This window comes from Gymnoscopelus braueri (assembly GCF_963280865.1).
Source record: "Gymnoscopelus braueri genome assembly, chromosome: 22".
Lineage (NCBI taxonomy): Eukaryota > Metazoa > Chordata > Actinopteri > Myctophiformes > Myctophidae > Gymnoscopelus > Gymnoscopelus braueri.
In genome coordinates this window covers 30,027,137-30,099,225 of record NC_137624.1, presented here as the reverse complement: position 1 = coordinate 30,099,225, position 72,089 = coordinate 30,027,137, and the positions used below count along the sequence as shown (strand labels likewise).

The 72,089-nt window shown below is 40.8% G+C and overlaps 6 protein-coding genes across 6 annotated transcripts; 5 read left to right on the top strand and 1 right to left on the bottom strand.

Annotated features, from left to right (window-relative positions):
* Positions 1–3,889: 3,889 nt before the first annotated feature.
* On the top strand, positions 3,890–5,521 carry rx3 (retinal homeobox gene 3; the record flags this gene model as incomplete). Its single annotated transcript, XM_080420287.1, has 3 exons — positions 3,890–4,166; positions 4,693–4,907; positions 5,018–5,521. The coding sequence occupies 3 exons, from the start codon at positions 3,890–3,892 to the stop codon at positions 5,519–5,521; spliced, it is 996 nt and encodes a 331-aa protein (XP_080276413.1).
* Positions 5,522–14,007: 8,486 nt separating this feature from the next.
* Positions 14,008–15,312, top strand: LOC308078286 (equilibrative nucleoside transporter 1-like; the record flags this gene model as incomplete). Its single annotated transcript, XM_080419406.1, has 1 exon — positions 14,008–15,312. The coding sequence occupies one exon, from the start codon at positions 14,008–14,010 to the stop codon at positions 15,310–15,312; it is 1,305 nt and encodes a 434-aa protein (XP_080275532.1).
* A 10,243-nt stretch (positions 15,313–25,555) lies between these two features.
* On the top strand, positions 25,556–26,860 carry LOC308078433 (equilibrative nucleoside transporter 1-like; the record flags this gene model as incomplete). The annotated part of the gene is made up of 1 exon (XM_080419598.1): positions 25,556–26,860. The coding sequence occupies one exon, from the start codon at positions 25,556–25,558 to the stop codon at positions 26,858–26,860; it is 1,305 nt and encodes a 434-aa protein (XP_080275724.1).
* A 7,918-nt stretch (positions 26,861–34,778) lies between these two features.
* On the top strand, positions 34,779–50,151 carry znf532 (zinc finger protein 532). The gene is made up of 9 exons (XM_080420286.1): positions 34,779–34,863; positions 40,007–42,428; positions 42,986–43,167; positions 43,609–43,785; positions 45,892–46,054; positions 46,586–46,861; positions 47,601–47,713; positions 48,986–49,130; positions 49,256–50,151. The coding sequence occupies exons 2-9, from the start codon at positions 40,038–40,040 to the stop codon at positions 49,757–49,759; spliced, it is 3,951 nt and encodes a 1,316-aa protein (XP_080276412.1). The 5' UTR covers positions 34,779–34,863; positions 40,007–40,037; the 3' UTR covers positions 49,760–50,151.
* A 3,144-nt stretch (positions 50,152–53,295) lies between these two features.
* On the top strand, positions 53,296–63,123 carry oacyl (O-acyltransferase like; the record flags this gene model as incomplete). The annotated part of the gene is made up of 15 exons (XM_080420285.1): positions 53,296–53,452; positions 54,350–54,483; positions 54,849–54,927; positions 55,038–55,173; positions 55,768–55,997; positions 56,690–56,866; positions 56,986–57,088; positions 57,976–58,077; positions 58,253–58,418; positions 58,813–58,892; positions 59,158–59,268; positions 59,884–60,007; positions 60,834–61,020; positions 61,822–61,964; positions 63,016–63,123. The coding sequence occupies 15 exons, from the start codon at positions 53,296–53,298 to the stop codon at positions 63,121–63,123; spliced, it is 2,037 nt and encodes a 678-aa protein (XP_080276411.1).
* Positions 63,124–67,869: 4,746 nt separating this feature from the next.
* LOC308078942 (cytidine monophosphate-N-acetylneuraminic acid hydroxylase-like) lies at positions 67,870–69,672 on the bottom strand (the record flags this gene model as incomplete). The annotated part of the gene is made up of 1 exon (XM_080420281.1): positions 67,870–69,672. The coding sequence occupies one exon, from the start codon at positions 69,670–69,672 to the stop codon at positions 67,870–67,872; it is 1,803 nt and encodes a 600-aa protein (XP_080276407.1).
* Positions 69,673–72,089: the final 2,417 nt, after the last annotated feature.

Genomic DNA, 72,089 nt, shown 5'->3' with positions numbered 1-72,089 from the left:
TGACATTATTAGTATTATAGCTGACTTATTTGTTTTTTTTTTTACCACTGTTTTATGTTTTTTTTATTGAGGCACTTTGAAGTTTTGTATTGATTGTTGTTTTGGTTGTTTGAGATGTTTTGTATTAGTTGTTGGAGTTGTCATTTGTATTAGTTGAGTTTTGAACCCTGAACCTTTGGTTTATAAACCCCTGATTCATCTTTTGAGCCACGCTGGCATAGAAGATGCAATTGGGAATGTAATACTTAACTCACCTTTTACAATTTCGATGGAAAGTGAAAAATGCTTTGTGGGAGCTTTGAACCCAGAACCTTTAACTTATAAACCCCTGATTGATCTTTTGAGCCACACTGGCATAGAAGATGCAATTGGGAATGTAATACTTAAATCACCTTTTACAATTTAGATGGAAAGTGAAAAATGCTCTTAGGGAGCTTTGAACCCGGAATATTCGGATCTTAAACCTCTGATTTATCATTTGAGCCATGCTAGCATGGAAGAAGCAATCGGGAATGTAATAGTTAACTCACCTCTCACAATTTAGATGGAAAGTGAAAAATGCTCTTTGGGAGTTTTGAACCCAGAACCTTTGAATTTTAAACCCCTCATTTATCATTTGAGCAATGCTAGCATGGAAGAAGCAATCGGGAATGTAATAGTTAACTCACCTTTCACAATTTAGATGGAAAGTGAAAAATGCTCTTTGGGAGCTTTGAACCCAGAACCTTTGGTTTATAAACGCCTGATTCATCTTTTGAGCCACGCTGGCACAGAAGATGCAATTGGGAATGTAATTCTTAACTCACCTTTTACAAGTTAGATGGAAAGTGAAAAATGCTCTTTGGGAGCTTTGAACCGGGAATGTTCGGATTTTAAACCCCTGATGTATCATTTGAGCCATGCTAGCATGGACGAAGCAAACAGGAATGTAATAGTTAACACACCTTTCACAATTTAGATGGAAAGTGAAAAATGCTCTTTGGGAGTTTTGAACCCAGAACCTTTGAATTTTAAACCCCTGATTTATCATTTGAGCCTTGCTAACATGGAAAAAGCAATCGGTAATGTAATAGTTAACTCACCTTTCACAATTTAGATGGAAAGTGAAAAATTCTTTTTGGAAGCTTTGAACCCAGAACCTTTGGTTTATAAACCCCTGATCCATATATTGAGCCACACTGACATAGGAGATGCCATTGGGAATGTAATAGTTAACTCAGCTTTCACAATTTAGATGGAAAGTGAAAAATGCTCTTTGGGAGCTTTGAACCCAGAACCTTCAGATTTTAAACCCCTGATTTATCATTTGAGCCATAGCCATGCTATATTCTGTATCTAATCCACTGCAACACAATGGTTCTTACTCAACCTTTTCACTTGCGTGGTCTTCACTGAAAGATTAGATAAAGGTAAAAGCGCCAGGTAAAAGTTGGAATAATGTCCTTGCTGGTTTTCAGATGTACGTTTTAAAAGTTAGACTAAATATCTCAAAAACTACAAAACATTTCAAAGTAAAAAGTTCAAGCATTTGTGTGCACAGTAAGATGAATTATAAAAAGTGTGAATGGAGTTTCTAGGTGAAAGTGTTTTTTGAGGTGCCAAAATTGTTAAAGGAGAATAGTTCTAAATCTATGAAACATTTCAAAGATTTGTTTTCAGGCAAACATGTTCACAGTAAGATGAACATTTTAAAGTTTGAATGGGGTTTCTAGATGTAGGACTTGTAGCCTGCCTCATATAAAATATTGAGGAGTATATTTATTAAAAATATATATATATATATATATATATAAATGAAAAATGCAATAAAATGAAAACAAAATGCAATAAATAAATACATTTATGTATTTAATTGCATTTTGTATTTATTTAATTGCATTTTTATTTATATCATTGTTTTTTATTTATTTAATCGTGGATTTTATTTTATTTTATTGCAGTATTTATTGATTTTTTTTTTACCTATGGACTTGATGAAATAGCTTAAAGTGGCATCATGAAATACATAAACGTTGAAATGAAAAGTCACAATAAAATACATAAAAAACACAGAAATAAATAGAAAACATAATGAAATAAAAAACATTAATAAAAGAAATACTTGCGTTTTTTATTTCATTTTCATTTGTGGTATTTCTTTATACATTTTTTGACCTATGGATTTCCATAATCAATACTTAGTAAACTTGACCTTTCACTCTGTACTCTTTTCCTCAAGACCAAACCTCTTAGGGGTCCCAGACCCCCTGTTGAAGACCGCTGGTGAAGAGGGTGAACAGGAAGGGCGACAGCAGCATTGTAGCCTACTGCTCACGTCTGACAGACAGCCCTGCAGTCTGACGTATTGTGGTCTACCGTCTGCAGATGACGAGTCCACCTGCATCACAGAGACTTTCTCGGTTATAGCCGGTGTGGTTGGATGGTGTTGATCCTGATGGAAAAGTCAAAGAACCATGACTCATGTCATGGTGTTGTTGCCCTGCCCAGATCCCAGATACATACTATACAGTATGCTCTATTTAGCATCGTCCAGCAGTTTGCATGATTACCTCCTGACAGACAGACAGACAGACAGACAGACAGACAGACAGACAGACACAAGACAGACCCTCTTCTAAACAGCTATAGCTTCCTGCAGAACCATGTAGTAAAAATATAATTCAAAGGAAAAACCAACAGAGCACAATACTCTATAATATGTTTGTTTTTTTCTCTCTCTCTCTCTCTCTCTCTCTCTCTCTCTCTCTCTCTCTCTCTCTCTCTCTCTCTCTCTCTCTCTCTCTCTCTCTCTCTCTCTCTGACACAGTGTCTCCTTCTGTATAAGAACAGTTACATCGGGGTTTTTTCACTCTTTTGTGCAGAACAATATTAAATCACAGAAGCAGCATGTGGTGGGCTAGGGATTAATTGATGTTGTCATCATCATTTTAATGTAATGTTAATAATTGCACATAATATTATTATGGTTAGTTTCTTCTGAAGTAATTTACTGGGAGAAAACAATGTATTTTTATATTTTATTATTATTTCTATTTTTATTTTATAGCCTACATACAAATTATTGTAGGCCAACAATAACATTGTTCTGTGGTCTGTGATAAATACAGTCTGACATGTTGTATAGCCTATATTTTATCTCTGTGGAAATGTATCAGTATGACCTTCGCGAGTGGCGAAACATATTACTATGTTATAATATAGACTATTAGCCTACATCAGACCATTAACACTCCCCCCCCCCCCCCATTAATATAGGCCTATAAAAAAACGAAAAATACATGTTTCATTTTATTATTATTTTTTATAAATGGACCTATTCTTTTCTACCTTAATTTGTAGGCCTATTTGGTTTTAAGATGCATTAGATGCAGCACTATGTGCACACTTGACATGGAGATGGGAGAGTTAAGCTGGACTTATATTTGGTCGTACGACGGTGACGGGGAAAGAACTGACGTGTCAACACATAATATACCGTCGACCAACTCCAACAACGCGACGTCCCCTTTTTTACGTATTGGCCTGGGGGCTGTCTGTCGCATGAGGGGGTCTTGAACCAGGGACTAGGCTACTTTATAAAGCCTTTCAGAACAGAAGATGTGTCATCTCCAAGCAAAATGGTCTAGAAGCCTGCGTCATTTTTATTAGCCTATTTTGGATGTACTTTTGCTCAATCTTTATACAGTATATTAGCCGATTTTAGTGAGGCTCATTGGGTTCTGAAAACTTTTCAAAACGTTTTAATTTATTTTTTTCTTCTAATCTACTGAACATTGTTCTTGAGAAACACTTTGCAACTTAGAACATTTGTGAATTTAAATTGTGTACAGTAGCAGCCTATACCATTTCACTTTGCACAATTCAGCAATCATCGCCGACTGAAATGATCATGGCTGAGCGCATGTCATCCTCTGGCTGTTTCGTCCAGAGTTCGGTGGTGGTCAACCTCGACCCCAACAGTCCGGTGATCAACCCCAACCTCAGCAGTCCGGTGGTCAACCTCAACCCCAACAGACTCCACAGCATCGAAGCAATACTGGGATTTAAAGAGGGCGGCATCTTCCACAAAGCAGCTTCCTACACCATGACAGAGACAGGTTTGACAAAAGATGCTGAACGGGATGGGAATATAGACCTAACCCCAGTGAAGAAGGACCATCACTCAAGTATTGACAGTAGGCTACGTTTTGATTGATTGATTGATTTATTGATTGATTGAATAGCCTACTTTATTAACAGTTTGCAGATTGTACAGAGGTAGGCCTATACGGTTTACAATGATTGTTAAAAGGATACCACAAAAAGCCCTAGGGGCATGTTTCCATTGTGGTCCTGTATATTCAATTCATAAAGTAGAAATGATTCAATTATTGTTTTATAACAGCCTTGCAAAAGTTTTGCCTATATCCTCATGGATTCTTTTAAATTGTGTATTGTTTAATGGGACAAAATTGTGACATATTGTTAGTTTAATCGTTCAGGTAAAAAAGACTAACTAGTCTATTTTAATTATTTCAATCATAATAATATTATTACCATATTATTACCATTACTTATACATTACGCAGAAATAATAATAATAATATTACTATATTATTATTACTATTAGGCTACTTATTACATTAAGCAGAAATGATAATAATAATATTACTATATTATTATTACTATTAGGCTACTTATTGTGTGTGTTAGGTGTGTGTTGCGCATCTGAGGGTCCGTTCAGTCCTGACTCGCACGAATGGTCGGATGATGAGAACCTGAAGAAGAAACAGCGCAGGAACAGAACGACTTTCACCACCTTCCAGCTGCACCAACTGGAGAGAGCCTTCGAGAAGTCTCACTATCCTGATGTGTACAGCAGAGAGGAGCTGGCACTGAAGGTCAACCTTCCTGAAGTCCGAGTACAGGTATAGGGCTATGCCTTTACTTTTAACCAGTGGTGGAAAAAGTAGCAATACTGCAATGTAGAAAGTGCAATGTTTGTTTTAAATATTCATTTACATTTATTTTGCTCCAGGTCTGGTTCCAGAACCGACGTGCCAAGTGGCGCCGGCAGGAGAAGCTGGACATCAGCTCTATCAGACTCCCGGACACGCCGCCCAGCTCCCTGCTGAGCCTCGGCCGCTCTCCCAGCAGCAACCCCCTGGAGCCCTGGATGACCGCCAGCCCCATCAACACCTCCACCTCGCTGCAGTCGCTCCCTGGCCTCATCAATGTCTCCCACGGCCTGCCAGGCAGCTACACACCACCACCTCCTCCTACTCCTCCGTCCATGCCCTCCTCTCTGCCAGCATCCTTTCTCAACCCTTCTGCCATGCAGGGACAAAGCCATCATCATCATCTGTCCCATTTAGGCTCTCTGTGCCCCCTTCCTCCTCCACCGCCTCCTCCTCCTCCATACCAGGGCTCAGGCTTCATGGACAAGTTGACCCTAGAGGAGACGGACACTCGGAACTCCAGTATCGCCTCACTGAGGATGAGGGCTAAAGAGCACATCCAGTATATTGTGAAGACTTGGTGATAGACGTTGATACTACAACAAGTATATTTGTATGTGTGGATGTTGACAGTGAGCACAATAATGCACCTGCTGCATGTTGGATGCTGCTCTGAGAGGACCATTCCATTTTGGAAGACCACTCCAAAATCTGGTGTGTTCATATTTTGTTTGTTATTATAAGCAAAATCTTTCCAAAAAAAAAATCTGCTCTCGTGGGTTAAGTCTGAAAGTGTAAAGATTTACCGCAAAGGGGTCCAGATTTATACTGAGTAAAATTTTGTCTATAATCTAAAGTCTAATACAATCTAAATTAGCACTATGGATTTTACTGTGTTTTTGTATTGTTATTATACATTATTGCTCATTCAATATACAGATGTAATTTCAAAGACATCTATTACAGGTAAAGTAATGTGAATGATTTCTGCAACAAGTCATACTGTTTGCAACCTGTTATTTCATGTGTGGCTGCTTTGTTAATTGGTTCTTTGGAACCTGCTAAAGAAACATTCAATTATTATTATTATTATTATTATTCAATCAATTGAAGCACCAAATTCGCCTGTCAAAGAAACGCATGCTGAACCTTACAGGTCATTTAATGAGACTGCTGATTTAAACTTTTAGATCTTAAGAGAATACAATTGGGCTTGGCCATAATACGCTTTTGGCAAAAGGAACGCATCTAAAAGCGCTGGTTTGCGGTAGCCTATTATCATGCGTTTCTGTGAAAATGGAAAAATTAAAAGGAATGATCTATGTTTTATCTGCACCTATTTTGATATTTTATGAAGATCCTATATAGAATACCGAAAATGATGGAGTTAATTATACCAACCCCAAAGACCAAATAAATTAGTAGGCCTACTAACGTCACAGCCTATAATTCGAAAAACACCTCAGGAACTTTAGCCCAGTGGTTCTCAAACCTTTTTCATGTCAGCGACCCCCACACAATGATTTGGCTGCGGACCCCCATATCAAACGTATTTGTTCCAAGGACCTCAAGAAGCAAAGATTTTAGTTCAACAAAAACAAATGATCAAAAATGTGCACAAAATATCAAGATCTTTCAAAAATAGCAGATAGCTCATAGCCAGCACAAAGTGACACGCTATGAGGTTGTATATCTGCTATTTTTGAATAGCCTGCCTAAGTATAAAATATGGTCAAAGTGATAAAAATTATTGTAACGCTTTAAACTTTTGCTGGGAACCCCCGCCCCAAGGACCCTTGGCTTGGGGGTCCCCCGGACCCCACTTTGAGAACCAATGCTTTATCCTACAGACTCATAATAAGATGGCAGGCCATAAATGAACTTATCCAAAGAAGCCCTCCTATTTTATTGAGTCTGTAGATAAATAAAACGAAATATCATATACATTTAATACACTCCCTGACAGAATAGACTGCTTATTTCTCCTTCGGCAGTGGTGTAAAGTAACTAAGTACATGTACTCAAGTACTGTAGCCTACTTAAGTATACTTAGAGGTATTTTTACTTTACTAGAGTATTTCCAATTAATGTTCTATACTTTTACTATCCACTACGTCTCAGAGGCAAATATTATATATATACTACAATTATTTGAAAACTTTAGTAGTTACTTTGTCGATTTTGATCATTATTACAAAACATACATTACCCACTTCAGCCCTATATACATTTCGGCCGGGCCAGCTGCCATTTTCAAAGGATTTTATACATTTTATAAAGTTTAAAACTTGTGAAATGGGATATTCTGCATAATGAGTAGGCTACTTCCTACTGTTGGTACTTTAAGTACATTTTGATACCAATACTTTTGTACTTCTGCTCAAGTACATTTTTAATTCCGGGCTTTTATATTAGAGTATTTCTACATTGCAGCCAGTATTGATACTTTTAATTAAGTAAAAATGTGAGTACTTTTTCCACCACTGCCCTTCGGCACTCGGGAACAGAACAGCCATAGGGAGCCGCAACATAAAGAACATGCATACAGCACCTCTTAGTGGAGAAACCATACAACTACAACTGTTACTGCTGACATGACAATGATGAGCTCTTTACCTTCTTTTCATCATTCATTGGTAAAACTGCATTTATATTGACTGAGTGAAAGTGCGCACCTTTTTATTTATTATCCACCTGCAATGTGGTGTGTGTGTGTGTGTGTGTGTGTGTGTGTGTGTGTGTGTGTGTGTGTGTGTGTGTGTGTGTGTGTGTGTGTGTGTGTGTGTGTGTGTGTGTGTGTGTGTGTGTGTGTGTGTGTGTGTGTGTGTGTGTGTGTGTACCTGCCTGCGTGCCTGATGATCAGGAGGACAAGCATGTGAATCTGCAGCGGATAAAAAACAAACAAACAAAAACGTTTAACTATGAGAGTGAAGACCATTCACACTGAGCACTATAACTAACTATAACAATAAAAAATATATAGTTCTAAAAAAAAGTTGATGTCTAGGGCTATCCTGGTAATTGTAATTAAAGGTAATTGTAATTAAAGTGCAAAATGTAGTGGCTAAAAATGTTTTTAGTGGATGAGGATTTAGAGGAGAGAGCAACAGTTTTGGTGTTTGCCTGCCCTCTAGTGGTACAAAGTGGATTCACATGTGGGTTCAAGTTTAAAATCTGAACATTCTGTTTATCATGGAATGGAATGGAAAGGCATTTCAATTCAACGGTTCATGTAAGTGGAACGTTGATTATCAACAGTATAGGCAATAGGCTATATTGTGTGTCAATGGTTAATGGTGTGAGAATGGTTAGATATCCACAAAGCAGATTACAAATGTCAAATGTATTCAGGCTATTTTTGACATTCATAACATATTGTAATCTGATTGAACAAAGTACTACAGGAAAATACACAGACAGGTAAAATTTAGGCAATAAATATGAGACAATAATGTTAATAGGCCTATAAACCCATGCACTCTGAAGAATACAATACAAAACAAAGTAAACATGATATGACATGACATTGTTAGACATGTGATCAAATAGACACAACAATTATTATTTTATATACTGTATATTAGTCAGTACATGTTTGTAAATAATGGTTTGCTAAGTTCCCAGACTGATGTTGGTACAACAAAGTCCATAGTGATTGTCACTCGACTAGTAGTAAGAGATCTGACACCTGTGTGCAAGAAAATAAAAAGGGAAACATGTAGATTTAATGACCAAATCTCATTATCATCTACTTAGGCAATGCAATAGGTAAAATAAGCTGTTTGCTTTAATGATTAAAACTCTAATGGTATACAGTTCTAAAATTCCTAGTATGATTTATTCTGAAGAAACAAAAATAGAAATAAGTGGTACAGTGATTAACCAAACAGTATACAGCCTAGTGTCCCTATTCTGGGGCAAATATTCAGCAAAAATCTAAAAATCTACATTCTCAAAGCGCATACTGTTGCAATGCGTTATGAGCTTGTAAATCAACTATTTTCGGCAAAGGCATTTGGTGTAGAGAGGCAAAAAGGAGGGGGCCCAGTAGCCTATTAGACCCCTTGGGGACTCCAGTCAACAAATTAGGTTTAAGTGGTTAATTGCCAAGAACCATGACTACATGTAGCCTATTATTAGATTACCTCTGAGATATTAGTCTTTATCCTCTTCTCTCCACCTGCTCCTGAGGACGGTCAGCTCTTCTGCAGTGTTTGGCATCTGTCTTCCAAGGTTTTGAAGGACTGAAGCTCTCAGAAATGCTTGCAGGAATTTTAATGGCCGTTCGTTTCTGTCCAGTACTGTATCACCCCTCTCTAAAGGTGTGAGGTCATCTTGCTGGTTGTTGGCCTGTCTGTCCAGTGGGATTTCAATGCTCTTCGTCCCCATCAAATGACCTGGAAAAGAGGTGTACAAGTTGATATATACAACTGCTAGGGCCAATCTAATGTAAACAGCAGCAAATCATTTACATTACATTCATTCCTATTGTTCATGGAGCAACTTTGGAAAAAAAGTACTATTGATCTATCATCCAGTTATTAAGTCTGTGATTGATGGAGATGAATTATCATCGTGATTATCATACACTGTGTATTATTGTGTTAATTGAAACACTGAGGCCGGAATAGTTGTGTTCAGAATTGTTCTAGACATGTTCAGGTCGCAAAAAAGCCACATTGCATACGATTAAGGTGACATAGTGTGAAGAAAGCTTTCATTTTTTTAAAGTTTTTTTCCAAAAGAATGATCTTTGCTATTCTTAGTAGTCCATAATTCTAATCCTATTCTTGTTTTGTAATAATAATAATAATAATAATTCAATTTAGCTTTATTGATTAGGATACCTTAAGCATATAAGCGGCATACCATGCTTAATTTGAATGAATTAGGCCTACTTGATGATTAGATGGTAAAATATAGCTACTTTCCAACTGCCCAGTGATATCCGTGTGGATACACTTTCCAAAAGACAGCTGCTGTTTCTAAACAGTGAGCCATACAAGTTAATAGGCCTATTGACAGAAGCATAACAATCGGTCTGTAAGTCCATGTGTAGCAAATGCACACATTTTTGCCCATGTTATCAGAGATAATTGCCTTTATTGCAGTCCTTTTGCTGTTGCTAGTTAGTCAACTCAAACTAAGTGTTCCACCATAGTCAACTATTTATAGACTATCATCCTTATGTGAAAAAACTCTCCTATTTGCTGAAGTAGGGTTGTTGGTTCACTGTAAAAGCATTATGTCTTTGATTGGAAGCGGCTAATGATGAAAGTTAAATGCCCCTCCTGAGTTGTAGCTACGTCAGCACTCAGCAGTGTTTTTAAAAATTCCAGCTCCAGAATGAGAAATGAATGGTGACAGCTTGCATTACTGTTGCTCCAGTTGTTATTGTTTTCCCAGGGATTGCAGTAATGTGAGGAGGTGCTGAGTGACGTCATGTCACACTTTTAGGGACAAGTCATCTGAATAATTGCTTCCTTCTCTCCAAGCAGAAAAAACACAAACAATGGTGTTAGAATAGAATAGAGAATAGAAATGTGTGCTGATGCTTATGGCTAGCTGATAATCAATCAATCATTATTTGGGATATCATGATGCGCTTTCTCTTGCTCCATAGGACATAGCATAGGGGATATGTAGGCTATACAACATAACAGAAATTATGCAGAGGTCAAACTAAATAAGGATAACAAAGGAACACTATTGAAAGCAGGTGATGTGAATGCTGTTTGCTTGCAGACAATAGCAGCCAAATGAAGAGAAATGCACGCATGTTGCGTTATACTGTAGCTTCCACCTTCACTATCGGTTCAGTTTATTACAGGATATCTTCTCCATTGGAAAGATAAACTATTTCAATTGAAATGACTAAACTTTATTTTGGTGCCTACGTATATACCTGTGAGAGATTCTCATAATTGAGTGATCCCATTTATTAAAGTATTGACAGATTTGGGGGAAATGGAATAAGTGAGGACAGAGGTGTGCCATGGCAGGTAGGTCGTTTTTTTTTGCTTTTGATAAGGTCATGCGTTTCCCCTAACGTTCTTGTTACCTTACAGTAAGTTATACTCAAACATTTTCATGTCAAGTTATAATGTACTGTATTTGGCTGCGGACCCCTATCTGAAAAGATTTTGTGCCAGGGACCCCCCATACAAGATTTGTGTTGTTTAAATGTTTCCAAATTTTTTGTTATAGTTCAAGCTCACAACAAGTCACATCGCCAAGTGTTGTAGATCAGCTATTTTCAAATAACCACTTTATGTAGGATTATAATGGTTAAACTGACCCAGCACAGATGGGCAGATGACACACACCTTCAACAAAGACTTGCATGACGTTTAGTTTAGTTTATGCAATTGTGTTTCTTTTTATTTAATTTTTTAGCTGTTCAAACCATGGTTCAAACACCAGAGGGCAGTGTCGGCTAAATTTAAGGAGCATTCCATTCTAAGTCTGCCTGAGCAGAAGCTATGTTCAGATAATGCATGCAGTCAAGTCAAGGTGAAAGAAACCCAGGCGTGGAGGCTGTGTTTCATATGTCTATATTCCTAATATGTCATATTTAATGTAAATTATTTAAATATTTAAACATTTAAATACACATAATATATTTAAAATACCCTGTCATAATAATCCTATAATTAAATAATATAATATTCTGTGTTCACCCTGTCATCAAATTGTGACATAAACGTAACTCCACGAGTGGCCTTTACTTCAGGAAGGTGGGAGTCAAGTTTGCAATGCATTCTGGAAATGTGTCATCACTGCTCTGCTTAAAATGCCAATGCCAATAATAACAACAAGCTTGTAACCATCCCCATATATATTGCATTTTACAAGCAACATCCCTATGGCAACAGCATGTAAAACAGACATGTGACATTTATTGTGGAAGAGAATCGAGACTGTCAATCAATGGCGTCTTGTGACTTGGGGTCGGGAGCCTGTGTCCTCTGTATGAATCTGTCACACACACAGTAGAGAGGCATCCTTTTAAACTGACTTGGTTTAATGAATGGATCTGGCTTCTGGCTCATTCTTTAACATGAGACGAGAAAAGGCTACTCTATGGCTGGGTTGGTTTTAACTGTTTGACTATCAAGGAACTGGTGGCAGGCCTGGAAATACAAATAGCCTCTTTGTACTCTCTGAGGTAGATATCATCATCATCATCATCATCACCACCACCACCACCACCACCACCAGTGGCTCCGCCAGGCCGAAAGGCATGGCGAGAGAGTATGTTTTGCCCCCTGTCCGTCCGTCCGTGTGTCCGTCCGTCCGTCCGTCCGTCATTCTGTCTGTGGACAGCTAATCTCTGGCACCGTTGGCTTGCTCGCAGTGAAACTGTGCACACACACTCCCTGGATGCCACAGCAGAACCTCTGCCCCAAATTTTTCACATGGGCCTTTTTTAGCGCCACCAGGAGGCCGATTTGTGCAAAACATATTTTTGACAGTACTCCTACTGATTTTGTCCAAAAATCCCGCAAATCAGTACAAAGTATTTCTATAGTCATTAAACGAAACGGGTCTTTCAGATTTTTGTAGGAGTGCTCCGTTTTGAACAAAATGCCTCAAATCATAAACACAGCATGCAATTTCCTTGAAATTTTGCACGCATATTTCCACTATGCCGAGGAAGGAATGCCACTTGAACATTTTCAAATCAGCCTCATGGTGGCACTATAACAGGCCGATTCGTGTTTTTATCTATAACTGCACCGATCTGTGTAAAACTTTGTAAGCGCACTCCCTAGAGGTCAAGGAAAAACCTTTGCCCTGCATTTTTCACATCTGCCTTTTATAGCGCCACCAGGAGGCCGACTTATATAAAAAAAATAATTTTATATTACTCCTTCCTTTTTATCCAAATTTCACGCAAATCGGTACACATGATCTCTATAGTCATGTGATCAAGACGGATGTGTTTGATTTTTCAGATTCCATCCTGATTGACTAAGATTGAGTTTGCAGTAGTGGCTTGTTTTGAACAAAATGCCGCAAATCATGAACGCAGCGTCCGATTGCGGTCAAACTGCACGCACATTCACACTATGTTGAGGAGCAAATGTCACCCTTTTCACATTGGCCTATTATAGTGCCACCAGGAGGCCACAATAACCTACCTGACCTGGTGGAGACCTGTGCTCCGAGGAGCACTTTTTCTAGTTTCTATTGTTCCCTGCGTTTTTGTGCTAATAAACACTCTACGCTAATTTCACTCTGCCTCCACCTGCGTTTGGGTCCTACACTGTCACCTTACTCATACCGTGACACAATGTTTTGAGTCAAGTTTTCAGGTTCAAGAGTTATAGGCCAAAACATGACGTGGCCTTTAATAGAGCACCAAAGTCTGACATAATTTACACATTCTACCTGGGTCGCGTTTCCCCCCCCCCCCACCCCATTCTGAATTCCCATAGACATGTTTAATATTGCGTCAAATAAGAACTGTGTTCAAAAAATAAACAAATGATCCCTGCGGTTTGACTCTTATGGATACGAAGCATCAACTGACGGTGAGAAAACGCTAATGTCACTTCCGCCGAATTAGTTACATTTTCGGCAGAAACAGACTGTATCAAATAGGAGTGACTATCATAAACGATACAAAGCCAGCCCCTCGACAATATCGCAGAGACAGTTTGTTAATTTTTGGACCACAATTCTTATATGAGACGATTCTAAGATGACCCAATGTTATACTCCATAGACCCAGGGGATGAACGAGTGACATCAGGACTTCTGTGCTCTATACATACTGTAGCGCCTTTAGCTGCATACAGATCCTCTGTGCTATTGACTGTACTTAATGAGCGTTTGCTTTGTCATAACCAGTTAGCCCTAGAGCCTGTTCTGTTCCATTGTGTGTGTGTGTGTGTGTGTGTGTGCGTGCGTGCGTGCGTGCGTGCGTGCGTGCGTGCGTGCGTGTGTGTGTGTGCGCGTGCGTGTGTGCGTGCATCTGAGTGTGTCAATAAGCTTAAACAAATGAGCGTTAATGTGATCAAGGCTCCAAATCACACAAACTTTCACACACCTTCTGTCAGATGTCATGACGGCCACCAACGCACCGAGCGATAAATATTATGGAGTCTCGATCATCTGCTTTGTCTTGGGCCTGGCAAGTTCGTTGCCATGGAATTTTTTCACGGCAGCAACGATGTACTTCATCAGTAGGTTGAAGTACCCGCCCATCGATGGCATCGGCGCAATCAATGGGACTGTGGAAAGAGGGCACACACAGAACGCTCTGCAATCAAACTTCAGCAGTGCGATGTCACTGTGTAACATGTCGCCCTTGCTCATCTTCACCTGTTTCAACTCCTTCATCCACCAGAGGATTCCTCAGAAGCTGCGTATGTCAGGCAGTCTGACGGTCATCCTGTTGTTCTTCCTGTTGACCGCCGTGCTGGTGAAGGTAAAGATGGCACCATTACCCTTCTTCTGTCTCACCCTCATCATAATCTTCTGCATCAACTCCTTCAATGCCATTTACGCGGGCAGCCTTTTTGGACTGGCAGGGTTGCTGCCTGTGTCTTACACCACGCCCATGGTGAGTGGGCAAGGAATGGCCGGCGTTGTGGCTGCCGTCTCCATGATCTGTACTGTGGCCACTAGCTCAGCTGTGCAGGACAATGTCTTTGGCTACTTCCTCACAGCCTGCATTGTCGTCATACTGGCTAACCTCTCCTACCACGCACTGTCCAGAATAGAATTTTTCCAATACTACATGGAGAGCAACAGACTCATGACATACTCTGTCCAGGAGAACAAGCCAGATGTTGCGTTCAGTCTGACTGAAGGGGAGGACAAACCAGTTGTTTCTGTTTTTGCCATCTTGAAACAGATCTGGGTGTTTGCCATGTCTGTTTGTTTAAACTTCACCATCTCCATTGGAATGTTCCCAGCCATCACAGTGCACGTCAAGTCCACGATAGCTGAGGGAGGAGGAGCCTGGGACACCTACTTCATCCCCACCTCATGTTTCCTGCTCTACAACGTGATGGACACTGTTGGGAAGGGCCTGCCGGCAGTCTGTATGTGGCCACGTGCAGACAGTATCTGGCTGCCCATCCTGGTGGGTGTGCGGGTGGTCTTCATACCTCTGTTCATGCTGTGTAACGTGCAGCCTCGTCACTACCTACCTGTGTGGTTTGGCCATGACTCCTGGTACATCCTCTTCATGATCCTCTTCGCTTTGTCCAATGGATACCTGGCAACCTTGTGCTTGTGCTATGCACCAAAGAAGGTTGCACAACATGAAGCAGAGACAGCAGGAACCATTATGGCCTTTTTCGTGTCTCTGGGGCTAACGCTGGGTGCAGCGTTCTCGTTCGCCTTCAAAGCCATGATCTAGAAACTGGGGGTCGGGACCCCAAGGTGGGTCCCCAAGGATTTTGGGTGGTCTCCAGATGATTAGCTTAATGTGCAACATTGTTTGCTTACTAAACAAACCAACATACAGTATAAGTGTATACAGGGTATCTTCACATTTCTAACTTGACAATTTAAAATTAAGAATAATAATACGATTATTCTAAAATTATATACAGTAAGATTATGAATAATACGTTTTAGAGTGCCGGTGGGGAGCTTTACACTGCTCCAGGTGGTTCAAATAACATAGAACGATTAACACCCAATCCAAAAACAATAATGCCAAACATAACACCTGCCTAAATAACACAAACTTAACAATCAACTTCAGACATCTGCACAAAAAAATATGTACTCACAACAAAGAGACGCACACATGAGGGTCTGCACATAAAAGAAACACACAGCAGGCTGGTCCTGTTGATTGCTATAATTGAGTGTCATGGGCTTCAGCTGACTGATTAGTTAGGCAATGGAGTTCAGCTGGCCTTGCCAATCAGCTGTACTCCACTGCCTTCAGCTGGCCTTTTTCACAAAGACCATTACTACGTCAAAAGTGACCAACAAACCATAACTAGACGCGTCGCAATTCAGGGCAATTGCAGAGTGTGGTTGCGCCGACGCGAGTCGCGGGTCGCTGCCGCCGGGACTCGAGGAATACGCTGGGAGGAATACCGTCGGAGGCTGCGCCAATTACATTGTCACGCAACTCCTGAGATCACTTGCGTTTCATTTTGAGAGGATTGGTCCCCCCAACATATGGTTTTTGCATCAAAAGGTTACATTTTGAGCATTTGTGGCGCCCCCTATGGATCAAAGTGGAAATACTTTTGGGGATTTGTTGAGTAAACCACCCTTGACATGTGATTCAAATTTGGGATTGACTGGACATTTCGTTCGTGATTTGTGGCCTTTTTTGTAAAACAAGCCCCTTCCGCTAACTTTGGAAGCCATTTACGGACGAACGGTATGGACTATCAAAATTCTGTTTCGGTCCAGATTATCGCATGGGTCCAGAGATCATGTGTACTGATTTTTGTGAAATTTGGAGAAAATATGTGGGAGGAGGAGCTAAAAGTGTGTTTTGAAGAAAATTCAAAATGGCGGAAAATCTATCCTGACGCAAATGGGCGTGGCCTATATGGGGAGTTGCGTCATGACCCAAGGAATCTAGGGGAAAATAAATTTTGATTTTACGACCTACGGTTCAAGAGTTATAGGCCAAAACGTAAAGGGGGCTGTTATAGCGCCACCATGTGGCCGATTAGTGTAATTATTTTTTCAATAATTTTGGACTAAATTATGAACCTCCCCTCCAAATCTGGTAACTCTAGCTTTTACGGTTTCTGAGAAAAAAATACTTGAATTTGAGTTTTTTCACACTCCAAAAACTGTGGGAGGAGATGCGGTTCAAAGTATTGTTTATCTAGGAAAATAATAAAGCCGGAGGATTACTATAGTCTGGTTGCCCTGTTAGGGCAACCACACTAATAATACTATAAGAAAATTCAAACATTGGCCAAATTGTCAAATATTACCAATTGTTCTTGTTGAAACTAACACCTTGTTGTGTGCTATTTTCACAAATCTGTGGAACCGAGTCAGACAAAATTTTAGTCATTATGTTCAAATGATGTGCAAAGTATTTAAACATAACAGTAAAATAAATTCTTACATTTTCCATTTTCTCATGTAGGATACCCCAAGGGGCGTCATTTGGAATCCCCCATAGCGTTCACATTTAAACTCAAATTCAGATATTTTATGCATAGCTTCTCCACCAAGTTTTACAAAAAATAAAAGGAAAAACATACATTTAACATACTTGAAAAGATGATGCGTAGCCTGCGAGCTAGTTCAGGCAGATACACTCGAGAGGTTTACATGCATGTGCATTGTGCAGCTCTATGCATGCGACATTACATGTGACGTGTCAACCAGCCACTAAATGTTGCACTTAGTTGCGCTTTGTTTGCTCTCACCACCAGGCCCTGCTTTCCTGGTGGTGCTGGTGGTAAACCCCCCAGGGGATAACAAATCCCCTGGGGGGTTTGTTATACAGTAGATGTATATCTCCTTGCTCTTAAATGGTTATCTTCTAGGCTGAGCAGGGGGTAATATAGCAGAGTCTGGACACCAAGATCACAATATTCAAACTTGTATTAAAATTTTATAAATGCAATGTTCTCAAGCTATTAATGGTCTCAATCTATTTGTGAGTTATCTGACTGAAATACATACAGTCTGATTTACCCACATGAACCCTAGCTTTCCCTGTTCTGGGGTAAACATTTGGTGAAAGCATGCAGATCTACAAGCTCACAATTGTGTTGCTTTGCAATATTTTGTGAGCTTGCAAATCGGATTCTTTCAGTAAATAGTTTTGGTATAAAAAGGAAAAAAGAAGCGGACCTAGTACAGAGCCCTAGGGGACTCGGGTCAAGTGTATATGTTTTAAGTGGTTAACTAACCCAACATTGAACATTTTATATTGACACAGTAGGCTACTGTGACCTGTGTATACATTTCAAGTGTAAAGTTGGTTTTGGGGTTTGCCTGTCCTCTAGTGGTATAAATTGGATTCACATGTGGGTACAAGTTTAAAATCTGAAAATTCGGTTTATCATGGAATGGAATGGAAAGGCATTTCAATTCAACGGTTCATGTAAGTGGAACTTTGATTATCAACAGTATAGGCAATAGGCTATATTGTGTGTAAATAAATAAAAAACACCAAAAACAAACCACTCCACTGACACATGCCTTCTCTACTTGAACGACTCTATCAAACAAGATGTCGACAAGGGCAAATATTGCGGCATGGTCATGCTGGACCTCCAGAAGGCCTTTGACACCGTTAATCACCCAATTATGATCAATAAGCTCAAAGCAATAGGTTTTGATGATACGTCGGTGAACTGGATGAGATCCTACCTGGAAGGGAGGGAGCAAGTGGTGGAAGTAAACGGCACCCAGTCCCCTCCCCTCCCAGTGACTTGTGGTGTTCCTCAAGGAAGTATACTAGGACCTTTACTGTTCCTGATATATGTGAATGATATGTCTTCAGCTTGTGACAGGGCCGGACTGGGGCCAAAATTCAGCCCTGGCATTTTGGTCCGAACAGGCCCACCCCCCCTCCCCCCGTTTTGTCAACGGGGGGAGTTTCACTGTTTCAGTCCAGCCCTGCACATGAACTCTGCAGCCGCACTGAGGCCCCTGCTGGAAAGCATCCCAGCCCAGACATTAACGTAACTAATAATTGGGCCGCTTGACCCAGAAATGACCGTATTAATCCTAAAACGGGAGCGATTTATTTATATTTTTTTTGGGGGGGGGGGGGTGGCCCAGTGGCCCACTGGCCCAGCGGCCCACCGGGCATTTGCCCGGTACGCCAAATGGCCAGTCCGCCGCTGGCTTGTGACTGCAGACTGTTCCTGTTCGCAGATGACTCGGCTCTGCTGGTCTCGGATAGGGACAGGCTGCAGGTTGAGAAAACTCTCAGCACTGAACTCAACAAGATCTGCATCTGGCTCTCCGACAACAAACTTTCATTACACCTGGGTAAAACTGAATCCATCCTCTTTGGGTCCAGTCCTAACCTTAGCAAGGCTGAGAGTTTCACGATCAAAGTGGGTGATGATGTTATCACAAGAAAAGAGGAAATTACCTACCTGGGTTCCATCTTGGAGGCAAACCTCTCCGGTAACAACAACGCCGAAAGAGCGATCAAAAAGGTCAACCAAACAACACGCTATTTGTGGAGGATTGATCGTCTAGTCAGTAAGAATACTCTGAAGATTCTTGCAGGGGCCCTCATACAAGGTCATTATGATTATGCATGCACTTCATGGTATCACAACTCCTCCAAGGCCTTAAAAACAAGGCTCCAAACATCCCAAAAAAAACTTGTAAGGCTACGTCTTGGCCTCAATGACAAAACCCATCTAACCCCTGCTCATTTTGCTAGGATTGGATGGCTTAGGGTTGAGGACAGAGTACAGCAACTTGCTATGGGCCTGGTCTTCAAGATACACCACAACATTGGGATCCCCCTGTATTTGTCAAAATACTTCCAAAATGTTAATGAATTCCATGATCATAACACCAGAGGCAGCTCCACAATTGGCTCAACAAAGGGAATGAACTCGTTCTCATGCTATTCATCAAAAATGTGGAATGCCCTACCAAAAGGAGTAAAGGAGTGTAAAACCCTACTCACTTTCAAAACTGCCCTAAAGATACACCTTCAGGAGGCTGCAATTCAAAAATGGCCCCTGTCCAAGTCCTATACCTACCCCATGTCCTAACCTAACCTACCCCCCTACCTCCCCCCCTCTCTCTTTCTTCTTTTGTACATATTTTTCACTTTTCATACCAGTAACCTGTAAACTGATTGTATGACATTCTGTATAGTAGTGTGTATATCTGTCTGTCTCTTATATGTCATCATGATTTGTGTGCATGGGGTTCTCATCTTAAACAAGCTTAGTGCTTAATGAGATTTCCAGTTTAGTAGACCTTGTATTGTGAATTTGTACTTCCATGTACTGTTATGTACTGTCATGTGCTGTTCACATGTCTTACTAAATAAAGTACATCAATCAATCAATCAATGTGTCAATGGTTAATGGTGTGAGAATGGTATATCTACAATGCAGATTATAAATGTCAAATTTATTCAGGCTATTTGACATTCATAACATATTGTAATCTGATTGTACAAAGTATAACAGTATTCATAAGGAAAATAAACAGAAGGGGAATGTAAATGTGAGACAATAATTTTAATAGGCCTAAACTCACTCTGAAGAACACAAAAAACAAAGTAAAGTACATATGATTCATAACATTGTTAGACATGTGATCAAATAGACACACACAATTATTATTTATATATACTGTATATTAGTCAGTGCATTTTTGTAAATAATGGTTTGCTAAGTTCCCAGACTGATTGTTGGTACAAAGTCCAGTGATTGTCACTCAACCAGTAGTAAGAGATCTGACACCTGTGTGCAAGAAAATAAAAAGGGAAACATGTAGATTTAATGACCAAATCTCATTATCATCCACTTAGGCAATGCAATACTGGAGGTAAAATAAGCTGTTTGCTTTAATGATTAAAACTCTAATGGTATACAGTTCTAAAATGATTTTTTTATTATTTAAATTATTTATTCTGAAGAAACGAAAATTGAAATAAGTGGTACAGTGATTAACCATACAGTATACCGCCTAGTGTCCCGAATCTGGGGCAAATATTCCGCGAAAATAGCATATCTACATTCTCAAAGCGCATACCGGTTGCAATGCATTGTGAGCTTGTAAATCACCTATTTTCGACAAAAGCATTTGGTGTAGAGAGGCAAAAAGGAGGGGGCCTAGTAGCCTATTAGACCCCTTGGGGACTCCAGTCAACAAATTAGGTTTAAGTGGTTAATTGCCAAGAACCAAGACTACCTGTAGCCTATTATTAACCCATTAAGACCTGAGGCGATTCTTAAAAATGTTTTCTAAATCCTAACAGTTTTTTGAAAAAAATAAAAAAATAAATGTTTAAGATTTTTCAAAAATAGCAGATCTACAAGCTCATAGCGCAGCACTCGGTGCCGCGCTATGAGCTTGTATATCTGCTATTTTTGAATAGCCAAAGAAATCTAAAGAGACACAGATGCGTTCCAGGTCTAAATTACCTCTGAGATATTAGTCTTTATCCTCTTCTCTCCACCTGCTCCTGAGGACGGTCAGCTCCTCTGCAGTGTTTGGCATCTGTCTTCCACGCTTTTGAAGGACTGAAGCTCTCAGAAATGCTTGCAGGAACTTTAATGGGCGTTCGTTTCTGTCCAGTACTGTGTCCCCCCTCTCTAAGGGTGTTAGGTCATCACTGTCTTGCTGGTTGTTGGCCTGTCTGTCCAGTGGGATTTCAATGCTCTTCTTCCCCATCAAATGATCTGGAAAATAGGTGTACAAGATGATATATACAACTGCTGCGTATAAGGGTCAATCTAATGTAAACAGCAGCAAATCATTTACATTACATTAATTCCTATTGTTTACTGCCCATGCATGGTACACGTTCATCAACAAGAAAAAACAAGACAAAACACAAAAAAAAACTATCTATCTATCATTATTAAGTCTGTGATCAATGGAGATTAATTATCATTATGATTATCATAAATTGTGTATTATTGTGTTCATTGAAACAGAGGCAGGAATAGTTGTTCAGAACAAATTGTTCTAGACATGTTCATGTATTGATTAGGATACCTTAAGCATATAAGCGGCATACCATGCTTAATTTGAATGAATTTGGCCTACTTGATGATTAGATGATCAAATATAGCTACTTACCAACTGCCCAGTGATATCCGTGTGGATACTCTTTCCCAATGACACCTGCTGGAGTTTCTGAACAGTGAGCCATACAAGTTAATAGGCCTACTGACAGAAGCATAACAATCGGTCTGTAAGTCCATGTGTAGCAAATGCACACATTTTTGCCCATGTTATCAGAGATATAAGGTTTCGCCTGTATTACAGTCCTTTCGCTGCTGCTAGATAGTCAACTCAAACTAAGTGTTCCACCATAGTCATTAGTCAACTATTTAGGCTATCATCCTTATGTGAAAAAACGCTCCTATTTGCTGAAGTAGGGTTGTTGGTTCACTGTAGAATCATTACGTCTTTGATGGAAGCGGCTAATGATGAAAGTTAAATACCCCTCCTGAGCTACGTCAGCACTCAGCAGTGTTTTTAAAAATTCCAGTTCCAGAATGAGAAATTGATGGTGACCAATTATGATCTACAGCTTGCATTACTGTTGCTCCAGTTGTTAATGTTTGCCCAGGGATTGCAGTAATGTGAGGAGGTGCTGACGTCATGTCAAGTCATGACGTCAGGACAAGTCACCTGAATAATTGCTTCCTTCTCCCCAAGCAGAAAAAACACAAACAATTGTGTTAGAATAGAATAGAGAATAGAAATGTATGCTGATGCTTATGGCTAGCTGATAATCAATCAATCATTATTTGGGATATCATGATGTGCTTTCTCTTGCTCCATAGGACATAGCATAGGGGACATGTAGGCTATATAGATATTTGCAGATAAATAGTAGGCCCGAATTGTCAATGAAAGATCATGTTCTTTTTTGTTTTGTAAAACAAAAAAGGAATTATGCCGAGGTCAAACTAAATAAGGATAACAAAGGAACTCTATTGAAAGCAGGTGATGTGAATGCTGTTTGCTTGCAGACAATAGCAGCCAAATGAAGAGAAATGTGACAACACCATGCATGCATGTTACTATTATACTGTACCTTCCACCTTCACTATCAGTTCAGTTTATTACAGGATATCTTCTCCATTGGAAAGATAAACTATTTCAATTGAAGTGACTACATTTTATTTTGGTGCCTACGTATATACCTGTGAAAAATTCTCATACTTGAGTGATCCCATTCATGAAAGTATTGACAGATTTTAGGGAAAGGGAATAAGTGAGGACAGACAAAGGTGTGCCATGGCAGGTAGGTCATTTCTTTCAAGCGTTTCCTGTGACATTCTTGTTACCTTACAGTAAGTTATACTCAAACATTTTCATGTCAAGTTATAATGTACTGGTGACTGTATTTGGCTGCAGACCCCTATCTGAAAAGATTTTGTGCCAGGGACCCCCCATACAAGATTTGTCTTGGTTCAATGTTTCCAAAATATTAGTTATAGTTCAAGCTCACAACAAGTCACATCCCAAGTGTTGTGAGCTTGTAGATCGGCTATTTTCAAATAACCACTTTATGTAGGATTATAATGGTTAAACTGACCCAGCACAGATAGGTAGATGACACACACATTCAACAAAGACTTGCATGACGTCATAGTTTATGCAATTGTGTTTCTTTTTATTTTATTTTGAGCTGTTCAAACCATGGTTCAAACACCAGAGGGCAGTGTCGGCTATTCTTACAAATTTCTTTTGAGTAATGAGTAATTTGTGTAAATTAGATGGATATGTACTTGCCCAAACGATATTGCAGTAAATGAGATATGGATACATTAAACTGTAATAAAGGGTTAAGAGGCAAGCCTGATGAACCAAGCCCCTGATTCTTCTGATGATACCAAGTGATCTTGAAACTTTGTTGGTTATTGTTAGTATGTGGTCTTTCCAAGACAAGTTTTCATCCACCAAGACCCCTAGAAATTTGGTGGATGAAACTTGACTAATTTCAATCCCACCAATAGAAATCTTAGCTGTATGATGACAGTATTTTTTGTTTTTACTTGTAAACACAATAAAGTTGGATTTCTTTACATTTAGTGATAACTTATTTGCAAGAAACCATTCAGAGAGCATAGCTATGCCAGAATTAGCTTCCTTAATGAGTGATTCAAAATTCTTGTGAGTTAAAATCAAATTCGTATCATCAGCAAACAAATTCGGCTTAAAGGATGAGGATACAGCAGCAAGGTTATTGATATAAATAAGAAATAATAAGGGTCCGAGTATCGACCTCTGAGGAACTCCACATGACATCTTAACTTTGGATGAAAAACAACCATTAGCATAAACATATTGTTCACGGTTATAAACATAACTAGACAACCATTTAAATGTTATACCTTGAAAACCATAATTATGTAATTTATCAAGTAATATAGTATAATCCACGGTATCAAATGCTTTAGAAAGATCTAGGAATATGCCAAGAGCAAATTCTTTGTTATTAATGGCTGAGTAGATATTTTCAACCAGTTGTAATAAGGCCATATCTGTAGAGTGATTTTTCCTAAAACCATACTGATGCTCATATAAGATATTGTGGTGCAACATTCTGTTGTAAACTAGTTTTTCCAATATTTTAGAAAAACATGGCAACACTGATATTGGCCGATAATTATTAAAAAGTCTTGTATCTCCAGATTTATGCAGAGGAATAACTTTGGCTATTTTTAAATCAGTTGGAACTTTCCCAGATTAATGGGATAGGTTGAATATGTGTGTAAGTGGTTTAATAATAGAAGAAGATACTGATTTGATCAATTTAGCACCAATATCATCATGACCAGCTGCTGATATCTTCAAGTTAGAAATTAATTCCAACACCTGTTTCATTTGTATCTTTAAACTGTAAAAGAGTAGGGAAGTTACCCTTAATATAATCTAAATGATTACTATTGGGTATTCCCATATCTTTTGACAGAGATGAACCCACATTTGCACCAAAAAAAATTGATTCATTTGCTATAATTTTAGGGTCACTATAAGTCTTTTCACCATCCTTAAACTGAGACGGGACGGGAGCAGTACCCTTTTTTTTGTTGAGAAGTTCATTGACAACCTTCCAAGTAGACCTGATGTCTGATGATTCTCTGAATTTATTTGAAAAATAGCTTTTCTTTGATATCCTCAATAGATGAATTAATTTATTTTTATATTTCTTATAGATTGTAGAATTAAGTGGTGTGGGATTTGTGAGGATTTTTTTATAAAATTTGTTTTTTAGAATAGAGGATTTTTGGAGACCTGTTGTAAACCATGGTTTCCAAAGACCTTCACCAGCTTTCTTCCTGGGTTTAACCAAAGGAAAGCAACAGGGCCGCTTCTCCCTACACGCACACTACGCAGGCCCCTACCCGCCGGAAAACGGACCCAATCCAACCACGGACCCAACCCAACCGCGAAAAAAACGAACCCAGTCCACCCAGAACCGCAAAAAAAAATCGCACGGAGGACACATGCACGCGCGCTGCGCGCGCGTGCATGTGTCCTGTGTCATGCTTAGGGCCCCTGTGGAGTCTAAAGCGGCACTGGAAAGCAATGATGAAAGGCTGAATTAAAATAGTTCATGAGTGACTATCATAAACGATACAAAGCCAACCCCCCCCCCCCCCCCCGACAATATCGCAGAGACAGTTTGTTTATTTTTGGACCACAATTATTATATGAGACGATTCTAAGATGACCCAATGTTATACCCCATAGACCCAGGGGATGAATGAGTGACATCAGGACTTCTGTGCTCTATACATAGCGCCTTTAGCTGCATACATATCCTCTGTGCTATTGACTGAACTTAATGAGCGTTTGCTTTGTCATAACCAGTTAGCCTATAGAGCCAGTTATTAAACCTGTTCTGTTCCATTGTGTGTATGCGTGTGTCTGAGTGTGTCAATAAGCTCCAAATCACATAAACTTTCACACACCTTCTGTCAGATGTCATGACGGCCACCAACGCACCGAGCGATAAATATTATGGAGTCTCGATCGTCTTCTTTGTCTTGGGCCTGGCAAGTACGTTGCCATGGAATTTTTTCACGGCAGCAACAATGTACTTCATCAGTAGGTTGAAGTACCCGCCCATCGATGGCATCGGCGCAATCAATGGGACTGTGGAGAGAGGGCACACACAGAACGCTCTGCAATCAAACTTCAGCAGTGCGATGTCACTGTTTTTCATGTCGCCTATGCTCATCTTCACCTGCTTCAACTCCTTCATCCACCAGAGGATTCCTCAGAAGCTGCGTATGTCAGGCAGTCTGACGGTCATCCTGTTGTTCTTCCTGTTGACCGCCGTGCTGGTGAAGGTAAAGATGGCACCATTACCCTTCTTCTGTCTCACCCTCATCATAATCTTCTGCATCAACTCCTTCAATGCCATTTACGAGGGCAGCCTTTTTGGACTGGCAGGGTTACTGCCTGTGTCTTACACCACGCCCATGGTGAGTGGGCAAGGAATGGCCGGCGTTGTGGCTGCCGTCTCCATGATCTGTACTGTGGCCACTAGCTCAGCTGTGCAGGGCAATGTCTTTGGCTACTTCCTCACAGCCTGCGTTGTCGTCCTACTGGCTAACCTCTCCTACCACGCACTGTCCAGAATAGAATTTTTCCAATACTACATGGAGAGCAACAGACTCATGACATCCTCTGTCCAGGAGAACAAGCCAGATGTTGCGTTCAGTCTGACTGAAGTTGAGGACAAACCAGTTGTTTCTGTTTTTGCCATCTTGAAACAGATCTGGGTGTTTGCCATGTCTGTTTGTTTGAACTTCACCATTACCATTGGAATGTTCCCAGCCGTCACAGTGCACGTCAAGTCCACGATAGCTGAGGGAGGAGGAGCCTGGGACACCTACTTCATCCCCACCTCATGTTTCCTGCTCTACAACGTGATGGACACTGTTGGGAAGGGCCTGCCGGCAGTCTGTATGTGGCCACGTGCAGACAGTATCTGGCTGCCCATCCTGGTGGGTGTGCGGGTGGTCTTTATACCTCTGTTCATGCTGTGTAACGTGCAGCCTCGTCACTACCTACCTGTGTGGTTTGGCCATGACTCCTGGTACATCCTCTTCATGATCCTCTTCGCTTTGTCCAATGGATACCTGGCAACCTTGTGCTTGTGCTATGCACCAAAGAAGGTTGCACAACATGAAGCAGAGACAGCAGGAGCCATTATGGCCTTCTTCCTGTCTCTCGGGCTAACGCTGGGTGCAGCGTTCTCGTTCGCCTTCAAAGCCATGATCTAGAAACTGGGGGTCGGGACCCCCAGGATTTTGGGGGGTCCCCAGATGATTAGCTTAATGTGCAACATTGTTCTCTTACTAAACAAACCAACAGTATACAGGGTATCTTCACATTTCTAAACTGACAATTAAACAAGAAATGATGACCAGGTTGCTCTCTCCAGCGTCCCCGCACGGAACGAAATGGACCCGTGGTCCTGTGTACCCTTTCGCTCGCGGAGTAACAAATCGCTGTTGGAGGTGGCACTGTGTGTGTGTGTGTATGAGGAGTCAAGTCAATAGTTTGTTTGGTGGCGACGACGACCACACAGTTTTTTTTTTAATATAGATGTTTGGTGGCAACGACCACACTTTTTTCTTTTTTTAATAGTTTGTTTGGTGGCGACGACCACACTTTTTTTTGGTTCTGGGCTATGATCCCATAGCATGGGAGGACACCTGTCGTTCAGAGTATGGGGAGGTGATAGAGTTATTTGATTACTCTTATCTGATTACTCTTATCTGAATTATCATAATGTGTCTAGGGTCCTTAACCTGGTTAAAATGTCCTATTAATATGGTCTCATGGGCCTGTCCCTCAGTCATGTTAAAAGTACTCTGTACTCTCTACTAGCAGTCTCTGTGTCTGCAAGCCAAGGTCAAAGACATGCTACAGGCTTTCTGTGACAATCTATGTTATGAGAACACCATATCGGTGTTCTTTTCCACACTAATCCTTTCTTACAGCTGTCTTACACCCATGTCACCAAGCCTCCACTGACCAGTGGGTCAGAGCAAGATGTCAAACGTGTTGACCCAGACATGGGGACGCTGTTGTCCAGAGATAAACGGTCACACCATCATCCTCCCATCATAATCTACCATCATCTACCATCATCAGACGACGACGTAACCATCGCTCTCATCCAATCCGAGAAGTCCACCTTCGCACGGAACCTCATCGATGTCACATCCTATGATGTCATATGTTTATGTTACTGGACAATGTTAAAAGCTCGTGCTTGCTCTGTTACACTGCGGAGAGATGGACGGCCGATGTTGCGGACCTGTGATATACTGTAACCTTCTATTGTCTCTCTGATCTGAATACAAAACATGTTTCCTTACACCCTTCGCTGCCTGTCTGAGTCTGGTTTTTCCTTATTGTCTCCGTGCTACAAGTATCTGTACTTTGTGTGGGTCATAAGGTGAATTTCAACTCCAACAGGAGGTCTCGGGGAAGTCTCCCCATTGGCTTAAAGGATTGAAGGACAGCTAATGATGAAAAGGTCGCTAGAAAGTGTTTAGAAAGTGTTTACTAGTTAATCAGTCTCTTCCTAGACCAGGCTGCAAGCAACCTGGTAAAAAAAAAAGAATAATAATAAGACTGTTTTAGAGTGCCGGTGGGGAGCTCTACACCGCTCCAGGTGGTTCGCAAAGAACGATATATGCGCAGATAGTTGACTTTTTTTACTGCAGATTTTCACAGGCAAGCTTCAAACTGTACAGAGGTGTGGGTGTGGTTCTGTCAGAATACAATAAACAAATAACATAAAACGATTAACACCGAATCCACAAACAATAATGTCAAACATAATACCTGCCTAAATAACACAAACGTAACAATCAACTTCAGACATCTGCACAAACAAATATGTACTCACAACAAAGACACGCACACATGAAGGTCTGCACAGGAACACCCTGCTTGATTGTCATGGGCTTCAGCTGACTGATTAGTTAGGCAATCGAGTTCAGCTGGCCTTGCCAATCAGCTGTACTCCACTGCCTTCAGCTGGCCTTTTTCACAAAGACCATTACCACATCAAAAACAAACCATACTATAAGGAAATTCAAACATTGGCCAAATTGTCAAATATCACCAATTTGTTGTTGTTGAAAATAACGCCTTGTTGTGTGCTATATAGGGGTAGGGGTGGGGGGGGTCTAGTTGTTATGTTCAAATGATGTGCAAAAAAGTATTTACATATCAGTAAAATAAATTCTTAAATTTTCCACTTTCTCATGTACCCCCGGGGTAAACATTTGGTGAAAGCAAGCTCGATCTACAAGATCACAATTGTGTTGCTTTACAACACTTTGTGAGCTTGCAGATCGGATACTTTCAGTAAAGAGTTTTGGTATAAAAGGGAAAAAAGAAGCGGACCTAGTACAGAGGGGACTCGGGTCAAGTGTATATGTTTTAAGTGGTTAACTAACCCAACATTGAAAATGTTATATTGACACAGTGGGCTACTGTGACATGTGTATTCAGCTTTTGTTTGTAAAGTTGGAAAAAAAAAAATTAGTGGATGAGGATTTAGAGGAAACTGTAACAGTTTTAGTGTTTGCCTGCCCTCTAGTGGTACAAATTGAATTCACATGTGGGTTCAAGTTTAAAATCTGAAAATTCTGTTTATCATGGAATGGAATGGAATGGAAAGGCATTTCAATTCAACGGTTCATGTAAGTGGAAGTTTGATGATCAACAGGGTAGATAGGCAATAGGCTATATTGTGTGTCAATGGTTAATGGTGTGAGAATGGTTAGATATCCACAATGCAGATTTCAAATGTCAAATTTATTCAGGCTATTTTTGACATTCATAACCTATTGTAATCTGATTGAACAAAGTACAACAGTATTCATAAGGATAATAAACAGACAGGTAATGTAAATATGAGACAATAATTTGAATAGGCCTAAACTCACTCTGAAGAACACAAAAAACAAAGTAAAGTACATATGATTCGTAACATTGTTAGACATGTGATCAAATAGACACACACAATTATTATTTATATATACTGTATATTAGTCAGTACATTTTAGTAAATAATGGTTTGCTAAGTTCCCAGACTGATTGTTGGTACAAAGTCCATAGCGATTGTCACTCGACCAGTAGTAAGAGATCTGACACCTGTGTGCAAGAAAATAAAAAGGGAAACATGTAGATTTAATGACCACATCTCATTATCATCCACTTAGGCAATGCAATAGGTAAAACTAGTTCAAAATACTGATGTAAAAAACATATCTGTAGTGTAAAAATTGTGGCTGCAGTGACTTTACAAATAAGACAAGGGTCATTCCTCCCATGTCCTTCTCTCTCCCTTCTAGCAAACACCATTAGTAGGCTATGTATTGGAAAAGTTGAAAAGACTATGAGATTCACATGTGCTTTGAAGTGGGATAGCTTCAAAAGTATAAAAGTGATCATAATATACCTCAACCTTTTAAAGTTTAAATGGAGTCTGTAAGTTAACACATGCTGAAGTAATATGATTGCAAACAAGTGGAAGAAGAAAGGGCTTTCAAATGAAAATAACATTGTATTTTCCATAGACTTTATTGGGTGTTTAAAGTTAAATATTTCAAAAACTACAAAACATTTCAAAATGACATGAACATGCACACCATTCCACAGTAAGCTGCATTTTTTACAGTGTGGATGGAGTTTCTAGGAGGAAAACTATGCAGAATTTTCAAGCTCACAATGCGATGCATTGTGAGCTTGTAAATCACCTATGTTCGGCAAAGGCATTTGGTGTAGAGAGGCAAAAAGGAGGGGGCCTAGTAGCCTATTAGACCCCTTGGGGACTCCAGTCAACAAATTAGGTTTAAGTGGTTAATTGCCAAGAACCAAGACTACCTGTAGCCTATTATCAAATTACCTCTGGAGATATTAGTCTTTATCCTCTTCTCTCCACCTGCTCCTGAGGATGGTCAGCTCCTCTGCAGTGTTTGGCATCTGTCTTCCACGCTTTTGAAGGACTGAAGCTCTCAGAAATGCTTGCAGGAACTTTAATGGGCGTTCGTTTCTGTCCAGTACTGTATCACCCCTCTCTAAGGGTGTTAGGTCATCACTGTCTTGCTGGTTGTTGGCCTGTCTGTCCAGTGGGATTTCAATGCTCTTCTTCCCCATCAAATGACCTGGAAAATAGGTGTACAAGATGATATATACAACTGCTGCGTATAAGGGTCAATCTAATGTCAACAGCAGCAAATCATTTACATTACATTAATTCCTACTGTTTACTGCCCATGCATGGTACACGTTCATCAACAAGAAAAAACAAGACAAAACACACAAAAAACGATCTATCTATCATTATTAAGTCTGTGATCAATGGAGATTAATTATCATTATGATTATCATAAATTGTGTATTACTGTGTTCATTGAAACAGAGGCAGGAATAGTTGTTCAGAACAAAATTGTTCTAGACATGTTCATGTATTGATTAGGATACCTTAAGCATATAAGCGGCATACCATGCTTAATTTGAATGAATTAGGCCTCCTTGATGATTAGATGATTAAATATAGCTACTTACCAACTGCCCAGTGATATCCGCGTGGATACTCTTTCCCAATGACAGCTGCTGGAGTTTCTGAACAGTGAGCCATACAAGTTAATAGGCCTACGGACAGAAGCATAACAATCGGTCTGTAAGTCCATGTATAGCAAATGCACACATTTTTGCCCATGTTATCAGAGATATAAGGTTTCGCCTGTATTGCAGTCCTTTTGCTGTTGCTAGTTAGTCAACTCAAACTAAGTGTTCCATCATAGTCAACTATATTTATATCATCCTTATGTGAAAAAACTCTCCTATTTGCTAAAGTAGGGTTGTTGGTTCACTGTAGAATTATTATGTCTTTGATGGAAGCGGCTAATGATGAAAGTTAAATGCCCCTCCTACGTCAGCAGTGTTTTAAAAAATTCCAGTTCGAGAATGAGAAATTGATGTTGACCAATTATGATCTACAGCTTGCATTACTGTTGCTCCAGTTGTTAATGTTTGCCCATGAGATTGCAGTAATGTGAGGAGGTGCCGACGTCATGTCACACTTATGGACAAGTCATCTGAATAATTGCTTCCTTCTCCCCAAGCAGAAGAAAAACAAACAAATCTCATTATTTGGGATATCATGATGCGCTTTCTTGCTACATAGCACATACCATAGGGGATATGTAGGCTATATAGACTATTTGCAGATAAATAGTAGGCCCGAATTGTCAATGAAAGATCATGTTCTTTTTTGTTTTGTAAAACAAAAAAGAAATTATGCAGAGGTCAAACTAAATAAGGATAACAAAGGAACCCTATTGAAAAGCAGGTGATGTGAATGCTGTTTGCTTGCAGACAATAGCAGCCAAATGAAGAGAAATGTGACAATACCATGCACGCATGTTGCATTATACTGTAGCTTCCATGTTCACTATCAGTTCAGTTTATTACAGGATATCTTCTCCATTGGAAAGATAAACAATTTCAATTGAAGTGACTACATTTTATTTTGGTGCCTACGTATATACCTGTAGAAATTCTCATACTTGAGTGATCCCATTCATGAAAGTATTGACAGATGCTAGGGAAAGGGAATAGGTGAGGACAGACAAAGGTGTGCCAGGGCAAGTACCTAATTATTTTTGCTTTTGATAAGGCCAAGTTTTTCCCCTGATTATTGAGTTAAAACTCCAATACCACTTCTACCATTCATCTGCCACACACAATACAGTAAACCTACCTTAAGAAAACAGAAGTGTCTTATGAGTCAACTATGGTCAAAGGACAGCAGTAGATGGAGTATGTGACTAGCAGTATTTCATTTATTTTACTCTTATTATCTCTGCCAGGAGATCATGTGATTGCCTCTGTGTGTGCGTGCGTGCGTGCGTGCGTGCGTGCGTGCGTGCGTGCGTGCGTGCGTGCGTGCCTGCCTGCCTGCCTGCCTGCCTGCCTGCCTGTCTGTCTGTCTGTCTGTCTGTCTGTCTGTCTGTCTGTCTGTCTGTCTGCAGCTAAACTCAAATAGGCCGATCAATGTCACATTTCTTGTGTATTCTATTTCTGACTGCAGCTTGGATCTATTCTAAACTAATGCACTCCTTAAGTAGATGTACACGTGTACTGTAAGGTAAGGTTAATGAGTAAAGTATCAAGAAACGTAAATAGTACTGTCGATTATTCTACCACCTATTCATGATTTCAACAATTGCCTCTTGTTTGATTACAATGCTTTGCTTAGTCACACTGTAGACCTTTAATGAATTCATGTCAGGCTACACAATTACATGAGAAAATAAACAACAGTACTGAAACTGAATGGTCACAATCGGTTGAATCAGCATTTGAGACTTGACAGACTCTAATCGTAAGTTCATTGAATCATTCTTGTTCTTGTTACCTTACAGTAAGTTAGTGATTCTCAAAGATTTTCATGTCAATTTTAATACTGTATTTGGCTGCGGACCCCTATCTGAAAAGATTATTTGCCAGGGACCCCCTGCAAGATTTGTAATATTCAAAACCTTTCACTTTTTTTCCAAGATATTTTTGAAACTAGCAGATCTACAAGCTCATAACAAGTCACATCACCACAGGTTGTGAGCTGGTAGATCGGCTATTTTCAAATAGACACTGTATGTAGCATCAAAATGGTTGAACTGACTTGGAGGCTATTGGAACCCCCTTTAAGCGATCCATGCTTTAAGATGGGATATTTTCACAAAGGTTTTTTAGCCTACACAGTAATACCAAATTACCCCACCTACAAATTCTGCACATATCATGGCAGATATCCCTTGAAAGGCACAGATGGGTAGATGACACACACCTTCAACAAAGGCTTCCATGAAGTCATAGTTTATGTGATTTTGTTTCTTTTTATTTTATTTTGAGCTGTTCAAACACCAGAGGGCAGTGTAAGGAGCATTCCATTCTAGTCTGCCTTGGCAGAAGCTATGTTCAGATAATGCATGCTGACGAGTCAAGATGAAAGAAACCAAGGCGTGGTGTTTCATATGTCTATATTCCTAATGTCATAATGTCTATATATTCTGTATACACCCTGTCATCATGAAGTAATACTTTTGTGTTCGCCCTGTCATCCTATCATTAAATAAAATAATATTCTGTAATCATATTGTGACATAAACGTAACACCACGAGTGGCCTTTATTTCAGGAAGGTGGGAGTCAAGTTTGCAATGCATTCTGGAAATGTTGTCATCATTGCTCTGCTTAAAATGCCAGTGCCAAAAACAGCAAGCTTGTAACCACCCCAATATCACATTTGATTTTACAAGCAACATCCCTATGGCAACAGCATGTAAAACTGACACACGTGTCTTCGTAACTGAACTCTGATGTGACATTTATTGTGGAAGAGAATCGAGACTATATGACGTCTCGGGACTGGGAGTCGGGAGCCTGTGTCCTCTGTCTGAATCTGTCACACAGTACGTAGAAAGGCATCCTTTTAAACTATAAATGAAATTGCTTGGTCAGTTGGTCTAATGAATGGACCCGGCTTCTGGCTTATTCCTTAACATGTGAATAAGCATAATATGATGGTTTTTTTTTGTAAGCTACACTATATAAACTCATTCATCTTGGCACCGTGGCACTAGACCAGACTATTCACAATAACACAAGCCCTGCTTTCATTACCAGCACAGTCCCCTTCAGCATGACACATACCTTCAACAAAGGCCTAAAATGTTGCATTTCATTTCGGTTTCTTCCCCACTCTCTATCTCTCCCACCTCTTTTTTCTTCCCCCCTGTCTGTCTCTCTCTCTCTCTCTCTCTCTCTCTCTCTCTCTCTCTCTCTCTCTCTCTCTCTCTCTCACTCTCTCTCTCTCTCCCCTCTTCTTCCTGCACCAGCTGCTGCTGCTCTAGAGCCAGGGTGGAGAGCCCCCTCACCCCCCTCCACGTACACAGACAAAAGGCCTGATTCGCCTGCTGAACACTGCCCCCCCTTCTCTATCCATCCCTCCATGCTCAGCCATGGTGGCAGAGAGCTGCAGGAGAGACGAGGCCTGTGCTGGGACTAGGATCTGGGACTGACCCACAGAAGGAGCCAGAGGAGAGGGAGGTGGAGGAGGAGGAAGAGGAGGAGGAGGAGGAAGAGGAGGAGGAGGAGGAGGGTGATGGAGGTTGGATTGGCTGGGGCTGAACAGGGCAGGCGCTGAATGAGGCCTCAACAGGAAGGATTTCTCACTGGGGGAAAAACTGACAAGGGTATGCCACCATTTCCTACTGTCTCTATGTATGCATATGTCTGTATTTGTGTATATACTGTAGTGGTGCATGTGGGGGGGGGGCTTGTGTGTGTGGTGCAGAGTGGTGGGAGATGAGGGTGCAAAGCATGCCTGCATGCATAACCTGTGTGTGTGTGTGTGTGTGTGTGTGTGTGTGTGTGTGTGTGTGTGTGTGTGTGTGTGTGTGTGTGTGTGTGTGTGTGTGTGCGTGCGTGCGTGCGTACGTACGTACGTGCGTGCGTGCGTGTGTGCGCGTGTGTGTGTGTGTGTGTTTGTCATCATGGCCTCTTTTGCTGTCTTTCTAACAATATGATGGGTACAATCAATGTCAACACAGAGTATCTGGATTGTAGAAAGGCAGCTGTTACACTGGACAGGAAGGAATGGGGTCAAGTCTAGGCAGAGGCAGGCTTCCTTCCTGTGACATGTCTAAGAACAACTCAGCAGCACTGAGGAGAAAGACCCAGGTACAGAATTGGTTTTCATTTCCAGTATTCTCTCTCTCTCTCTCTCTCTCTCTCTCTCTCTCTCTCTCTCTCTCTCTCTCTCTCTCTCTCTCTTCTTTGCAGTGGGAGTTGTGTTGTGAGCTGGATGTGATTTAGTGCTGCCGCTAGTCACTATAATACATTATGTTTGGTACATCTTGTCTACCAGGGTTATTGTTTGCTGAATTCATTGAGAATGTTCTCCTTTCCCTCGGTTTGTATTTATGTCAAGCTACCGGTATGTGTCTTTATTCCCAAGTTTGAATATTTTGTCACCTTCCATCAAGATTGCAGTTTGTGGTTATAGAGGCCTAATTTTATGGCCGGGGTAATGACCTCCTTACCAGAGCATCAGTTTAGACACAGACTCCCTGTAAACTCTTCACCCGCGTACCCATTATGTCTGCTGCTTTTCTTTAACAATAACCGTTATAATCTCTACATTAATATAAAATGTTGCAACGTTTCTTGGAGCGGTGGGCACAAGCTGTCTCTCTGTGCTGGTGAGGCCGTACTGCAGCAGAAGGTTTTATGTGGGGTGACCGGAACCGGCTGAAACCGGTTTGAGGCAGACGGAGGGCTCGCAGGAACAATGCCGGCTCTGTGCTCCACTGAGGGATAGAGATAGCCCAGGCTTCTCCATGGTAGAGGAGGAGGCTTCTGCAGGAAGGAGGCTCTGCCCTAGCTGCTATGGCACGAACACAGATCCACAGCATCAGGCTGGTTGCTGGCTGGACCTGGGAGTGCTGTGCAGCATGTCTCACAGCAAGAGGAGCAGGGAGATTTGGGAAGGGGACAGGACAGGGGACGTGACGGGCTGGGAGTTTGTGAATCTGCAGCCTGCCTCTCTGGACCATTATCTATCTGTCTGTGTGTCTGTCTAGTGGTGCAGAGAATGACTAAGGACTACTACCACCACACACCAGCTCCCTGGATGTAACCTGACCCTGTATTCAGGGCCTTTGCCGGGTTGGGAAGAAAAGGATATTTTTCCCCCCACCCAAGTAGGGTGGGGTGGATGTCTTTTTGTGGGTTAGTGGTGTTGTGACTGTGTTTGTTTCAGGAAGGAGGGAAGGAAAGAACGCTTGGCTAGTGGCTGGAGACAGACACAGACAAGTGGGTGAGGAGCTGCTGATTCAATTGCATGTTTCCACTCTTATGATTTTGCCTTCACATTACTGGGATACTGGATTATTGTTGCAGTATGTGGATTTGAAGTTGTGATCATGCATGTTTATTAAACTGTTGGTGTCATGGGGAAAGTTTGTGTTGTGTATTTTTCATATTTGTTTATATTAAACATTCATCCACTGTGTACATTTTGGCTGTTTTTGCTGTCATGGCTGCCACTAGCTGCTCTGGTTCTCTCTCTCCCCACTAGGCCTTTAGCTACTGCAGCTCACTGTCCTCATAGCTCAGCAGCCATGTTTTGTCTCATCGCTCTCTGCCTTTCCTGACCCCTCAATACCAGCAATTTCTCCTTGCACCATGTTCGTTCATTTACCTCGTCATTTTCTGTGCCATTGTCAGGATTGGAAATAGTTGTTTTTCAAAGAAGCAGATATGAAGAGAGATGGATATCTGTATGTGTGCACTGCCGTGCAGATGTGTTTACCATCCACTCTGATGAAACAGCAGCACTGGCTTTTCTGCACGTACAGTACAACAAGAGCTGCTCCATGGCTCTGCCTTTGTCCACCCCCGCCCCATCACTCACAGATAGTACAGTCTTATTAGTACAAAGGTATTTTTGTTTTATGTAAACATTGTTTGCATTCTTCAAATATTATTGCCAATTTTTAGATAATTTTGGGCAACTGTAATGCACCATTTGTTCTTTCCATCAAATTCATAAACTCGCATATTGTGAATTGCCTTGCAAAAAAATAAAATGTGTCTTTAAAAACACCTTTAAAATGCCATCTAACCTGGTGTATGTCACCTCACTTAAAGAAATAATCTGGCAGACTAAGAGATGTGTGTAAACGCCAACAGGATGTGGTATAAAAGTAACATCCATTGTTCCAGAGCATTGCACATGCGTTTGCTACAGCTCTGATGCAATGATGCACACAGCCCTAAGACTCCTGATCATGACAAGAGCAAGGCTTGATTTAAAGAAAAATGAAGAGACAGAGAGAGTTGGCCGATGCCCACATAAAATCTGAATGCAGTCGCAATTCCACAGTTTACAGTACATGCCTTTACATTACATGCCTTGCAATACATTCCGTAGTAATTATAGACTATAGTCTTCAAAGAGTGAAATCTTCATGTACACAAAGGTAGATTTGTGTCTTGCTATCCAACGTCTTATGAATAACATTTAGCTATGAGCAACAGTGAGCACAAATCGAATCTGTGTATATGTGACCACTAAGCTTGGAAGCACAAATGGAAACAGATCTATGGAAATATGTAGGTTAATTATCAACAGTACTATGCAATTAACTGTTTTTCAGCAGTTTCCTGTTTATAAAAAAATCACAGGCTTAATGACATCATTATTCTCTGGGGCAAAAAGTTAGTGAACAATTTTTCAACAGTGACAGTAGACTAAAGTATAATAGTTGAAAGGAGGCGCAGTTTATGCTGTCTGGGGGATTTCCCTTAATGACTCATCAAATCACCCCCCTGCGTGCAATACATTTCAGATGCATATCTACATTTCATTCACATTTTTGTTTCGTCAAGAGTTAATTAATGCTTTGCACTGTTCTCACGATGGCATTACTCCACATGTGAAATATGCAGCTTATACAAATCCTAGCCGCCAGAATTAAGAATCAATTTTACTGTCACATCACAGGTTTACAGGTGTGAAGAAGTGGGTGGAATTATTTTTTGTGTAAGCTCCATTATTTGTTGTTTTTGGGAAATACATAAAAAAAAGTGCAGGGAGGCAGGGAGAGGGGGAGCAAGGACAAAAACTGCAACGTGTCAAAATAAAAATAATCTAACATATCTACATACACGTAGCGTAATGTGTAATACAGAATACTTAACATATTGATTGCAAAGCATTAGATGGCCTTGCATCTCAAAATATGTAAGAAAACAGCAGAGGACATATTTTCTCATATTTTCACAAAGAATTTCACCCACTCTTTTGCATGTAATCTGTGTGATGATGAAACAATAAAGTTAAGTCTGAATCTGAATCGGATACTTGCTTTGAAGCAAGCTTTCCAACTATGTCAAGGTTCAGACAGTCTCAGCATTTAAAGGTATTAAGCACAGTTATTTAGTTATTTAGCACAGGATCAGCAATAATAATTAGCCCAGACATCACTAGAGAAGCATTTCTGCTTGGGTCCTTCTGCAATTTGCTTTCTGCTGCTGCAGTTTAAAGTGATCTTGTGTAGAGCTCTAATATCTACAGTATGAGACACAGACAAAGCATTGTTCACTAATCACTATAATGTCCTTATTACTGCTCTCGAGAGATGCAACACATATCTGAGCACACAGGGTAATTTCTGATATTAAGTATGAAGAAGACCTGAAGAAGGTGTGTAATAAACAGTGGTGGAAGAAGTACTCCGATGTTTTACTTAAGTAAAAGTAGCAATACCATAATCATAATGTACTGTAACAAAATGCTCTGTTACAATACTCTGATACAAGTAAACGTCCCGCATTTAAAATGTTACTTGAGTAAAAGTACAAAAGTATTGGCATCAAAATATACTTAGAGTACCAAAGTAAAAGTACTCAATATTGTCAAATCTTTAAAAAAAAATCACACCCAGTGTGAAGTGGGCGGTGTGGTCACAGTGGTCATCACAGTGATGGAAGTTCACTTAAAGAAAAGTAATATTGTGGACCAACCATTGTACACCCATAACTTAAAAAAAAACATATATGTGTTTTTTTAAGTGCATAGTCCTATTTATAGGGCTATGCACATGTGTCATGTGTTTCACTAGCCAATCACAGTCCTGAATAGAGTCAGCGGTGGCCAATCACGGTGCAGGGTTAGGGGGGTACAATGGTGGCCAATCACAGCGCAGGGTTGGGGGGGTACAATGGGTGGGGGGGGGGTACAATGGTGGCCAATCACAGTGCAGCGAATGTCGATGTCCAAACCTCACATATAGGGGCGGTTTCACCGCCCAAAAATAGCCGATCTACAAGCTCACAACGTGTCGCAATGCGACACGTTGTGAGCTTGTAGATCAACTATTTTTGAAAAAGCTATGAAATAGGCCTTAAGTGGTCACTGTATGTTTTATAATAATCCTATATTTAAATTGGTTACTGGGAGGGGCGGCCGGCCGGCCACAACCATGACACACTGACTCAGACATAACCATGAACAAACCCGATTTGCCCATATAGTAGGCATTTCACTGTGACTCAGATATATAAACAAACCCGATATGCCCATACAGTCAGGATCATGTGCATATATGGCACCGACCGACTTCAAACTCGTCGTGCGTATTGGCAAGGACTCAAGGGAGTGTGGTGCCCATAAAATATTGCAAATTTTAAATACTCAAGTAAAGTAAAAGTACCTCAAAATTGTACTCAAGTACAGCATTTCAGTATAAGTGTACTTAGTTACCTTCCACCACTGGTAATAAAATGCTATAACATAATTAATTCAGTCTCCATTTCTTTTGTATTGTCTAGGTAATCTCTTCATTAGCCCAGAAGCAGGACCATGGGCGATATGAAGACGCCAGACTTTGATGACCTGCTGGCAGCCTTCGACATCCCCGACATGGTGGATCCCAAGGCTGCTATTGAGTCTGGCCACCATGACGACCACGACGGCCCACTCAAACCAGTCAGCGGCGCGGCAGCTGCTAATGAGGATGAGTCCCACAATGCTTCGGGACATGATATTGGAGTCAGCGTCATTGTCAAGAATGTCCGTAACGTGGATTCTGGTGAGCCTGGTGGCACCCTGTCAGAGAAGGACGGGCAACTGCACACACACCCCCATGCTGATAGTATAGGTAATGCACTTCATAATGGCTTCTTGACAGCCGTATCACCTAACAACCATTACAATACGAATGGAGGGGATGTTTCCCGGGAGGAAGGTGTACCTGCTAACAACCCAACTTCTACTTTCAATCAGTTCAGTCCTATCTCCAGTGCAGAGGAGTTTGATGATGATGATAAAATTGAGGTCGATGATCCTATGGACAAACAGAGCAGTCAGTCACTTTTTAGGCCAGCTCCCAATCCCTTGACAGGCCGACCCTCCTGTCCTAAGAGAGAGGAACACACGACCAAATCTTCCATATCAGTGGACAATATTAATACATCTAATAGGTCCATTACAGACTCATGTCATCCCAAACCTGATCCAAACAATGACAATGGCAATTCCGATTGCACCAAACCTAATGACATCCCTTGCTTGAGGAAGTCTGAGGAACAAGCCAAAGAGACTATTGCTAAACCTCAAGAACAGGAGGGAAAGGAGGCTGGAGAGCCCTTGGCTTATGGCAATGTCGCTGTGTCCAGTCTCTCACAGGCCAAAGCCAAGTCCTCAGCCAAGCTATCTTCTTGCATAGCTGCCATAGCAGCCCTCAGTGCCAAAAAGGCCAGCGCTACAGATTTGGGAGTCTCTGGTTCTCCTACCACTCATAGAGAATCATCACCTATAACTTCCCAGAAGGAGTCCTTGAAGGAAATCAAAGATAGTCCCAGAGTTCCAGAGAAACCTGCTGAACAGGAGGTGGCTCTTGAGGTTGCCAAGAGGCTGATGTCAAGAGAACCTGACAGTCCTTCCAGTGTCACCAGTGAGGGAAGCAGTAAAGGCTCCCCCGCCTCACCTACAGGCGCCGCTCCCGTTATCCCTAAAGTCAGAATCAAAACCATTAAGACGTCATCAGGTCAGATTAAACGTACTGTAACCCGGGTCCTTCCACAGTTTGACCCAGAAGACCAGAGGAAAGGAGAATATACATATACAAATATCCCCTCTGTTATGGTCTCGTCCAGTGCTATTTTATCCTCTCCCGTGCGGCCATCTCCCCCGACCACGGTAGTGGCCACCTCTGGTGGTCCTTCCATGGAAATAACCAAACAGATGACCATTAAACCTGTGGCGACGGCCTTCCTTCCTGTCTCAGCAGTCAAGAATGCAGGTTCAAAAGTCATCAGGTTGAAGCTGGCTAACAATACCACTGTCAAAGCGACGGTCATCCCTGCTTCATCGAGTGCTAGCAGTGCCATTCTCAAAGCTGCTAATGCCATCCAACAACAGACTGTCATGGTGCCTACCACCAGTCTGGCTAATGCCAAACGTGTGCCAAAGACCGTCCATCTTACCAACCTTAACCTCCTGCCACAGACTGTGTCCTCTGCGGCTTGTGATCTACATAAGGTGTTGTCCTCTTCAAAGCAGCCACAACATGTCAAACAGCAGGCAATGCTTGTCTCCAGGAAAGTGTCCAGGGTTCAAGTATTAGCCAGCTCTCAAACGTCTGTGGTGGAGGCCTTCAATAAAGTCCTGAGCAGCATGAACCCTGTTCCAGTATACATTCCCAACCTCTCCCCCCCAACATCAGCTTGTATCTCGCTGCCAACTCGTGGTTATAAGTGCCTGGAGTGCGGGGATTCCTTTGCGTTAGAAAAGAGCTTGACCCAGCACTACGAACGACGCAGCGTACGGATTGAGGTCACTTGCAACCACTGTGGCAAAAATCTTGTTTTCTACAACAAGTGCAGCCTGTTATCTCACGCCAGGGGCCATAAAGACAAAGGCATGGTCATGCAGTGTTCACACCTCATACTGAAACCTATCCCAGCAGATCAGATGATAGCCACGTCTGCTTCATCAGGCTCCATCTCCACCGCCACCTCCACCACCCAGGCCGCCACATGCCATACCCCCGGCAAGATTGCTGGTTGTGGGGCTCAGACTGCAGTGATCTCAGCCCCATCCAGCGCTCCTCTGGTGGCAGCCATGCCCTTAGAGGACGACGCATCCAAACTGTGCAGACACAGTTTAAAGTGTGTGGAGTGCAATGAGACATTCCAGGATGATAGCTCCCTGGCCATGCACTACCAGCAGGCAGCGGATGCCAGTGGACAGGTGTGTGTGTGTGTGTGTCTAATTTCACTACTTTTGCGTGACATTTTCATATGACAACATATAAGATAGGGCATTAATTATGAAAAAGGAATAAAATGTGGAGATTTTGCCCAACAGCAACCATATACGTAGTATATTGAATGGTAGAAAAGTCTGCTCATCCTGCTATGATCTTCAACCCAGTTAATGTTATATGTGTTATAACAACCATATTCAGTTTTTGATCTGTTTTATCATTATTGAACCTTTACACTATTTTAATTATTAATTTATGTCAGATGTAGGTACAGTGTCCTCTATGTCAATGTTAGAGCAATCTGGTAACCCATTCGACCTCCTTTTTTGTGTTAAAGAGGAACTCGGGTTTGTCTCCTTTTCGGTCCTCTTTCTTACGGGTGCTTCTGTGTTTATCCCTACTAACAATATTACATCTTGATAGATGAATGGTACAATAGTTAACCCCATATAGCGTATCTAGCTAGGTTATAATAATAATTCTGCTGAGATTAATCTGAGTGATGTTTTTGTTTTCTTTATGTCCTTTTTCATGACTATAGAAAACGTGCTCCATCTGCCAAATGATGCTTCCTAATCAGTGCAGTTTCGTGTCCCATCAACGGATCCACCAGCACAAGTCTCCGTACATCTGTCCTGAGTGTGGCGTGAGCTGTCGCTCTGTTCACTTCCAGTCCCATGTCACCAAGAACTGCTTGCATTATACCCGCAGAGTCGGCTACCGGTCAGTACTTGAGAACAACTCATTTAAAAATGAGCAACGTTAAAATCCTGGCATGTACAACTCTTTTGTACATGCCAGGTTAATTGAGCTAATTGATTTAATCCATTACAAAAAAATATATTTAATCAAATAAAATTGCTAAAATAGCAGATCTAAAATCTCACAAAGCATCACATCGCGACGTGCTGTGAGCTTGTAGAGCGGCTATTCTTGATATCTTTGCACAGCACCGTAGTACAAAAAAGTATAAAATAGGGCTTTAGTGGTTTATCAGAATTATCTGACTTATCGATAAAAATATCTATTAGAATGTTTTTGCGTTGATTCTATTATTAGATTAATTGGAAAAGTAATCGATAGAATAATCGCTGAGACAATGATCGACAGTTGCAGCCCTTTTTCACAGAACATGCATTTCTCTGTGTCAATGTGTCCATGCAGCTGCTTCCACTGCAGTGTGATCTTTGCTGATGTTGCTGCTCTGAAGACCCACATCCAGAGCACTCATTGTGAGACCTTTTATAAATGTCCCATCTGTCCCATGGCCTTCAAGTCTGCTCCAGGAACTCACTCTCATGGATACACACAGCACCCAGGGGTCAAGATAGGGGAGCCCAAGTAGGTCCACCCATAATGCACATAATGTTACTTAAAATGTTCTTTCTTTTAGTTGTTTTAGTGCGGTAATTAGTATATAATATGTTTAAACCTTAATTCTGGTAAATTGAATTGAGTTCAGTATTTGTGACAAACACTTATATTTTATTAATTTTATTGAACAATAGTTTGAAAACACATACACGTTTTGTACCTGCTTACACACACACGCGCACGCACACACAAACACGCACACACACACACACACACACACACACACACACACACACACACACACACACACACACACACACACACACACACACACACACACACACACACACACACACACACACACACACACACACACACACACACACGCAAACAAACACACACACACTCAACTAACCATATGTTACCCAATACTCATGTCGAATTCATTTTGTCCAGAAAATGTAATGTGACTGACTTGTGCGACACAATCAACAGTTGGGTTTAAAGGGTGTTAGACACGGAGGCTTTGCCTGGGTTGGGTATTTTTCCACATGGGAACCTTTTACCAGGATTCTCTCCCCATCTCTCATCAAACTGATAACGTATACAGACAGCTTGGAGCAGGTGTTCATGACCACCATTGTCTGCCCACACAAGGCTATAGTTTTGAATTTTTCATTTGTTTTTGTTTCGTTTTGACTACATGTTTTCAATTTCGGTACGTTTTAATTAGTTTTCACAGCGGTTTTGCTGGTTTAGTTTAGTGTTTTGTGAAAAGTTTTAGTTGACAGGGGTGAGATTCAAAACGTTAAGATTTTTTTTGAAAATAGCCGATCTACAAGCTCTTTAGTTGTGAGCCTGTATATCTGCTATTTTTATTAGGTTTATGTTTGAAATATTGACCTAGACGAAAACTAAGGACATTTCAGTTAGTTTGTTAGTTTTGTCAACACATAATACAGTTTCAGTCAGTTAAGTTTAAGCCTCGTTTTCATTTTTATTTCAGTTGACTGAAATGTTTATTACATTTTAGTTTTAGTTATTTTTGTTAGCATTAGTTAACTATAATAACCTTGCTCCCACACCTGACTTCCTGCTGAATAAACAAAGTGATGTTCACTCCTGTCAACCTAATGAAAGTGTTTGTATTCAAACAGAAGAGTGTACAAATGGACTTGATGAATTGAATACACAGGACCACAATGGAAACATAAATTATTCAAGGCTATCTTATAATATCTTATTTCACTCACATTTACGTGTCTTAAAGGACGACTTCACCGCTTTTCAACCTATCTTCATATAATAGGTCCTCACTAATACTCATGATAAAATGGTACCATTTTTTTCTACTCGGTCTGTGTCTCAGAGGAGGGCTGTGGACAGTTCAGAGTCCCGTCTACCAGTGCCATCATCAATGGGGAATCCAAGCTAATAGAAACTGCAGGCTTTCTATTCCTGGAAAGTTGCAATGCAATAAAAGAAGCCATTGTTCTCGTGTTAATAAAAATCTAAATAAAAAATGTGAAATCTTGTTGGAAAAAAAAATCATGCCTAACGATGATGTCACTGGTAGACGGGTTTCTGGACTGTCCACAGCCCTCCTATGAGACACAGACCAAGTCGATTTTTTTTTTTACCATTTTATCATGAGTATTAGTGAGGACCATTTATATGAAGATAGGTTGAAAAGTTATTTTAACCAGTCTGTATGGTAGAGTATTATGTTAATACAACTAATATATCTGCAGTGGTTAGACCTAATGGCCTCGGGTACATAATTGCATTTATCAGCTTCAAGCAGTACTACTTATCAACCTGTATGTCCTACCCGACACCGGGGTCTAAATTTCTAGTAGGGACCTACTAGAAATTTAGACCCCGGTGTCGGGTAGGACATACAGGTTGATAAGTAGTACTGCTTGAAGCTGATAAATGCAATTATGTACCCGAGGCCATCTTGGATGAGTGGTAGATTTTTGGTTGTGGGAGACGCAGGTTTTAAACTCGGGTAAGACATAGACATTGGGGGTGAGCTTTGTTGTTTGGTTCCTCAATTAAGTTAGTTCCAGCACATATTCCTGCATTGTGCTCAGTACAATGTGAAAGGGTTGCTGTTTTTCTGTCTTTCAGGTTGATCTACAAGTGCTCTATGTGTGACACCGTATTTACTCTACAATCTCTACTCTACACCCACTTTGATCAGCACGTCGTCAACCATAAAGTGTCGGTGTTCAAATGTCCTGATTGCTCGATGCACTATGCCCAGAAACAGCTCATGTTGGACCACATCAAGGTACAGTATGCTCAGTCAGATGCTTTTTTTTGTCCCCATTATGACAGCAGATATATGCTCTAAAAGGGTGACATTTTTATTTAAATTTCATCTCGTCTTTAAAGGTTAACCCAGAAATCTCCTACCTTGACTGCATGAATAGATATTGTAATATTGTTCACACTATAGCAGCTACAAAGCGACATAGATCTCATGCCTGAAGCTTGAAGCTTTTGACGGCCAACGTCAATCAATCATATGTATTTGTTTCACCATTTCCACTCACCTTCTCTCTCTACACACTATTTGTAATGGGATGAAAATGTAATCCTTGCAGTCAGCCATTCCCCTGTTCTTTTAAACCAAAGCCTTTATATTTTCCTTTTTATTTTTCTCGCTCATCGGACGTACGTTTGATGCTATCAACGAGTACGTTTTGCAACATTTCAAAGGCAACTCGGCACTCCGGCATAACTCACATATCATGTTTCAGAACATGACATGACATTCTTCGTGTCTTATTTTGGTTCTGTCCTCGTCTTTCCGTGACAGGCCCTGCACGGCACTCTGAAGACCGTTGAGGGTCCCCCTAACCTGGGCATTAACCTGCCCCTCAGCACCAAGCCCACCAACTCCAACAGTAGCAACAGCAATAACACCAAGGATGGAGTGAATGTCAAGAAATCCTCTGCGTCTCCACTCAAGAAAGCCAACGGCTCAGTAGACGTGAAGAACGCTCCTGGTTCAGGCTATACGTGTGGAGACTGTGACAGCATCTTCACCTCCAGGGAGGTCTATGTGGCACACATGAGGCGTGAGCATGGCAAGGTAGATGGACGTTTTAACCACATGAACCCCACACGTTGTTGAGCGGAGTCCCTCAGGGCTCTATACTAGAATACATTCTGTTTTCCCTCTACATTAAATATCTTAGATCTGCTATTTTCCCCGGAATACGGATGCTGTTTTTTTTTTTCGATTATTCGATCGATTACTTTTCTATAATAATCGAATAATCCAGAAGCATGTTTTTTTGTATTTTAAATTTTTATTTATTTATCAACGGATCAGTTAACCACTTAAGCGTTATTTTATACTTTTTCACACAATAGCATTGTGCAAAAATAATGAAAATAGTTGATCTAAAAGTTTACGCATTGTAAGCTTGTACACTGGATTTTTTTGGTGAAGAAATTAGTGCAGAGGGAAAAATTACCAATTACAGACCCCTGGGGGACCCCAGTCAATTAAGTAAATAGGGTTCAATACTAAATTATATTTCACCTGTGTGTGTGTGTGTGTGTGTGTGTGTGTGTGTGTGTGTGTGTGTGTGTGTGTGTGTGTGTGCGTGCGTGCGTGCGTGCGTGCGTGCGTGCGTGCGTGCGTGCGTGCGTGCGTGCGTGCGTGCGTGCGTGTGTGTGTGTGTGTGTTGTGAGGACTGAATATGCCACCACATAAAGAAGTCTAAGAGATAACTATGATATCTATAATATAAAAAAATATTGAAAGCAGAAGTAATAATAAAGTGATTTGTTTTATTATTTGTTTATTCTTCTCTTGGTTGCAGATACTGAAGAAGCACCCTTGTCGGCAGTGTGATAAGTCATTCAGCTCTTCCCACAGTCTTTGCCGACACAACCGTCTCAAACACAAAGGACTACGTAAGGTTTACACTTGCCCGTGAGTACACAGACTGACTGACTTGCTACACTAATGTGCAGAGGTAAAAAAAAAAAAGACAAAAAAAACCACTACTACACCTTTTCGTTACTACACCCTTCTGTAACAACCACCTACCAAACTCCTACGTGTTAACATCCCCCTTAGCAACCGCAACCTCCTACACCCCAGCAACACCCTAGTAACACCCTTGAAACCACCTTCCAACCCCATAGCAACCACCCCTTAAACCATAGAAAATGTTTATTTTCTACCCTACCAACTGCCTACTAACACCCTAGCAATTGCATACTATTCCCTAGCAACCACCTACAAGCATAATAGCAAACACCAGTTAAACCCTATCAATCATACAGCAACAGCCTAGAAATCACTTAGAAGACCCTAGAAGTTACTTTACCGTAACAGTAACTTGTAGTCATGCTAGTTCTGTCAGCAATTGTACAGTTTGCTTTAATATTACAATTATGCCCCATATTTTGGCCACTAAGGCACATCATTTATTTCGGCTATTTAATCATTTCTGGTGAAAGACAGTATACAAAGCATGTGCTATCTCTCTCCCTTTGTCAGGGTGCATAACGGGTAGGCCCCAAAGGCAGACGAGGTAGGCAAGAATGTTCAAATCAAAAGGTTTATTCAATAACCAGGGAAACAGAAGTAGGCATCAAGCACACACTGACTCAGTCACACGTGACATAGGTCTACCGACAACCAAATTTACTTTGCAAACACAGGGTTTAAATAGACAGGGGATTAACAGGACGCAGGTGAACACAACAGACAATCAACACTAGAATAGGCTGGGGGACGAAGAGGACACAGGTGGAACCACAGACAAATCACAAGACTGGTTAGACAAGGCAGGTACAGAATTACAGGGGCAGACAGGAAACAATTGGAACGATACTACATAATAAGAGTACAGAAAACCAAGGCAAAAAGGCAACAGAGTTACAACAATACAAGACAAATACAGAACATAATGAACAACGGCCTAAACAGGCCTAAGGAACAGCCCTTAAGAGTCCAACACCATATAAGGGCAGTCAAGGGCTAAATAATAAAGTGACGGGTTCACATAGGATGGGGCCAAATGCTCAAAGGGCGCTTTTTAAAATTTCTCACAATCTTCGCCTATAATGACATGCCCAAAACAGGGACGTAAGGTTGAACATGGTACTGTAAATACATCTTGGAAAGCGATACCAATATGTATATGGTATTACGGTTGCTAGAAGTGCAAATAGATGTTTTTCTTCACCTTTCCAGGCACTGTCCCGCCCTGAGTCAGCCATTCACTAAGAGGGTGCTGCTGGACCAGCACATACAGCTGATGCATGGAACCAAGGACCTGGAGGGGAAGGCTGGACATCCTGATCACATGGAGCTTACAACTGACAAGGAGCACTCTGAGGTACTTGGGCTCAACATATTGTTGCTCTCGGGCATAAACCTGGTGTCTCCCTATTTCAACTTTTTACGTTTTTAATTATGTTTGTATTACATGTTTTTACTTCATCATCTCATTCACCTCCACAGAGCCTCAGTCCAAAGAGGAAGCAGGAAGATGATGACGAGTCTCCAGGGTCACGTTCCAGGGCCTCGGACTCGCAGCCGTTAAAAAAACTCAAGGTGAACGTCCTCAAAGTTCACAAATGTGCCGTCTGCGGCTTCACCACCGAGGACGTCGCCGCCTTTCATGAGCACATCCCTCAGCACAAAAGTGACGGCTCGTCCTTCCAGTGTCGGGAGTGTGGTCCGTGCTACACGTCCCACCGCTCGCTGGCCCGACACCTCTTCATCGTCCACCGCTTGAAGGAGCCGCACGGACTCGGCCGACGCAACGGAAGAGGCGACGACAACGACGAGAGTCAGAGAGAGAACCAGATGGGCCTCGGAGATGAGAACAATGATGGAACACCAAACACCAAATGTAAAGTGTGCGGCAAGATGTTTGAAACGGAGGGGAACCTGAACACGCACATGAGAACACATGGAATGGCCTTCATCAAGTCAAAGAGACTGAGCGCAGCGGAGAAGTGAGAGGACCACACTCATGAACTTCTGTTGCAGTATCGTGACATCTAAAGGAGCAGAACTTTTGCACACGTACAGATCGACAGGTGCGTCGCAGAAAGCCATGGGCCGACTAAGGGGCCGTGTCCACAGAAAACATGTTTCTGCCATGTATTTCTATGGTAAAGACGTGCTGAGAGCGCTCCTGTTCCCTGCATTGCGTTTTAGCGCTCTCTGCATGCAGAATGTATTTGGCGAAGCGCCCTGGGGCGCCTCGAGTGGAAAATAGTTCAACTTTTGGAGAGGAGCGTCGCTCATCACAGTCGCTTTTCCTATGAGTGTTGGAGCAAACATAGAGCGGAGGCGTCTCGCTGACAGTGCATGTGTAGCTTTCTGGACATGATATCCAAAGCACTCCATTGCTCAACAAATGCTTTCTGTGGACACAGCCCCTAATGCAGAAAAAACTACTCCCATTCTTCTTCACTTCGCAAATATAAATATTTATTGGAAAAGTTTCGGCACTCAGACATTCATCAGGTCTTGTGTAACCTGATGAAGATCTGCATACCAAAACGTTGTTCCCAATAAATATTTGTGTTTGCGAGTGAAGAAGACAGTGTGTGGGAGTCCTTTCTTCTGCAGTACCATCAGATCTAAAACAATACCGTTTTGAATTTATAACAACTTGGCCGTAGATTGCAGAAATGTGATAGAAACAATTCACCCATCTCCATTGACTGTTGTACCGACAACATACAGTATATGAACATTTTTTAATATACGTAATAAATGTCCATAGTCCATACCATATACAGTCACATTTCTTATGCTCTTAAAAATATATAATATATTTCAAAGTCACTTTATGTGTATTTAATTAAATCAAACAAGATAGCATTTTTGTACACTTTATGACAGATGTTTCTATAGGCGTTGAATAGATCTTTTTTTATAGGAAGAGCTTTTTATTTTCAACTGTTTTCATTGTGGTCTTGTCAATGGGGTGGTTAGATAATGTATGAACATGTTCTTTTAATGGGATTAATCCTCATACGGTCTGCAGTGTTCTGAAATGTTATGCTGCTAATTGTCCAGCGAATGTCTGAAAAAAAACTTCTCAACGTTGGTTCCAGGGAACCCCAAGCGGTCCCTAAGTGGGTTCCAGGGGGTCCCCAGCTAAATGATTTTTAGGAACCAAATGGACCATTACTGGTCTGTTACTCTGAGAGTGGAAACATTTGACCAAACGGACCTGTAAGGGTCCATTTGGTTCCATTTGTACACTCTCAGAGTTAAATCAACACTGATGATTTTTACAGTGTAGATTGTGGTCCCAGAGATAAAACATTGTGTCAAATGGGGGTCTGTGGGCTAATGCAAATCAAACTGGGGGTCCGTGAAATTATAAGGGTTGGGAATCACTGCTCCAGCAAACCAGCTCAATGGATGTTTGACATCAAATATTTTATTTTATTTTCTCTTTTCTTGTTACATAACTTAATTTACAGTATGATAACATTTGTTTTATTTGGACTTTTTAAAACATATTTTCATTCACGCTGGACCTTCTTCAAGAAGAGGGGACTGTTGATTCAGTTACAGCTTGGCTTAATGTTGGTGAAGGGCAATTATTCCCTCAAGCTCTGCATGAGAGTTTTTGTTTCTTTCCACATGTTTACATCACATATCTGTTGAGATGAGATGGGGACAATCAGTGTTCATTTATTTTATTTTATTTTATTTTATTTTATTTTATTTTATTTTATTTTATTTTATTTTATTTTATTTTATTTTATTTTATTTTATTTTATTTTATTTTATTTTATTTTATTTAAACCACCTCAAATTTTTAACAGTATGTATGCATCTGTCATTGACAACTTGATGTCATGAGATTGATACAAAATTCATACAAAATTTAGTTTCTGAATTTGTGTCAGATCATGTTAATAGAGCAGGGCTCTTTTAATAATTTATTTTGAAGTCACTTCAGGGCCAAAATTAAATTGAATTCTGATTTGTTTTGTACAGGCACAGTGCATTGTTTGTAGCCTATACATTTTTGAAAATGTCATTCCTATCTTATTATGTTTATGACTGTGGCAGCTCTTTGTGATCATAATTTACTTATGGTGTCCTTATTTAACTGAATATTTAGTATATAATAAATGAAAGCACTTTTTTATAGCAGCCTTCTTTACAGACCATCTTTGGTCTAAACTAGACATGAATATTACAATATCATTGAGTACCATAACTAATGAAAGCATCATTAGTTCCTGCCTTTTCAATTTTATTTTATTTTCTCTGATGGATCATAATGATCTGCATGGTTTTGTAAGGCAGGATCTCTGTTAAAACAAAGAAATACATTTCAAAATAAAATACAAAACATTGTGAAAAAGAAGTAACCTACTAATATCTCAGAGACAACTATTTAAATGAACATTACATTTTAAGACCTGAGAGGGAAAGCAATGAAGAGATTATTTTCCATCCTTGTTCTTTTGTTCATGCCTTTTGTGAACCAACACGCTGTTTTAAACAATAGTTTTTCTACTCTGACAAAAGGACTGTAACGCATCATTTATACTTAGTCGTACGACAGTGTTTTGTGCCAAAAATAGCCGCACTTGTAGTTTGGCTATTTTCGGTGCAAGACATCGTTATACAACAGATTATAAATCAAGCATAATTGTCTCATGCTGTAAAACTGCATGTAAGAAGCAGTCTGTGAATTGTTCTCTGTTGATTATAATGTGTCTGGCTGCTGCTGTTTCTTAGTCTGATGCTTGTGTACAAAGCTGTTCTTGGTGTCAATAAATGGTGAAACCTACCAAGGGGCAAGATTTGATGTCCACTGTACACGAGACATCAGCTCCTCCTATCGAAATAATATCAGCATGACTCTCTTCTTTAATCACGCTCGAGGATGAGATTGATGCCCGTAGTATACGGTAGTAGACTATGAATTATCAATAGTAAAATAAGCTTTTTGCACTATAATTCTAGTTATAAAAACACATAATGGTTTATAACAATAATCATAATGCAAGTAAGTACTTCATAATTGTTGGTCACTCACGCTCAAAGATGTTTTCTTTTGGCCCAATTATATACATTATGATCATTTTATAATAATGCATTATAATCACTGTTCAAAGGCATTATAGTGTGGTTATAAGACCCTATATGTGGTTATTGGGTGCTGTAAGTAAAGTGGAAAATATAGCATTAAATCTACTCCTCCAACAGTGTCATTATTTTACTTAAAGCACCTAATGATCACTTATATATAGTGACTTATAGTGACATCACACTACAGTACAGTAGGCTACCTGTCTTAATGGTGAGATTAGAGGTGAATCATTGTTGTAATCAAATCCCACTCCCATCCGACGCTGAAAGACAGGTGTGAGTGAATCTCCAATTGACACGGCAGGTGTTCAGCAGGGCAGACCGTGAAAACGGAAGTCCACCCTACCTCACTGATCATCATGACGTGTCCTTTCCAATGTTATTTAACGATCCTCTGCACAAAAAATACGATCTTTCCTGAGATGGACATGAGATGGGTGGCCTCGGTGCTGGTTGTAGTGGGTTTGGTGATGTTAGAAACAGCGCAGGCTTTGAATGTGTCTAAGATATGTTTACAGGACACCAATGCCTTCCTCTGGGAGGTCAACCAGACCAGGCCAAGGAAGTATGCTGCTATGAGTAAGTACTTATTTTCTTGAGGTTGATGGGGTCTCCTAATGCATTGGTTGATTTTGTTTGTTCGCATATTTTTAAGTGTAAAACAATTGCAAGGTTGGAGTGTCAAACAACAATCCACTTGGGTTCATGGGGAGTGTCCAAAATTAGTTGTAGTTCTTGGATTTTAGAAAAAGATAATATACAGGATGTACATAAAGATGATATTGTTTACATGTTTATAGCATCACTGAATCATCAATCCTTTGTTTCACAGTAGTGATTGATTACATTAATTGCACAAGAGTCAAATTCTTTGTTTTTTGTTCCACAATATTGTAGCAACAATAACAAAGAAGTAATAAGGAATACCAACAATAGCAAGAATAATTGAAAGTATATATATATATATATATATATATATATATATATATATATATATATATATATATATATATATATATATATATATATATATATATATATATTGTTGGTATTCCTTATTACTTCTTTGTTATTGTTGCTACAATATTGAGGAACAAAAACCAAAGAATTTTATATAGAATATAAATATATATACTATGTATATATATATATATATATATATATATATATATATATATATATATATATATATATATATATATTGCTAAAAGAAAGGGAGTTCCACCACGTCTCAGCCAGGTGAAGGTACTGTAGGTCCCAGATGCGGGACACAGCAGTGTTATTGCTATTTTGATCCCAGTGTGTGTGTGTGTGTGTGTGTGTGTGTGTGTGTGTGTGTGTGTGTGTGTGTGTGTGTGTGTGTGCGTGCGTGCGTGCGTGCGTGCGTGCGTGCGTGCGTGCGTGCGTGCGTGCGTGCGTGCGTGCGTGCGTGCGTGCGTGCGTGCGTGCGTGCGTGCGTGCGTCTTATATCCTCAGTGTACGATGCATTTGGGAAGATGGGTAGTGACGTGGAGGGGGGTAATGTCAACAGGCCGGGCTCCCTGCAGGAATGTCTATCGGTCCGAGGCCCCGCCTTCTCTGGACAGTACTGTCAGGTGTTCCTCAAGCAGGTGAACATACACTGAGGAAGATGTAACTATAGCAACAGCTTACACACATTGCCAGCATGTTCTTCAACAAAACCAAAGGATGCTTCCGGTAACATTCAATTTGATTGCTGCTATTATTGTGCATGCCAGTGGACGGTGGTTCTAAAACATCTTAATTTCAAGGACCCCCAGTTTGGTATGCATTAGGCCACAGACCCCCCACAACTCAGGGAGTGTACAATTAGGTTCAACAATCCATTTGGTTCCTAAGTCCCAATCAATTTTTGGGGACCCCCTAGAAAACCACTTTGAGAACCACTGTGTCTCTGTGTTTAGTAAAGATGATGATGGCACAATATGATAATATTTTTAAATAATGATTTTAGGATGTGGTCCAGTATTTTGTGGGCATTTGTGTCCCTGACTCCTGTACAGAAGAGGAGGTGCAGACACTGGTGGTTTATGGTGAGTGGCTTTGATTTGTATATCTTTTCACACTGGCTGTGTGCCAAAAACCACCCAATTACTGTAGCCACAGTACAGCTTTCTTCTTTGTTTTTATTTTTTTTAATCAGAGACATTCCAGCAGGGTGAGGTGTCACTCATTCCACCTCTACCCTCCATCCTGGTGCCTCACTCCACTCAAGGGCTCTTTATGACCCAGTGTTCGTCCAAACCTGCAACACCAGACCTCTCAGCTGTCACCTGCCTGTGAGCATATGGTTCCTACTGTACTCCCTCGGCTGCCTTAAGGTCATTTACACACCGGGGGAATGACAAATAAACCATAGCGAAATGCTAAATACTCGCCAGCGATTGGGTCAGTGACAAAATGGGGTTGGCTACATGACAAAAACAAAACAAAAATCTTATTTCAAAGGCATGTATCAGGTTTGTTAAAATGCACATGTTGTAGTCATGCTGGTTTCATGTTGTTTGAAAAGACATGAAAATTACAGTATGCGCCTGAACAAGTTAAATGGTGTAACCACATAAAAATGAGAAATATTGAATATTATATCCACTTGGAGTGAATGAAAGTGTACTCACTTGTTTATTTTTAAATATCAAATGAAAATAAATACATAAATGTGATTATACATTTTACAACAACATTTTATAACTCTGCAATAGAGGATTATACAGTTTTCCTGTATATTATACTGGTTACACCAATTGACACAACCCTTAACAATGTTGCTTCTACAGTCAAATTCTACTGAAAATTAAGGCATGCGTTCGAAAATTTTTACTTTGTGTGAATTACATTGTGTGAAAAACTGAAATTATGACCCTATCCTTCAGGTTTGTGTGTTGTGTCATGATGGCAATCCCGCTGGCAGCCACCCTGTTTATGGCTGTGATCAGGTGGCAGCAGCACAGAGAGGTCAGCCCGGGTGTAGAGTCTGCTCTGAACACCAACCCTAATCTGTATGGCACCATGATGCCCAACGGTCCCCCTAGTGGAGGGAATCGCAGCTACACCGTCCGGAAGCTGAGTGAGACACACAGCAGTTCAGAAGAAGAAGAAAATGGTAAGGGTCAAGTTTGTGACGTGTGTGTGTGTGTGTGTGTGTGTGTGTGTGTGTGTGTGTGTGTGTGTGTGTGTGTGTGTGTGTGTGTGTGTGTGTGTGTGTGTGTGTGTGTGTGTGTGTGTGTGTGTGTGTGTGTGTGTTTGTTCCAATGTATAGTTATTAGTCACAAGCTCTTGCTCTCACAAATACTTTTCATCTGTATTTATAAAACATACACACAGACACAGACTTGTAACTTTCCTGCTCTACCCTGGATTTGTAACCCTGTGTTCTGTGCCATGCTGACATTTTTACCACTGAGCTCAGAAAGCCTGCCTGATTGCTCTGGGGAGAAACTGAATTTTGACCTTCGGGTCAAAGGTCGTGTCCAACCAAGACAAAGGACCTAAATATCTCCATAGAAAAGCAGGGAGACCAAATAGAACCAACGCAATTGTATAAGTTGTATTGTATTTACATACTCTACCATGCAGTTTGGACAAAATATAAGTTACAATAATAACCACCTTTTACTTTCACTTTAAAATAAAAACGTGTAGATCAGCTATTTTTGCTCCGTTTGTGTGACACTGTAGTATGATAAGGTAGAGCATTAATTTACAAGGAAAAATAATTTTAAAAACGGAGATATGAGGTTTTTGCCCGACAGCAAATACCTGCCCTTTACACTCTCACACAGTGTTTCCCTCTAGGTTGTGTGTACTGGTTCCTTCAGGTCTTCCCTCTCCAGAGGACCTGCCAGGGGGTGCTTCGCACCACCTCAAACAACCCAGGAGGGAGCTACTCCTCCCTGAATGGAATCCGCATGCTCAGCCTTTTCTGGATTATATGTGGACACACCATACAGCTCAGTGCATGGAACAACCTGGGTGAGACAAGAAGTCAAACTCAAACCCATGCACCACCATCTACTTCAATTACTACATTCAATAGCTCTTTCATTTACATGCTCAGTGCTTCACTCATACTGTCATGGTCTCTATTGCAGATAACGAGAAGGTATGGAAGGAGACAGTGGAGAGTAATCCCATGTACGTGTTTGCGTTCAGCGGGCCGGTATATCTGGCTGTAGACACCTTTCTTCTCCTGGGGTGAGACTGACATGTTTTCACTTGGCTTGGGCTCTTTTACTGTTTTGTCTTGTTTTGTTTTGTTTCATCTTAAGTTCCTTAAACCACTTTCAACCTGGCCTTCCTATTTTGGGCATGTCATTATAGTCGAAACCTTTTGTCAACATTTTCATAAACAGTGTTGCATCGTACACATTGTGAGCTTCTTTGTTTTTTACTCATCGTGCAACAAATTATATTTGGCTTAAGTGGTTAAGCTCTTCTACCCCAAGTATGGATGTGTGAAGTTAAGAGCAAAATGGCTGTCTTGTGAATATGGTAAATCAGTTTCGGTCAGGAATGAGCAAAAGCAGTACGACCAAAGCAAGGATCAAGGTTCAAAGGTTTCGAGGTTTATTAACCAAACTGAGGCAACCCATATAGTGGGGCAGGCAAAACAGGAACAGAATATACAGATGGCTTTCAGCCTTAGTAGCACTAACATCAAACGACAACCCAACATGGAACTGAACCCAACATAGAACCGAATAAACAGGGGCACATATATAGACACAGGGGTAACAGGACACAGGTGCACTCAACAGACAATCAACACTGGGATAGGCTGGGGGACTAAGAGGACACAGGTGGAACCACAGACAAATCACAAGACTGTTAGACAAGGCAGGTACAGAATTACAGGGGCAGACAGGAAGGCACAGAACGTACTATAAAATAAGGGTACAGAACACCAAGGCAAAAAGGCAACAGAGTAACAATACAAATATACAAATAGAACGAAGGCCTAAAGAGGCCTAAAGAACAGGCCTAAAGTGTCCACGACCATATAAAAGGCAGTCACGGTCCAAGGGCTGCGGAGCGGAACGTGACAGTTTCTTCCTAATGTCTTGTTTGTCTGTGTGTTGCAGGGGTCTGCTCAGCGCCAGGTCTTTACTCAGCTCCATACACAAATCTGAAGACAAACTAAACCCTAGTCTGGTGGCCAACTATCTCTTCAAGAGGTTTAAAAGGTGCATTGATCTATCGAGTCATAATTTACACTGTATGTTCTCATAGATGTGTCTCATCTGGCAACTATGCAGTGTGCACTCTGAAAGCTTCTGAAAAATGATCACCACCTGTCTGTCTGTCTTTCTTTCTTTCTTTCTTAATCCCCATCATCATATGTACATCATCCCATCGTAGGATCCAGCCCCTGCACATGTTCATTGTGTGTCTAGCCATCGGTTTATTCTCAGTGATCCAGAGAGGAGCCTTCTGGTTCACGGCTGAAGATGAAGTGACGAACTGTAAGAAATACTGGTGGTCCAACCTACTGCTGGTCAACAACCTCTTCACCATCACTGATATCGTGAGTTCAACCACTAATCAATTCAACTCAATTCCCTTCATAGCTTCTGATCTTTTTTTAATTTATGTCAGTGGTTCTCAACGTGGGGTCCAGGGACCCCCAGGGGCCTTTGAGGGGCTTCGTGGGGGGCCCCTAATGGATACTTAGGAGTCTGTAACACCGAGGATGTTACAGTATATATTGGGGTGCCAGAATTGCATCATATACAGTACGGGTCCGTGGCCTAATGCATATCGAACTGGCGGCCCTTGAAGTTAAAGAGATTGAGAATCACTGGTTTATATTGTTCTTTTAATGGCCATGACCATTTCATTTCCAAACCAGACAATTGTGCATCCTAACCATTGTTTGAACTGATGTGTGCCTCCCTGTCTATTGGCTGGTTTCTCCTCAGTGTGCGCCCTGGACGTGGTACCTGTCTTTAGACTTCCAGTTCTATGCCACCACACCTCTACTGATCTACCTATACCGACTGTAAGCCAACAGTACAGTACATCAGCGATTCGCATGTGCTGAAAATAGCTGATCTACAAACTCTCGTTGTGAGCCTGTAGATCGCCTATTTTTGTCATGTGACATGATGATGGAGTATAAATTATCATTAATTATTATGCTTTCGTTACAACTTCAATACAGACAGTAGGCTATCTGCTGTATTTCACCTCAACCAGGGGAGAAATTCCACATGTTGTGTACTGTGCTGTATGTTTCTAATACCTCTGACTGTCCTCTCCATCAGTAATAAAGGTATACTGGCTGCAGTGGCAGCAGCTCTTCTGTTGATGTCAAGTTTGGCCAGTGCTGTTATAACGGCTCTACTTCAGCTTCCTGTCCACCAGCCAACGACACTGTAAGTACAGTAAGACACCAGGACCAGAACACAGCACTTTGGAGACTGAAGCTTTGTGCCTCGTGTCGCTCCACAAAACTCGTGTATTTTCAATCTGAAAATATGTAGTTTTTGGCGAGTGGCATGTCACACAAACAATGTAATAGTTGTTTGTTGAAGCATGAATCAAACACTATGGACAACATTCAGCCACTAGATGTTGCTCTTTTATAACACCTCTGTTGTATAAGGTTAGCTATTTCCCCATTATCTGTATTACAGCAAAGATAGCAATAACGTAGTCTGCAACATTGTAGCACAATGGCTGCCTTAAATGAATAAAAAATAACTAATTATTAATTCATTCATTTGTATCAAGATACACTTAGACCACAAAAACACATAGTCAATACTATCCGACAGCTTACAGCTAAACAAATCATTTACCATTCTCTGTGTCCCTACTTTCGGCATTATAGATGAAAATCTTTTTAACATTTCAAATATATTCATATATTTTTCATACATAACATATTCATATATTCAAACATTTCAGTAAGCAAACATTTACTTTCAAAATTCCATTCTTCTTTAAAATGTTTAACAGATGTCATGTATCTATCTATTTGGTTCCAGTGCTTATGAAAGCTATTTCCAGTATTACTACAATAAACCCTACACCAGATATGGGCCATATCTCATAGGGATCCTGGCAGGAATATACATGACCACAAAAAAAGATCCGCTCTTAAAACACCAGGTATGAATTTCTGAATATGGTATGACGCACATTTCATGCAATCTATGTCAGTATATCTGTATCCACACAGCTCATTCTTTTATTAAAATGTAATCGCATTGCATGCATGGTGTGGCCCACAAGTGCATCATTACATCTTAGGATTCATAATGATATCTATTGTGCGGCTGTTATCTCAGGAACACTGGCCTGTTTGGTATATAGAGCGGTGGTTCCCAAACGGTCCATTTGTGCCTTGGGATTTTGTGACAACCACATTATTACGGCAATATAATATAAACACAAAATAATGAAATCTCTTCATTTACAACAGTATATCGGTACTATGCTCTGATGAAGGCTCATAGCCAAAACGCGTAAGCGTTAATTGGTGTGCGCCAATAAAAAAAGGAAATGTGAGTACTTTGTCCTCCATTGATTTGAAATTTTGGATGTGCTACCATTTTGGGATTTTTTAAATTCTTACTTTTGATGTGTGTATACTGGATTTTGGGTCTGGTACTCCACTGAGAAAACCCATCGTTGATGCGCAACCTCTTTGTCTTATTTAGTATATCAGTACTTTCTGTGCACTCATTTCCCAATACAGAGTCAAATTCTAAACCCTAAAAGAACACATTTGAACCACTTTTAACTTTTCGGAATGTCATTATAGGCACAAATCTACAATCAGTCAATCTTCATGCTCACAATACATCGCATCATGACGCGTTGTGCTTGTAGATCAACTATTTTCCACTATGAATACAGGTGTGCCTTGAGATTTTGACTTGCCCGTTATTGGGCACGTAACGTTTTTAAAGCTTCTATGTTATTGTTTCCTCAGTGGCAGGCAGCGCTGGGTTGGCTGTCCTGTCTGTTAGGTATGGCGGTGTTAATAGGACTGGCCTACGCTCTGCGGGACGTCCCGCCTGGGCCGTCTGTCCCTCATGCCCTGTACCAGGGGCTGCACAGACCCCTCTGGGCCCTGGGAGTCGCCTGGATCATTGTGGCTTGCGAGGAAGGTTATGGAGGTCAGGCTACACCTGTTGATGATGATGATGCACGCACACGCACGCATGCACGTACACACACGCACACAATGTGTATGTAAGCAGACATTTCCATTCCAAGCGCACGCTAAATGGTCTCTGAAACTGAATTTTCCCCATGGGATTAATAAGGTCCACTGGTGGAAAGTAACTAAGTACATTTACTGGAGTATTTCCAATTTTCAATACTTTTACTTCTATTCCACTACATCTCAGAGGCAAATATTGTACTTTCACTCCACAACAATTATGTATGAGAACTTTAGTTACTAGTTACTTTTTTGTTTTTGATTATTATTACAAAACATACGTTACCCACTTCAGCCCTATATACATTTCGGCCATTTGAAAATAGCCGATCTACAAACTCACAATGCGTTGCGATGCGACGCATTGTGAGCTTGTAGATCTACTATTTTCAAAAGAGTTTTATACATTTTATTGAAAACTTGTGAAATGGGACATTCTGCATAATGAGTACTTTCTACTTTTGTACTTTAAGTATATTTTCATACCAATACTTTTGTACTTTTACTCAAGTAATTTTTTTATTCCGGCTTTGTTTTACCAGAGTATTTCTACATTGCAGTATTGATACTTTTACTTAAGTAAAAAATGTGAGTACCTTTTCCACCACTGATAAGGTCTACATGTTTTTGTCTCTCTCTCTCTCTCTCTCTCTCTCTCTCTCTCTCTCTCTCTCTCTCTCTCTCTCTCTCTCTCTCTCTCTCTCTCTCTCTCTCTCTCTCTCTCTCTCTCTCCCCCCCTCCTCCCCACCTCTAGGCTTCATCAACAGCCTGCTGTCTTTTGATCTCTGGCTTCCTCTTTCTAACATTAGCTTTGCTTGCTATCTGATCCACCCTGTTCTCATCATCATCTACAATAGCAAACAGGAGACTCCAATCCACTACACTGACCTCAACTTTGTGAGTATTTTCATACAGTGGTGGTGGTAGAAGTAGTTTTATTTAAGGAAAAGCAATACCACAATATAAACATTATTCTGTCGTAAAATTATTCCTGCAGTATTCAAGGTTATACTTGAGTAACAGTACAAAAGTACTGCAGTACAAACATACTTGCAGTACAAAAAAAAAGTAAAAATTAAAATAGCTGATCTGCAAGCTCACAAAGTGTCGCGATGCAACGGGTTGTGAGCTTAGATCGGCTATTTTCAAATATCCAAAATATAAAATGGAGCTTAAAGGAAGAGTAAGTGATATTTTTTGTTTAAAACAAAAAGCATCAAAGTTCTATATTGGATAGTAATCATTGCTATAGATTGTTTGTTCAGTAGTAACAGGGGTCTCCTCGTCTCTCCAGCACTTTAATAAACAGAAAATACCTTTTCAGGTGGGTTGCCAAGAAAGTACCCATTTTTCAGCTTGAATTTTATAGTGTACCCGTTCCAATTTGGTCTGCTCGTTTCTTTGTATCATCACTTCCAATTTCACTTGTTTATCCTGTATAACATTGGTATCCCGACTTTTTCTAAAGAACTGGAGCGACGAGGAGACCCCTGTTACTGAACAAACACTCTATAGCAATTATAAGAATGAATGAATATAGAAAGAAGAAAATCACTTACTGCACCTTTAAGTGGTTAATGCATGTTTTTGTTTTAGTAATCTAAATCTGCAAACGTAACTAGTAATGAAAGCTGTCAAATAATTGTAGTGGAGTAAAAAGTACAATATTTGCCTCTGAGATGTAGTGGAGTATAAAGTACCACACAACGGAAATACTCAAGTAATGTAAATTATACTTGAGTACTGTACTTCCACCACTGATTTTCATGCAGTGAATATTTCATACCGCAGCCTTTTTTGCAATGTTTTTGGCACTTCACATGTTGCACTAGCCTTATAAGCCCCTTTCTTGCATCTTACATATTGTGAAATACCTCAGCGATGAACTCTTTAGTATGATCTCAGACTTTCCCAGACATTTCTCACGTAATTGTCTCTTTATTTCCAGATGTACCTGTTCTTAGGCCACCTGGTGCTGACACTAGTGATGGGATATGTTCTGACGGTTTTGGTGGAGAAACCCTACCTTTTCCTAAAAGGGAACATGATTGGATAGAAAGGAGTTGAGGGCCTGTCAAGTCCAGTTCTTAGCTACTTAAAACCTATATACTTCATGGTATATTGTGAAAATAACAGATTCAAAAGCTCACAACAGGTTGTGTTGCGACGCGTTGTGATCTTGAAGATCTGCTATTTTTGTGGAATATTTGCCTTTTTTTTGCTGAATGTTTGCCTATGACATATAATGTTTACTTCCAACTAATCCCATACTGCCTTCATATTTGAGATTGCAAATGAATGCTTACAGCTGTTAATTGATAATTGTAATGCTACAAAGACACTACTGTCATGTTTTGTATTATTATCATTATTAATTTCATCAATTATTTTACCTACAGTATGTATAAAACAATACATGTTTACAAGATATTTGTGTTTTTACAGTGTGGCTTTGTAGGAGGCAAGCCGTGTGTGTGTGTGTGTGTGTGTGTGTGTGTGTGTGTGTGTGTGTGTGTGTGTGTGTGTGTGTGTGTGTGTGTGTGTGTGTGTGTGTGTGTGTGTGTGTGTGTGTGTGTGTGTGTGTGTGTGTGTGTGCGTGCGTGTGTGTGTCCTAATCTTGCAAACCACTGGACGATCAGTCAACCAAATATCTTGTTTCTTCCTGCCTCATGTGATTCTTTACAATGAAAATAACAGAATGCGCCTGAAAATATCATGGTGTGTAACCACATAACCACATAAATATTTTATCCACTTGAGGTAATGAAAGTGTTCTATTTAAAAAAAAAATGAATGATAGATTTTATTAGCATTATCTCTAGATGTATTTTTTGGCATGGTGTGTAACCACATAAAAATTAGAAATAGTGAATATTGAAGTTATGAAAGGATTGAGGATTTTGATCATTGTCTAGTATTCTCTTCAGTGAAAGATTAAAGCATGGTACAAACTTAGAAGAATAGATCACTTGGTTTTGAAACAAAGAACTTTTTGTTCACTGGCACATCTCTGGCACCACCACAGAGGCACAGGAGTCAGACATGTACGTGACAATACTAACATAATAGAAGTGAAAGGTTAGAGACATGCACAACATTGGAAAAACATCAAAAACTACTTGTTTTTGAACCAAGACACTTGTGTTGTTGATGTGACAATAAAGATGACCTTGACATTGACCTAACAACTAACCATGGAAGTGGTGGTGTTTTTATTGAGAAGAGTAGAGGTATAGATTTTATACATCAACATAAGAGTAATTGTGTTTGCAAATGTGTGCTTGCAATTCATTTGGTATTCAAATTAAGGATTAAAAGGCAAGGTCACTGCTACATCTAACCTCAACGCTTATTTGCATTGTGGTTCATTCATTGTACTCAATTCATCAAATAACAGTTTAGATAACAAAGAGCGAGGGGAACATGCTTGATTAGTGCCCTCTTGTGGATTATTGGGATTACAGCATTTACATTTTTTTTATTACAAAGGTTACAGTTGTGTGTTTTTTGTACCCGGGAGTATTGTATAATAGCCTATTGCTGTAAGAGAATGGAATGTCCATGTATGGAAAACTGTCTACAAAATGAATTCACACTTCCTGGCAGTGAATGGAGAATTGATCCAGGAAATAGCTCTGCCAGTGCCAGCATATAGACTGACTCATTTTGTGGACTCATAAGAAAGGCTTCCTGTTTGTAGTGACGCAAACATTCAGCCATGCTGTCAATCAAGCATTGCAGCTATCTGCAGTTGTATCATAGTGCAACAGCATATAATGACATATTTCTATGTCATTCTATCTATCTATCAATCTATCAATCTATCAATCAATCAATCAATCAATCTATCTATCTATCTATATCTATATCTATATATATCATTGAACATTTATTTTCTTTTTTACATGGTGTGAGGCACATTGGGCTAATTGCACCATTTCAGGAATCAAAGGACTGTCTAACTAGGACAACATATTGTTCACAATACTGCATGTTTATTCCAGGGAATCACTCATTCTTCACATTACTCACATTTAAAACAAACTTAATTTGGCTTTTCTCTTGACTCAACTGTCTTTATACTAAGATATGTTCAACAGGGTTGTTTAGGCCAGTGGTTCTCAAAGTGGAACTATTATTGTCTCCGCCAGGCCAAAAGGCATGGCGAGAGAGTATGTTTTGCCCCCTGTCCGTCCGTCCGTGTGTCCGTCCGTCCGTCCGTCCGTCCGTGTGTCCGTCCTTCTGTCTGCGACCAGCTCATCTCCGCCACCGTTAGTTAGCCCTGTCGCAGTGAAACTGCGCACACACACTCCCTGGATGCCACTGCAGAACCTCTGCCCCACATTTTTCAGATCAGCCTGTCATAGCGCCACCATGAGGCTGAGTTTTGTAAAACACTTTTTTTTGCTCTTACTCCTTCAGATTCTGTCCAAAAATCACGCACATTGGTACACAGTATCTCTATAGTCATGTGATCAAGAAGGATGTGTCCGATATTTCATATTATTCCATCCTACTTGGCTAACATTGGCTTCCAAAGTTTGCTGGATAGGTCCCTTTTGAACAAAATTCCTCAAATCATGAACGCAGTGGGCGATTTCCGTGAAATTTTGCACGCACATTCCCACTAGGCCGAGGAAGAAATGCCACCCTTTTCACATTGGCCTTTTATAGCGCCACCAACAGGTCTAATTTAGCAAACCAAATTTTTGGAACAAAATGCCTCAAATCATGAATGCAGTGTCCGATTGTCGTGTAAGGCCTAAGAAGAAATGGCAAACTTTTCACATTGGCCTATTATAGCGCCACCAGGAGGCCACAATAATCTACCTGACCTGGCGGAGACTTGTGCTCCGAGGAGCACTTTTTCTAGTTATTTATATAATTATGTCTCACTGCTGAACAACAGGACTTTCATGGCAGGAAATAGACACAACAGAACAAACTAAGGATATGCACACCCACACATAACCACACACACACACACACACACACACACACACACACACACACACACACACACACACACACACACACACACACACACACACACACACACACACACACACACACACACACACACACACACACACACACACACACACACACACACATGCTAATCTCTTCTGCACTCACAGCTTTCTTTCTACTTCACCTTTCTGCTGCTCATAATGTTGAACTGCTGTTGAATTTAAACTCTTTACAAACTAAAGGTGAATATGATTATCTATGAAGTATAATAACTAGATGGTTGCTCTCTCTAGTATACATGTATTTCAGTTCAAATATCACCAAGACAAACCAACAGCACTCTTTTTTGTTGCTGTTTATTCAAAGGTGACACTCCACATGTAACAGAAGCTTTACCAACTCACAATGCTGCTGCTTTGAAAAGGAAAGACTCCATTTAAGCAATGTTATACACGTTAGATTAAAATAAAATAAATAAATACTGTTACTGATTTCATTAACTATAACACAATATAAAAAATCCAAATATTCGTACCAGAGAGAAGCAGTTCAAAAGACCGTAATCATTTTCAAGTTCCGTGTGAAATCGAAGTAACATTTACAGCGTTGGTCTGTTAAATGAACTTTTTTTTTGTATGGACATTCTGGTGAAAAAGTATGTTACAGACAGTGGAGTTGACAACCGTTTTTGTTTTTAACCGTTTCTTCTCCTAATTTAACAGTTATGTGAGGAGTACTTATAGTGACAAAGATCACCCTTTCCACCCGGCTTCCCTCCCCTGAACACGACCAATTGTGTTCATACAGACCAGGGGTCAGTAACCTTTTTGACATGAAGTGCCATGTTTTCATTTTCTTGATAGCCAGTGTGCCATATAAAGTATTAAGTTTAATTATACTATTAGTATTTCCAACTGATTTTGATTTGATATAGCCTTGGTCCATAGGCTATACAAAACAACCTTTATTTTTTCTTCTTCTTCTTTTTCTTTCACATCAGGATGTAATGATCATTAGACTTTAGAGAAGAGTTTGAATGAATGTAGAATTATGTGCAGGATATAATTTGTATATAGATGTAAGGGGACTTAATTTAACTGACTTTTGTTTTAAAATTTAATTTTCACCAGTGCCTAAGTTTGCCTACCCCTGATGCCCTGATGTAGGTGCTTAGCCAAACTGGATGCTGTGGTGGTGGAGTTTTCACAGGTAGACTACTTGACCCTTGCACCACCCGAAAACCCACTGATTATAATTTCAAGGCCAGTAGCCAGTGGTGGAAAAAGTACTCAAATGTTTTACTTAAGTTAAAGTATCAATACTGCAATGTAGAACTACACTCTGTTACAAGTAAAAGCACGGAATTAAAACATTACTTGAGTAAAAGTTCAAAAGTATTGGCGACAAAATATACTTACGTACTAAAAGTAAAAGCACTCATTATGCACAATAATCCATTTCACATGTTTCCAAATGTATACAAATCCTTTGAAAATAGCCGATCTACAAGCTCACAACGCCTAGCTTTGCGACACGTTGTGAGCTTGTAGATCGGCTATTTTCAAATAGCCATGGCTGAAGTGGTTAATGTATGTTTTATAAAGTAACTAAAGTTTTCAAAGAATTATAGCGGAATGAAAGTACAATATTTGCCTCTGAGATGTAGTGGAGTAGAAGTAAAAGTATTGCAAATTGGAAATAATCCAGGAAAGCAAAAATACCTCAAAATTGTACTTAAGTAGGCTACAGTACTTGAGTAAATGAGTACTTACTAGTTACTTTACACCTCTGCCAGTAGCAGATTATTTTCTCAGAACAAAAGTAAGTAAGATCACGCCAACACACAGTAGCTCTCCTCCTTTTCATTTTGCCCTGGTGTTGCAGGTCCGTGGCCCAGAGACATCTGCAGGAGGAACTGTGTCCAGTCTGGCTTGCTGACAGGCAGCTGGGTCTGGAAGTGGTTCCAGAACTTGTGGTGGTAGACGTCCGGCTCTCTGCTGATGCGGTTCTGGAAGCCGATGTACAGGTCGTCCCACAGAAGACCGTTCTGCACCACAGATCTGATCACTCCAATCCTGTTTCTGATCTCTAAATATGAGTGGTTCCTGTGAGGCCTCTTGGCAGGGAAGGACAGATCGAGGAAGTCCACCATGTAGTCATGGCCGCCGAGTACGGGCTCAAACTCGTCATCTGTCTCGATCATCCGCGCAACTAGGTTATAGCCTTTGAAACCTGCCCAGTCGTAATACAACCGGATCCAGCTGTGATGTTTGAAGATCTCACAGCCGATGGCGCTGTTCAGCTCGTCCAGATACAAGTCAAAGTCCCAACTGTCCTTGTGGGTCTTTGTGCCGTCAGGTGGATTGGTGACTGACCCACTGAGTCTCTGGTCTGGGTCTTTTAATGCGAGGGCCAGATCCAACACTGCACCTGGCCTGGGGGTCCATGTTCTGATGTCGGGTGTATTTTTATTAATACGATTGTTGAGCTCTTCTGCAGTGTTTTTAACATTTGTTTTCTTAATGTAGCTGTCGGACGGATGTGCCTCCACAAAGTAACCAGCCATTGGGCAGTAGATCTTAGGCTGTAAGGATTTTATCAGTCCAGATTTGTAGAGCAGGAGCTTCTTCCGCTCATTTCTTATAAACTCTGCCTTCCACTCCTCAGTATATTTCCCTCCATGAAAGGTCATGGGGAACCCAGAGGCCCCCCCGGCAAAGTCACCCATCATCAAATCCACGTTGTGTGGCAGCCTCCCCCCGTTGGGCCTGGTGCAGTCCACCGTGTTCACGATCATGTGGCCTTTATACTCGACAATGATGCAGGTGTCCATCTCCGGATGGATGCCGTCCATTAGGATCATGAACCTCAGGTGCTCGTCAACATTTTGCCAGATTCCAAAAGGAACCACGTTGACGTTCGTCAGGTTAACCCGGCTTTGCTGCAAGTACCAAAAGACCGGCCTTGATGTGTCGCCAACATAAATCGGCGCGTCCGGCCTCCTCTCCGACAAGACCTTCAGTGTGGGGTAACTGAGGTGGTCCGAGTGCATGTGGCTGACATAGATGAGGTCTGCCCGGCACAGTCGGTCAAAGGAGTCTGCAGGAGGCTCGTGCAGAAGCCACCAGCCCCTGGCAAAGGCCGGACCCTCGAGCCAGGGATCGAACAGGATCCTCCTGTTTCCAAGCTGCAGCTCCATGCATGCATGGGTCAGGTAGGTGATGGTCGCTTCCCCTGGCTGCAGTTCCACGGCAGCGCGAGGGTCCGCCAGCCAGGGGTCTGGGGGACTCAGCTCCAATAGCTGAAACCCTCCGTCATTCAACATTTCAATTTCAAGCTGGTCTTGATTAAAACTATCCGGTGGGTTGACATATTGCATAGTTGACACATCCAGCTTCCAGTTGTGTTTGGTGCATTTCACCGTTCTGCCGCACACATCCTCGATGTCTTGGATGAACAACCCACCTTGGTGTTTGCACTGATTCTTGCATGCCTTCAGGATTCCGTCCTCATTCTTGTAAACTATGTAACATTTACCATCTTCTGGGTTTTTCTTGAAATTGATTCCATTTTTGAGTGAGCGAACGGCCTCGGAGTCCAGAGTTAGCAGTGGCTTTGCTTCCTGTGCAGACATTTCAGAGCAGCGAAATGATGCGAGGCTTTACGCTCCACTTTAGAGAGGATGGTCTCTGTGGGGGCTGCGGCGAGAGCGACGGAAGGAAACCAACTACTGAAATTCATAACAGTTTAGATTCGCCGAGCTGGCGAAAACTTCTGGGAACTCAGATTACAGTTTAGATAACAAAGAGCGAGGGGAACATGCTTGATTAGTGCCCTCTTGTGGATTATTGGGATTACAGCATTTTATTTTATTTTATTACAAAGGTTACAGTTGTGTGTTTTTTGTACCCGGGAGTATTGTATAATAGCCTATTGCTGTAAGAGAACACAAAGTCTATGTATGGAAAACTGTCTACAAAATGAATTCACACTTCCTGACAGTGAATGGAGAATTGATCCAGGAAATAGCTCTGCCAGTATAGACTGAGTCATTTTGTGGACTCATAAGAAAGGCTTCCTGTTTGTAGTGACACAAACATTCAGCCATGCTGTCAATCAAGCATTGCAGCTATCTGCAGTTGTATCATAGTGAAACAGCATATAATGACATAATCTATGTCATTCTATCTATCTATCTATCTATCTATCTATCTATCTATCTATCTATCTATCTATCTATCTATCTATCTATCTATCTATATCTATATCTATATCTATATATATCATTGAACATTTATTTTCTTTTTTACATGCTGTGAGGCACATTGGGCTAATTGCACCATTGCAGGTTGTCAAAAGGGAATCAAAGGACTGTCTAACTAGGACAACATATTGTTCACAATACTGCATGTTTATTCCAGGGAATCACTCATTCTTCACATTACTCACATTTAAAACAAACTTAATTTGGCTTTTCTCTTGACTCAACTGTCTTTATACTAAGATATGTTCAACAGGGTTGTTTAGGCCAGTGGTTCTCAAAGTGGAACTATTATTGTCTCCGCCAGGCCGAAAGGCATGGCGAGAGAGTATGTTTTGCCCCCTGTCCGTCCGTCCGTGTGTCCGTCCGTCCGTGTGTGTGTCCGTCCTTCTGTCTGCGACCAGCTCATCTCCGCCACCGTTAGCCCTGTCGCAGTGAAACTGCGCACACACACTCCCTGGATGCCACAGCAGAACCTCTGCCCCACATTTTTCAGATCAGCCTGTCATAGCGCCACCATGAGGCCGACTTTTGCAAAACACATTTTTTGCTATTACTCCTACAGATTTTGTCCAAAAAACATGCAAATCGGTACACAGTATCTCTATAGCCATGTGATCAACACGGATCTGTCTCATTTTCTATATTCCATCCTGATTGGCTAAAATTGCCTTCCAAAGTATGCAGGATTGGTTCATTTTGAACAAAATGCCTCAAATCATGAACGCAGCATGGGATTTCCGTGAAAATTTCCACAGAGATTCCCACTTGGCCCAGGAAGACATGGCATTTGAAAACGTTCACATCAGCCTCATGGTGGCGCTATAACAGGCCAATTCACGTTTTTAGCTATAACTGCACCGATCTGCGTGAAACTTTGCACGCACACTTCCTAGACGCCAAGGAAAAACCTTTTCCCTGCATTTTTCACATATGCCTTTTAGAGCGCCACCAGGAGGCTGAGTTTTGTAAAACACTTTTTTTTGCTCTTACTCCTTCAGATTCTGTCCAAAAATCACACAAATTGGTACACAGTATATAGTCATGTGATCAAGATGGATGTGTCCGATATTTCATATTATTCCATCCTACTTGGCTAACATTGGCTTCCAAAGTTTGCTGGATAGGTCCCTTTTGAACAAAATTCCTCAAATCATGAACGCAGTGGGCGATTTCCGTGACATTTTGCACGCACATTCCCACTAGGCCGAGGAAGAAATGCCACCCTTTTCACATTGTCCTTTTATAGCGCCACCAGCAGGTCTAATTTAGCAAACCAAATTTTTGGAACAAAATGCCTCAAATCATGAATGCCGTGTCCGATTGTCGTGCAAGGCCTAAGAATAAATGGAACCCTTTTCACATTGGCCTATTATAGCGCCACCAGGAGGCCACAATAATCTACCTGACCTGGCGGAGACTTGTGCTCCGAGGAGCACTTTTATAGTTATTTATATAATTATGTCTCACTGCTGAACAACAGGACTTTCATGGCAGGAAATAGACACAACAGAACAAACTAAGGATATGCACACCCACACATAACACCACACACACACACACACACACACACACACACACACACACACACACACACACACACACACACACACACACACACACACACACACACACACACACACACACACACACACACACACACACACACACACTAATCTCTTCTGCACTCACAGCTTTCTTTCTACTTCACCTTTCTGTTGCTCATAATGTTGAACTGCTGTTGAATTTAAACTCTTTACAAACTAAAGGTGAATATGATTATCTATGAA

Bases quoted from the DNA above. Each gene is read 5' to 3' on its own strand.
- znf532 (XM_080420286.1), top strand. From the start codon at position 40,038: ATGGGCGATATGAAGACGCCAGACTTTGATGACCTGCTGGCAGCCTTC. The intron at 43,168-43,608 runs GTCAGTACTTGA...GTGTCCATGCAG, and splicing joins ACCCGCAGAGTCGGCTACCG to CTGCTTCCACTGCAGTGTGA. The intron at 47,714-48,985 runs GTGAGTACACAG...TCACCTTTCCAG, and splicing joins CGTAAGGTTTACACTTGCCC to GCACTGTCCCGCCCTGAGTC.